The 58,119-nt window shown below is 35.6% G+C and overlaps 2 protein-coding genes across 2 annotated transcripts; one reads left to right on the top strand and one right to left on the bottom strand.

Annotated features, from left to right (window-relative positions):
• Positions 1 to 4,930: 4,930 nt before the first annotated feature.
• Positions 4,931 to 47,146, bottom strand: LOC132555837 (carboxypeptidase D-like). Its single transcript, XM_060220230.1, has 26 exons — positions 46,285 to 47,146; positions 44,206 to 44,348; positions 38,790 to 38,959; positions 38,238 to 38,324; positions 37,299 to 37,325; positions 34,803 to 35,164; positions 33,858 to 34,049; positions 27,870 to 28,156; positions 26,175 to 26,274; positions 22,029 to 22,171; positions 19,920 to 20,089; positions 17,214 to 17,751; positions 16,351 to 16,439; positions 15,722 to 15,938; positions 15,483 to 15,591; positions 14,492 to 14,647; positions 14,071 to 14,239; positions 12,358 to 12,550; positions 11,085 to 11,220; positions 10,335 to 10,481; positions 9,788 to 9,892; positions 8,997 to 9,061; positions 8,339 to 8,470; positions 7,322 to 7,510; positions 6,548 to 6,656; positions 4,931 to 5,166 (listed from the first exon to the last, which is right to left on the bottom strand). The coding sequence occupies exons 1-26, from the start codon at positions 47,144 to 47,146 to the stop codon at positions 4,931 to 4,933; spliced, it is 5,133 nt and encodes a 1,710-aa protein (XP_060076213.1).
• A 386-nt stretch (positions 47,147 to 47,532) lies between these two features.
• Positions 47,533 to 56,658, top strand: LOC132557514 (CDP-diacylglycerol--glycerol-3-phosphate 3-phosphatidyltransferase-like). Its single transcript, XM_060222042.1, has 7 exons — positions 47,533 to 47,572; positions 49,509 to 49,604; positions 51,157 to 51,212; positions 52,653 to 52,709; positions 53,926 to 54,046; positions 55,253 to 55,425; positions 56,596 to 56,658. Exons 1-7 carry the CDS (start codon positions 47,533 to 47,535, stop codon positions 56,656 to 56,658), a joined length of 606 nt encoding a protein of 201 aa, XP_060078025.1.
• The last annotated feature ends 1,461 nt before the right edge of the window (positions 56,659 to 58,119 follow it).

Raw genomic sequence — 58,119 nt, 5'->3', positions numbered from 1 at the left:
AAACATGTTTGATAAATTATTTATCTTTCTTCTGGTGTTGAGATCCTCTCTATTTCACTATGAAGGGGAAGAAAAATTATTATATATTAATATTACTTACTAAAATCATATTCATCCATTCTTGTATTTATTATAAAACATACTGGTGAAGGTGATAGGTTGTAACTTATGGCAAGAAGGTATGAAGAAGACAAATCATTGAAACTTTTTAGATATCCTATACAGCAAACTTAGACAAGTAAAAACTCTTTTCAACTTGAAAGTCTGAGTATACTAAACTGGGGATGTGCAATTATGATGAAAAAAGTTATCATTTCATCTATTACAGGACATCAATACAATCTCTGAATATCATGACAATATATTCAGTTACAGAGAAGATTTGTATAAAAATAAAAATACACTTTTGATAATTCAAAGTTAAAATTCTGTTCATCGTATGCCTGTTTCAAAAATATGTCTTTCATTATGACTATGTATAAACTATGAAAATTGACAAAATTGACAAAATTCTTCAACTTACCTTTGATTTTCTCATAAATTTCATGATTAATAATTGTCATCAAAAACCACAGGCTGTCATCTTTAATATATCAGGAACTACATACATATATTTGTATATACCTAAATATCAGAGAAAAAGAAAAAAAAAATTCCTACCAAAAAAACAAACTCTTTCGTTGTAAAACCTAAATCATATGCTAATTGCTAATACTCTATCATCGTACCACAATGGCAGTCTTACTTTTGAAAATTTATTATTTTCTTTGAACATTTCATCACAAACAATTTCTACAGATACATTACTAATGTATAACATACATATTTTTGCATTGCTATATTTCATTCTTCTTGTATATGATGGCCAACTAGAGAGTAACATCACTATTGTTAATTCACTAACTGGTCGAAACTGTTATAAACCCCTTTTGAACAGCTTATAGCTTGATTTTGTATGGCATATTTAAACACAGGGCTTCAATTTCTAGAGAAAAAATTCACATTAGTTGGCCCATATTTTACATGCTTACATTCAGTGTTAGCACTTTCTGTCAAAAATATGAACACTGTTTGTCAACCCTGTTTAATGAGAACACTGTTACCTCTGGTTAATGGTAACTATCACTGGTCTTAATATAGAAAATTTCTTGTGAAAAAAGAGCCTCTTCATTACACCTTTTTGTCAATCTTTTCAAATCTTTTATCCCCAGAAAAATGTTTTTTCCAGATGTACATAGTCTACATTATCCTCACTTATTTCAACTTATCTTTCATATTTTTTTTTATCTAAACCTTTTTCTTACATACAATAAAATGCTTTTAACGTACATTTGATTTAACTAACTTTTAATTTTTCTAACTTACATTTAATTTTATTAGCATACATTGATTTGTTCTTTAATCACCTGTATTTACATATCTTTGGTTGATGTGTTGGGACAATGGCAATGATTAAATAAAACCTTCAAAACCAAAGTCAACAAAACACTACATTAAATCAAGCAAAATCACTTCTTTATCTCAACATACAGGATATCTGAACACAGTGGATATATAGAATATCTCAATATATAGGATAACTCAACATGGAGGATATCTCAACATAGACGATTCTTAACAGAGAAGGTTTCTCCACAAAGAGAATATTTGAACAAATTGGATATCTCAACACATTGGATATCTCTGCACATTGGATATAGGATATCACAACACAATCTACACAGTGGATATCTCAACTTATTTGATATATTTACACAATGGATATCTCAACACATTGGACATCTCCACACATTTGATATCTCAAAACATTAGATACCTCAACACAATGGATATCTCAACACATTGTATATCTCAAGACATTAGATATCTCAACACATTGGATATCTCAACACATTGGATATCTCAACACATTGGATATAGGATATCACAACACACTCTACACAATGGATATCTCAACATATTTGATATCTCAACACTATGGATATCTCAACATATTGTATATCTCAACACATTTTATATCTCAAAACATTGAGATATCTCAACACATTAGATGTCTAAACACATTGGATATCTCTACACATTGTATATTTCAACACATTGGATATCTCTACACATTGTATATCTTAACACATTGGATATCTGAACAAATAGGATAACTTATAAGTGTATCAACACATCAGAACACAACTTAGAGAATAAATATATAATCAATCAGCAATATAATGAACACAAGCAAGTTACAAAATAAATCACCTTATTATGTCTAAGTTTACAGGTAGTTGTTTACCACAACAATACATTCATATGAAATTGCAAAATGTGATTACTGAAAATTAAAAAAAAAAAAAATGAAATATTAATGCTGTCAATTTGAATTCAAATATGTTGTTAAACGTTATATTATCGCTTTAAACTTTGATATTTTCTGCATCTATAAGATGGAAACTTCATACTTAATTAGGTTAATGTAACAAGTAACAATTGATCTGGAGGGATCTCCTCAACATAAGGTGCTCAAAACAGATTTCACTGTACCTCTTTTGTGTTAACATAACAAAGGTAGTATTGTGTAGTGCATCATCGGCAATCACACATGCAAAAAAAAAAAAAAAAAAAAAAAAACTTTCACTCCATGTACAAATGAAAATTCTCCATTAGGAAAAATATATGTTTTAAACATTTAGTAAAAAAGTTGATCCCGTGTACCCAGTGGAATGAGAAAAACGTGGTAATGAGTATCACAGACAGCACGTAAGTGTTCTGGTGTTTCGAAAAATACTTCTACCACTTTGTGTCATCCAATCACTGCAGGGGTCAAAGGTTATCTATTCCACACACAAAAGACACAGGTAGACATGTGTTAGAAGACTTCAAACATTTGTGTCACATGATCCTTTAATAGGTAAAATGTTATTGGTCGATGTGTATTATATAGAATTAAACTGTGATTTGTGGTTAAAGGTTTATTTTTATGTAAGGTAAGAAAGAAACATTCTGGTATAAATCTCTGGCATGATGTATCATCACTTGTTTGCCCTGAGTTTCTGACGTCATAAGTCACAATAATGGAATGATATTCAACTTGTGGCAGTTTAATTTCCTGATTCTTCTTGTTGTTTTATATATAGACCCTAAATATTCCTGAATTATGCCTTCAAGTAGTCATCATTTCCAACATTTATAACATTTATAAGACCTTCACCTCACTATACAAGTTGTGTCCATGACATGTTATAAACATTGAGTTTTCAAATTATCTGGACTTCATCCCTTGTAGTCACAAATCACTGACTTGGCTCAAACTTGAATTAAATTCAATTTAACCCCTGCAATAGTTTAAGTTCACACAAGTGGTGTAAAGTCTGAACATATATATTAAATATTTACCAAACCAGTGACAGAAACAGGCAGTAGATTATACAAAAATAATTTTTCCAAAAATATTTTCATCAAATGTATAAACAATGTATCAATATTAAATCTGTTCATCTGAAAATTAGTCTATTTATAGATGTTCTCACAGAACTTACAGGAAAATAACTTATCTGATGGACGGATTTTAGACAACGTCAAAGAAATTTCCAGACATTTTCAGGGACAAATTTCAAGAAGCTGTTACATGTACATGGGAACAAATGAACAAGGAAGCCAAAAATATAATTTACTTAGAATACCTTTACAGCATGGTTTGTTGAACTATGAAAAAAACCCAATATAAAAAAAGGATGGAGTAAGTGTAGCTGTTACGGGTGATTAATCATGTCTAGTTATCCACAAAAACTCATTTCTGTGAGTATATAAACTAAAGTAACGTACCTTAAATCACTAAATATTTATCAAAACATGTTTTACTTCCATTCAATGGTACCAAACTAAGCTAATTGCTATATACGTCTGCGTAATTATCACAGTCAAATCAGGAGGCGTATCAAACATGAAAACAATCAGGCCATTTTTTTAAATTTCTGTTTTAGTAGCTAGTCACGACAAAATCTTTTCAAGTGTATAAAGTAACGTCCCCATCTCACTACAGAAATGTCACTGGTTTGGTAAACAATTGTTTTTCATAGTTCTTGGGACTTGATGCATAAAAACAATCAAAAGCACATTTCCTTTGTCTTTCTTTCCTAAGATTCTACATTTATCACAAAAAACATTAATACATATTTACCACCACCATCCTTCGAAAAGGCTAGTCTTTTGTAAATTCTAACACAGGAAAGGCAGTCAATAGGTTTGTGTAAAGCAAAGACAAATCGGCGAAATTCTCATGCCGAATTCAATATAGATATACATATATCAAAAGTAATCTTTAAAGAATATAGATTTTTATTACTGAAATATTGTGCCAACGAAAAGTTAAGCTAATTGCAATTTGTATGTTTTTTTTTTTTTGCCATTTATCGTAGGTTTACCATTTCATCAAAGCCCCATTTGATTAAAATTTGATAATGCTTTATAACACATATACCAACAGTGTGTATAATCATTATGTAAAGCAACTCACACTTCCAGTAGACATCATAAAAGGTGGTTTGTTGGAATGCCAGAACTACATCTACAACTAGAAAATGTCTGGAAGACATAAATGCTCTCCCCTTGTATACATACCAGCACTATACGCTGAATCAGCAGAAGTTGTCAAATATAACCTTTGACCTTTCACCTTGTCCACCTTCATATGATAAGATGTAGAGCTATAATTTGATACTATGGTATGGTAATTGACAGACATGGGTAACATTACCAGGTATACATGCCCCCACCCCTCCCCTAAATAATGGCCAGGACATAAAAAACCCCAAAAAACCAAAAAACCTATTTCTTACAGTTGTGTTTACCGAGACTTTTATCATTATTATTTCTATTTTTCAAGGCAAGATATTTGAGTATCAAGGAAAATACAATTTTATTAGTAATTTCATAAATATTAACGTCGCATCAACCGTTTATCATACATATCATGCTCGTCGTCATCGGAGGTGTCATCATGGTATTCACGGGTCGTCGTTAAGAGGCTTGATTTCGATCCCATGTCATAGATTTCTGCCTCGTCATCATCATCGTTGAGACTAAGACGATGAAATCCCCCTTTGCCTGGCCCTCGTTTAGAGCGTACACACACTAACACAGTCACCAGAAGGACTATACTCAGGGTTATACTTCCTGTAATATAATACCAATTTCATCAGCTCATTTATAAAAATTGCATTCTAACTTTAAAATGTTGAAAATAATTAACTTACTTTGAACATTTTCATAATTTCTTCAGTTAGGAAATTGTTTTTAGATTCAGTGGTAATTTATACAAAAGACCAGAGAACCCTGGGGCCTGCATCGCTCACCAGGATAATTTAGGTATTCAGCCCTTTAACAAATAATTTCAAATATGACAAATAATTTCTAGAATTATTTATCCATTTGGTCCCTATCTTGTGATCAAACATCGAATTGCTTCAGACCAAACTTGGACAATATCCTTGTACAGAAAAGAAGGATTTTCAAGAACTTACATTTCCCCCAATTGGGCCTCATCCCTAACACCTAAGGGGGCCTGGATGCATGGTTTATACATTATTGATAACCCTTCACCCCAAGAATACTTCAGACCAAAGTTGGGCAAAATCCAATCATTCCTACAGGAGGAGCAGAATTTTAAAGAATTTATTCCATTTCCCTTGTTAGGCCATGCCCCTCCCTCCCACGGGGGAAAAGACCTACCATTTATACGAAATTGATTCCCCTTTCCCCTACAATACTTCAGACCATATTTGGGAAAAATCCTATCATTCCTACAGGAGGAGTAGGATTTTAAAGAATTTGTTCCATTTCCCTTGTTAGGCCATGCCCCTCCCTCCCACCGGGGAAAAGACCTACCATTTATACGAAATTGATTCCCCTTTCCCCTACAATACTTCAGACCATATTTGGGAAAAATCCTATCATTACTACAGGAGGAGTAGGATTTTAAAGAATTTGTTCTATTTCCCCTGCCCTTTAGGTGAGCTAAAATGTATTGAGGTCACTTTTTTTATTCTATCACAATTTAGAAAATCTAGAAACTTTACCTGCAACTAAACTTCTGGGGATATTGAATTGGAGAGGATCAAATAGGAATGGATGGACTAGGGAAAAGCAAGGAAACGTGAAGCAAGACAAAAGATAAGAAAAGTGTAGTGGGAGAAAGAGAGGAAAGGTGAAGTGGGAGAGAAAGAGGAAAAGTGAGAGAAAGGGAAGAAAGGTGAGAGAAAGAGAGGAAAGGTGGGAAAAAGACAGGAAGGTTGAGAGAGAGAAAGGAAAGGTGAGAGAAAGGGAGGTAGGTGAGAGAAAGAGAAGAAAGGTGTAGTGGGAGAAAGACAGGAGAGGTGAGAGAAAGAGAGGAAGGGTGAGAGAAAGGGAAGAAAGGTGAGAGAAAGAGAAGAAAATTGAAGTGGGAAAAAGAGAGGGTATGTGAAGAGGGAGAAATAAAGGAAAGTTGAAGTGGGAGAAAGAGAGAAATTATGAAGTGGGATAATTTGGGAAAGTGAAATGGGAGAAAAATACTTACCTAGAATTGCAACTATAGCGAATGTTGTTATAATTAGTTCAGATTTCTTTGTTTCCATGGCAATATTCATTTGCAGTGTTTTAGGTTCACCATCAGCAATAATCACATTCTGAAAACAGACAATTTTGTAACTACAATATCTGTTAGTTATTTTGAGAATCCTGTGAAGTTGCGCTTAAAACATGATTTTCTTTTACAAAAATAAGAAAGATAGGAATGCCTTAACATTATTGTTGGTTATATTGAATCTTTCATACATCCTTAAACTGCCTAAACTCCTCACACCCATCTGGTCTGTTGTGCTAATCAGACCTCCCCCACCCCTTAAACATTTGTGTTTGGATATCCAAATTATAAAATAGCCTCTTCCTGTCTATTGCCTTAACTCCTCACACCCATCAAGTCTATTGTGCTAATCAGACCTCCCCCATCCCCATCTGTGTCTGGATATCCAAATTATAAAATAGTCTTCTCCGTCTATTGCCTAAACTCCTCACACCCATCAAGTCTATTGTGCTAATCAGACCTCCCCCCCCACCCCCATCTGTGTCTGGATATCCAAATTATAAAATAGTCTCCTCCGTCTATTGCCTAAACTCCTCACACCCATCAAGTCTGTTGTGCTAATCAGACCTCCCCCCCCACCCCCATCTTTGTCTGGATATCCAAATTATAAAATAGTCTCCTCTGTCTATTGCCTCAACTCCTCACCCCCATCTAGTCTTTTGTCCTCCCCCTTCTCCCCCTCCCTTCAACACAAACTGATTGACGTACCTTTTTCAGAGTCTCATGTCCTTCACAATTGATCGCCAGTGTGTAGTGGCCAGGGGGCAGATACAGGCTGTAGTGACCATTTACATCTACTGGATACTGATGTAGGGAACCGACTACCGTGACAGTTGCATTGACCATAGGTTTCTCTTGACTTCCCTCATAGATATATCCCTTTATACCACGTGTTGCCTGCAGAGTAAATACAGCATAACAATGGTCTTAAGGTTTCAATAGTAATATCACTCATACTTCCTTGTAGATTCCTCTCTATTTTACATTATTTCTGAATCAAAGGCCAGCTATACAATTATTATCTGAATAAATTAAATTATTACATAAGACATCTGTTTATGGGTATCTCAGTTACGAAATGCTTACTGAAATTATGATATTTAAGCCAGAGTGTTATAATTTTTTCTGGATATTATATGGGTCATTTTTTTATGCTCTCTGAAGGGGAAGCATATAGTCAGCATTTGTCTGTCCATCATACTTTTGTCCAGAGCATAACACTAAAACTTTATGAGGTATCAACATAAACTTTATAAGCAGATAGATCTCAACAAAGAGAAGTTCAGTGCACAAGAACCATCACTAATTTTTGCATAATTTAGGAGTTATTGCCCTTTTGTTATTTTCCATACTTAAACTTTGTCCAGAGTGTTACACTAAAACTAAAAGAGGTGAACTTCTTAGGTAGGTAGACCTCAACAAGGAGGAGGGCAGTGCACAAGAACCAAAACTCCCTTATTGCCCTTTGTTATTTTTCATACTTAAATTTTGTCCCAACTGGAGAGCAGAAACCGTCTCTGACGGCCCTTATTTATTTAAGCTGGTGCTTTTAATTTCACACATGAAAAGTTACTTTGATTATGACATCACAATTAATCTATTTCTTTTACAATGTTGTTATCTGTGCTCAACTGAAAACAAACAACTGACAATTCAGTATCAAAAATCCCTTGCTCAATTGTAGGTTGTCTGTGACTCTGTGAAATTTAAATGCAGGTAGCATACCTCCTTAATGATTTCCAGGAGTGGTGTTCTGTGATCATGCCATGCTGACAGAAGTTGATGGCCATCTGGGTAGACACAACAGGCTGTATAAATCTCTAAAGACATAGAACCGATGAAGTCGTAGGAAAAGTCCTGGAATTAATCAAACATATTGTTTATATTGGAAAGTTTGAAAATGATATAACAGTTATAATGACAATAACCTAAGGAGTCTATATACTGATTATCTGTGGTGATGGTCACTAGAAATAATTTTGTCAGCCCTAAGGAGCATTATACAGGCATAGCTGCCATGCCATTCAGTATTAACAGCTTGTACCCTGCTTAACATGTGAAGCACAGAAAAACCAAAGGACTGACCAACCAATTACTCATTTATAGCTAGCATGACTGTAATAAGCAGAGTAAAGAATTTTGTCCAAGGATACAACATAGTGTCTGTGCCTTGGATCAAACTACTGACCTTTCTACCGCCAGCCTAACATCTTACCACTACACTAATATAAATAAATGAAGCTTTTCACTTATGCATTATCTAGTAAAATAATGATAGTTTGATGAGACAAAAGTTTTGCAACAAAAAGTTTAGGATAGATGGATGCTGTCCCCGACAAAACATACGTCACAAAATCATGAAAAACAATGAATACAGACTCACCAACAGACTGCCATAGTGTGGATGGAGTTTAGAAGCTGCCACTACATTGTTGTCTAACTGTACATCTGGAAGGGAAAAAATCACGTCAGTTTTCATACTTATAAATGTGATAAAAGTAACGCAATGTACATCTGTAGGAAAAAAATTATGTCAGTTTCATACTGATAAATGTAGTAACCTATACTTCTGTTGGGGGAAAAAATGTCCTGTCAGCTTCATACTGATAATACCCTATATATCTGTTGGGGAAAAAATGTCCTGTCAGCTTCATACTGATAATACCCTATATATCTGTTGGGGAAAAAAATGTCCTGTCAGCTTCATACTGATAATACCCTATATATCTGTTGGGAGAAAAAATGTCCCGTCAGCTTCATACTGATAATACCCTATATATCTGTTGGGAGAAAAAATGTCCCGTCAGCTTCATACTGATAATACCCTATATATCTGTTGGGAGAAAAAATGTCCTGTCAGCTTCATACTGATAATACCCTATATATCTGTTGGGGGAAAAAATGTCCCGTCAGCTTCATACTGATAATACCCTATATATCTGTAGATTACAGGTAACAGTATAGTAATTAAAACATCATACATAAACTTTTTTTACAGATTGTGATGTATTAACTCATATTCTTTATACTTACTGACAGGAAGAAAATATTTCTAAATAAAAAAAAAAATCGTCATTTTTTAAGAAATCTTTACAGCTATCATCAAGAAATGCTTTTCTGGGATGGAAGTAAAGTTAGACGTATAAAGAGTAAAATTAAACAGTTCATTCTTACCAGAGGTATTACAGGAAGTCTTTCCAGCCTTCATCAATGGATGGTTGTTAACATAGGTCTTGCCTAAGTGATCTAATATCACCTTTTCAGTAGTACCCAATGTTGCTGAAAAAAAACAACAATGGTAGTAACCTAGTGCTTGTGTTATATCCCAGAGACAAAAATGAACAAACAAATGAACAAATTATCAAAGGAAGGAAGGAAGGACTGAATGAATGTATTTAAATTCACTATATATAAAAAATATTATTCACTTCAGTAGTTGGATAATCAATTTCATCTCGGATTCTTAAAAATATTGTTTCCCACTTTTCATCAATTTTTCTCACTATTCCTTGATTTGTTGGGGGTATTGAGGTTTAGCAAATGAATTTAAACATCTCTGGTTAAAATATTTTTAAAAAAATCCAACCCTTCTGAAGTTTAAACATTCAAAATCCTATCAAATTTTTTTTTAAGTCGTGTGGCCTAAGTGAAGACCGTGAAAACAACATTTCTCTTTTGTGAGCCAAGACAGAATAACAGAAAATAAAGGGAGGTAACTTACCATTGGGGTTGTTTGACCGATATGGAGTGGTGACACCCAGCAGCCCTCCACTGAGGATAATGGTGACAGTGGGAGGGGACTGGGTCATCCATTCAGACAAAGCTCTAGTCTCTACTTCCTGGGCCCCACTCCTATTAGCATATTTACCTAAGGGGAGATAACAGAACCCACATAAGTAACTCCGAAACAAGCAGAATTCTGATCAAACAGTCAATAGCATTGTCTGTTAGATACAATCTATAATACAATTTACTTAAACACTATAATCATTATTCAGTATGAGTTATCTGATGTTGCAAATCCTTGTCAAAATTTTGTGGTCAGGAGATTCACATGTTTTTTCCAACACAAATCAAAATATTGCATTTTTACAAAAGACTTCAGACTGCTAAGGTTTAAGAGAACTAAAATCTCCTTGTGTTGTTATAACATTGATCTACAGCAAAGTAATACTTCATGTATAGTTTTAAATAATTTTATTTTAGAATTGAAATCTTGATGTAATACTTTCAAACTTCATTATGTTCACTATGATAACTCAATCACCCTCTTTAACTCAAACTTTATCTCATTTCATCAAATCTTCCATCTTTATCTTAACTTTACATGTTTAAGTCAGATCTTACTTTAAGATAAGTTTGACTGTATGTATTATGAACAATCTGGAGTAGCATCTAACTGAGAAATTTCATAATTAAGATATTTTTATAAAACTACATCAATGTCAGTAAAGTTTAAGAGATGACTAACTTTCAAAATTCGTATCAAGGTCAACATCATTGGAGTTTTTCCTTCCTGATTTTCCATCACATTCTCCTGCGACGGCAATGGTGGCCCCATCTGGGTTCAGGCTTGGTACTATATGGATGACAGAATTATTCAACGCCTGTAATCAGAAGGAACAAGGTCAATTATTATTCACAGGAAGCCTACAAATACAAAATATTTTTGAGTTTAATTCTATTTAAAATAATGACATAATACACCTTCCATACATTTTTCATGATTGGGAGTTTTTGTCAATTAGTAGGTTTGGTCTTTTTAACATAACTTTCACTGACATTAGATCATCAGTAATTTCAGACATGCAAATCCTGTATGTTTAAATGCTTGTAATGACTCATGAACTAAAGAATGGCTATTAAAATACAACAGTTAACTAAATAATCTATCTTAACTCACCTTTGTGATAACACAATATACCTTAACTCACCTTTGTGATAACACAATCTACCTGAACTCACCTTTGTGATAACACACTCTATCTTAACTCACCTTTGTGATAACACAATCTTCTTAACTCACCTTTGTGATAACACAATCTACCTGAACTCACCTTTGTGATAACACAATCTTCTTAACTCACCTTTGTGATAACACAATCTACCTGAACTCACCTTTGTGATAACACAATCTATCTGAACTCACCTTTGTGATAAAACAATATACCTTAACTCACCTTTGGGATAACACAATCTACTTTACCTCTCATTTGTGATAACACAATATACCTTAACTCACCTTTGTGATAACACAATCTACCTTAACTCACCTTTGTGATAACACAATCTACCTTAACTCACCTTTGTGATAACACAATCTACTTTACCTCTCATTTGTGATAACACAATACACCTTAACTCACCTTTGTGATATCACAATCTACCTGAACTCACCTTTGTGATAACACAATCTACCTTAACTCACCTTTGTGATAACACAATATACCTTAACTCACCTTTGTGATAAAACAATATACCTTAACTCACCTTTGTGATAACACAATCTACCTGAACTCACCTTTGTGATAACACAATCTACCTTAACTCACCTTTGTGATAACACAATCTACCTTAACTCACCTTTGTGATAACACAATATACCTTAACTCACCTTTGTGATAACACAATCTACTTTACCTCTCATTTGTGATAACACAATATACCTTAACTCACCTTTGTGATAACACAATCTACCTGAACTCACCTTTGTGATGACCTACCTATTTTTTACCTGAACTCACCTTTGTGATAAAGTAATCCTTTCTGTAATTCTCACAGAGGTCATAAGCCAATTGTAGCAGTAGTTCTGCAGGCACTGCTTCATTACCATGAATACCACCAACAAAAAGAATGTGGTTCAAAGAAGGGTCATTAGATTTCTGGGATCCAATGTCCAACATCCATAGATCATGACTCTTTGGAGATTTACCAATGCTGAAATAATTAAGTTAAAAATAATTCCTGTAAAAATAAATTCAATAATTTTTGTCAACTTTCTGTAATGCTGGTCAGCCATTAGGAATAAGTTTAATCTGTATATGGTCAATATTCCACAGACTGAATAGGTCTCTCTAAATCCTATTTAGAGTTGCAACAATTTCAAATGTATTACACAAAAGCATCTGTAAAAAGTTCCTTTGACTTGCAGAATAAACAGCAGCATCATGTGGAGGGGGTATGTTTATAGAATTTGTATTATACTCATGTTCTCATTCAAACTTAAAGCACTATCTTACCTCACAGATGAAGCTGGAAACAAAGCCTTAACCAAAGTGAGGCAAACAACAATTAATTTGAATCAATACAAAATTAATTTGATGAATACATAAAACAAGATATCCCAGAGGGATCTTGGCGCCCACCATTTGAGGATCTGTTTTCAGTTCTTGAAGATTTTTTTGTTTTTGTTTTGTGTTACAGGTTTTGTAAATGTTCATGAACTGGTCTTCATTGAATGTACTCAATGATGGCACAAGATATTTCTATTAAGCACCTATTAGCAAATATCATTTGAAAAAGATCCCAAAGTATTATTAGATAGCAGTCAGTTACAGGTGGATAATGGACATGGTCTTGAATCAATATGATAGAATATCGAAGAAAATATGCTTGTGCTGTATTACTGTCGACATCCAAGATGGCTGCCTGTGGGCCAACTTGATTTCAAATCAGTCCAAAAAAAGTACAATGCACAACTAGGGACCAAGGGAAACCAATACCTATGAAATATCAGAAGTATCCATCCAGTACTTCCTCAGAAATAGCGGTAACAAGATTTTACTCTCAAAATTCAAGATGGCTGCCTGATTTCAGATCAGTCCAAAAAGGTACAATGCACAACTAGGGACCAAGGGGAACTTGCATATGAAATTTGAGAAAGATCCATCCAGTGCTTTCCAAGAAATAGCGATAACAAACTTTTACTTCAAAAATCCAAGATGGCCGTCTGTCAGCCATCTTGAATTCGAATCAGTCCAAAAAAGGTACAATGCACAACTAGGGACCAAGGGGAAACTGCATATGAACTTTGAGAAAGATCCATCCAGCACTTTTCCAGAAATAGCGGTAACAAGAATTGTTTACAGACGGACGGATGGACTACGGACGCAGGGCGATTTGAATACCCCACCATCTGATGATGGTGGGCTAAAAATACAAGCTGCTGAACTTATTAACTGATAGACAGATAGAAAAACACATAAAGTACTCCTAGTAGATCTCAAGGACATGAAAATTACCATACATAAAGCCTATTGATAGAGGTATGTAATGTGAGGACACTTTGAGGCTATGTCTAGCTTACCTGTGGAGTTTTGTGATTTGAGGACACTTTGAGGCTATGTCTAGCTTACCTGTGGAGTTTTGTGATTTGAGGACACTTTGAGGCTATGTCTAGCTTACCTGTGGAGTTTTGTGATTTGAGGACACTTTGAGGCTATGTCTAGCTTAATTACCTGTGGAGTTTTGTGATGTGAGGACACTTTGAGGATACATCCCTGAGGAAGGGTTCCACCATACCAGGTCTGTGGAAGTCCATCTTATCTAGCTCTTTGTTAAGGGACACCTGTACACCGACAGATTTACCCTCTTCAATCTGAACCTGATGGGTCTGTGACTCATATCCTACAATGTCATCACATAGATACTCCATTATGGTTAATACTTGTATAGAGAAACATGCTTACTGCTGAAATGTTATTTAAACAAGCTGAAGATACAACTTTGGAGTTTATTATTTCATCACTGATACTAAAATTGCATAGTTTGAAGGCAGAAGATTAGAATATGGTATTCAATGAAATAGAACTTACAAGTGCTTCCTGATAACAAAGCTGATAATTTTGATTACACTGTTAATTCATGATGTTTCCATACCTTCAGCAGATACCTCTAAGGTGTGAGGTCCTGCACTAAGGATGATGTAGAACTCTCCTTCATCGGAGGCAAAAATGACCACAGAGTGATGATCCACCTTAAGTGTGGCTTTTTTGATAGGCTCGCCATCATTGTTCAGAACTTCTCCATACACAGCTGTAGTCAACAAACAATAACTCATTAGTCAGGTGAACAGGAAATTAGATGTGATCTTATCCTGATTGGTTGATATTTTATATATTCAACCAATCATATAAATGATATTAATTAAATTTATTTTTATTATTTAAACGTTTATTATGTTTTTATTTCAACAAATTGGCCTGCAAGCTTATTTTGTAGGTCAAGATATCTTTTTAAACAATCAACAGTTTGAAAATTCACGGTCTGTTCAATGACGGAAGTTGACAAAATCTCCAGCAGTTCAAGCTGATCACATGCAGTGTATTGGGTTTACTCTGAATTTAAACACACAAAAGTGCTTGCTTTGCTCACGATCATCCATAAAAGATTATATCCCAACAGAACTGAAATTCCAAGATTTCTTAAATAACACAATAAATATTCATGGAGTCCTTAAAATAAAGAATATAAAATTGTCCACTCTAATGCATTCTATGAATCTGAAAGGTGGGTGTTGATTTAGGCCATTCAGTGATAAGCTAAATCTTTACATGAAGACACTCTAAGGTCATCTGCAAGTGTATTCCTGCCAAAAACCAAGCTGATCGTCGCGCGGCTACAGAATGGTGCAAATTGGCATCACTCTTTTGGTGATTTTATATCTATTATTGTTACCTGGTACAAACATATATTATCAAATATCAAAAAGGAAGTTGTCATCGATCAATGAAATCTTCTAAATGAAGACAACCCTAAAAAGAAGTTATAGAAGTTTGTAATTTTCTAGAACTTAAAATGATTTAATAATGACTTTTCACAAAAGATAATGCCACAAGTCTAAGGAAAGAAATTTCAGCTTTAGAATTACCTTGCTTGCCCCTGTTCACAATACCGAGGAGCGGTGTTAGAGAGTTCATCCAGATAGTGGGTAATTCCCTCCCTGGTGGGTACCGACAGCAGCTGATGTGAGCGGAAATCTGTACAAATATATTCCCAGACATGTATACACAACAAAAAACCAAACCTACTGAATCTGTGAAACAAGGTAGTTATCATGTCTACATTCAGTGTAATGGAAGCTTCTGTGACGTAAATCTGTAAACCTACCATAAAATTGTGGTAATCCTCATAGGCTTTGTCTAGTATACCAGACATGTTGCTAATGAGGTCACCGCCGTGGAATATTCCGTGTGACACGGAGGACGGACAGCTGTCTGGTGAATAGATGGAAGGATAGCCATCGGCGAAGGCATGGGCGAGTGACATAAATATTGCTTCGTCATCAGTCGCTGACATTCGATCTCTCTTCCTCTCCCATGGTATTCTGTGGTAACCAAACACATTCAAAGAAAAGGAACATAATTAATACAAAGCCTCCTACATATACATTTTTCTACGTTAGAATATTACAAAATAATCTTCCTTTGAGAAGGGACCATGAATAAGGTATAAGATATCTTTTTCACAAAATACAAAAATGTTTAGGAAAAACACAACGAAACAGATTGTCCCCTTCTTTTTATACAAAAAGTGTATGACAGTATACAAGTTGTCCATCAAACTTCAAAAAAAAAAAAAAAAAAAAAAAAAAAAAAAAAAAATTGATCATAGCTAAATGGAAAGCCCTTATTTCATTCAAATATGATTTCCATTCAAATTATGACATCATCAGAAAATTGTTAATTTTCAATGATACGATAATTTAGAATATATTCCTGTTCTATAATAGTACTCACACCAAGAAGAGGCCACCGCTGTCCAGACTGAGAGTAAGGCTAAACTTGTGGATCTCCATCTGTTGTAGGAGTGCCATTATTGTGGGACTCTACAACAGTACACACATTACAAATATAATAATATAGCAAATATAATGTAAACACTAGTGTTTCTGAGCGCATCTGCTTCCTGCTTCTTTTTTTTAGGAATGAAATGAAACCATGACGAATAGAACCCTTGAAAATAAAACAAAGAAAACAATACCTTACTTAATGAATTCTGTGAAAAATACATCCATCTTTCATCAAGTTTTTGGTAAAACTGACCAAAACTGAAGCATCTTTTCCCCTACCCCTCCTCCAAAACATTTCCAGTATCAAAGAGCTAATCAACAGAACAGAGTTGACTCCCTACCTGTCTCACAAGACTTCAGTAAAGACTGATCACCAAGCTTAATTCCCTTTTTTAATTCATACTGATATCCAAGTACAGTGTGACATTATTTTGACATTGAATACTTATTACCTGTATATCTGAACTTAAAAAAAGGCAGACAAACCATTATCACAATTTCATATAGTTAACATGGGTGTGTGTCTTGGTTAAACATGAATCATGTGACCTGAGCTGTTGTAAGCTGACAGTGCATCAAAAGCACCTCAATTTTTAAAAAATCAAAGTTGTTTTATTTAACATAATTTTGTTAACATTAGATAGTCTATCAAGTATTCTTTCTTAAAAAAACATTTTCATTATGAAAAAAAAAAATTAAATTCTTATTAAATGAAACTAAATTTCATAAAACTGAAAAAAGGAAATAAACTTGAACTAAGAATAAGGCATAGTGAAGAATCTCTATTGTCAGAAGAGATATAATACTTACATCCAATGACAGCTGACTGGTGGACATCTGCATACTCATATCTGAGACACAGTCGGTTGCTTGCTTGGCATCAAATCCTTCCACATTCAGATAAGGGATTAGATGTAGATGGAAATTGTTGATAATGTCCATCACATGACTGTCCTTCTTATCATAACCATGCAGAAGATGACGGATAAATCTCATCAATATTTCTGCACCCACAGGCTCGTTACCATGGAGTCCACCAATCAAAAGCACATGTGGCTTTTTGTTTTCATGGAGATCCACAACTGATGACAAGTGGACCATGGGTACTGCTTTCCCACTGGCCACAGTTACAAGTGTTTCCACTTCCATGAATTTTGAGTAGTTCTGAGCAAGGCCAGTAAGTTCAGCTGACATTTCATCAAAAGACTGGTACTTGGTAGCCATGTTTTTTTTGATGTCGTAATCTTGTTTTATTGAGAAATCCTCCAATGGACTCTTACTCAGGGTAAAGTTGACCACTACAGCTGCATCTAAGGTTACGTGTACCTGTACTGTTTGATTAGCATACCTGTAAAGAACCAGAAGGTCAAGGTCACAGGGAGCATGAAAGATCCTATGTTTCTGTACAAGTTGGAGAATTAATTTACTATTTTTTGTATAGAGAATACATTAAATGTTTGTTATGCAGATAATTACATAACATTTTATTGCAGAAGACAAAACCACAAAAACAAGATGATCCAAGAGGGATCTTGAAGCCTACTGTCCTTTGATCTTTATTAGATCTTTTCCATTCTTTTCTCTTCTTTTCTCTGTGTTTGGTCTTAATTTCTACGAAATTTGAATATCTCTCCAAAGAAATAGAAAAATAAAATGATCTGTAACTGCCAAATTCAATAAAGTCACTATTTTTTTTTTTGATCAGTCCCAGAATCTGAAATGTACGACTAGGAGCCAATGGAAACCTATGTATGGAATTTGAGAAAGATCAATTTGATAATTCTCAAGAAGTAGTGATATCAAACTTCCATTATTAAATTTCAAAAATGGTTTGTTGTTTGCCATTTGTTTCTGATCAGTCCAAAAATCAAAAGAGCACAACTAAGGACCAAATAGAACCAACATATGACATTTGAAAAAAGATGCATCCAGTATATTCCAAGAAATAGCAATAACAAATTTTCATTGTAAAAATCCAAAATGGCTACTTGTCAGCCATACTTCATTTTCCTGGTCACTACCAAAATCAAAAGGTTTTAACAAAGGACCAAGAGGAGCACACATATGGAATTTTATAGTGCTTCTCAATAAATAGTGATAACTGACTTACATAGTCAGAATCCAAGAGGGTCACCAATCAGAGAGGAGGTCATTCAATATAACAGATATAACACTGATAATTGGCTCTAATAATTTACATTTCAATTTTGGTATCATATACTTATACGCGGTCAAATCATTAGAAATAAACATTTACTTACATATTTGCAATTTCAATGCATCATAAATGAAACACAAAGCTTAGGAAAGCTACCAAAATCACAAACGATCACTGTGACACAGGTAAACTACCACAATCACTGTGACACAGGTAAACTACCACAATCACTGACAATCACTGTGACACAGGTAAACTACCACAATCACTGACAATCACTGTGACACAGGTAAACTACCAAAATCACAAACGATCACTGTGACACAGGTAAACTACCACAATCACTGTGACACAGGTAAACTACCACAATCACTGTGACACAGGTCACTGTGACAATCAGGTAAACTACACAGGTAAACTAATCACTGTGACACAGGTAAACTACCACAATCACTGTGACAAAGGTAAACTACTACAATCACTGTGACACAGGTAAACTACCACAATCACTGACAATCACTGTGACACAGGTAAACTACCACAATCACTGTGACACAGGTAAACTACCACAATCACTGACAATCACTGTGACACAGGTAAACTACCACTGTGAAACTCACTGACTGTGACACAGGTAAACTCACAATCACTGTGACACAGGTAAACTACCACAATCACTGTGACACAGGTAAACTACCACAATCACTGACAATCACTGTGACACAGGTAAACTACCACAATCACTGTGACACAGGTAAACTACCACAATCACTGTGACACAGGTAAACTACCAAAATCACAAACGATCACTGTGACACAGGTAAACTACCACAATCACTGTGACACAGGTAAACTACCACAATCACTGTGACACAGGTAAACTACCACAATCACTGTGACACAGGTAAACTACCACAATCACTGTGACACAGGTAAACTACCACAATCACTGTGACACAGGTAAACTACCACAATCACTGACCATCACTGTGACACAGGTAAACTACCACAATCACTGTGACACAGGTAAACTACCACAATCACTGTGACACAGGTAAACTACCACAATCACTGTGACACAGGTAAACTACCACAATCAGTGTGACACAGGTAAACTACCATAATCACTGATGGTCACTGTGACACAGGTAAACTACCACAATCACTGATGGTCACTGTGACACAGGTAAACTACCACAATCACTGTGACACAGGTAAACTACCACAATCACTGTGACACAGGTAAACTACCACAATCACTGACTATCACTGTGACACAGGTAAACTACCACAATCACTGACCATCACTGTGACACAGGTAAACTACCACAATCACCGACAATCACTGTGATACATACATGTAATGGCTGGCTGTAATGACGTAATCTCCCGGTGATAACAGACGCCAGTAGTCTCCCTCTGTTGCTGTGGTGATAGTATGGTTGATACCCTTGATGGTGATTTTGGCGTCGGATAAACCAAGACCAGTCTCCTTGTCGATCACAAATCCCCGCACACCCTTGTGAACCTACAATCATAAAACTTTATCACATCACTGTCATTTTGTTCACAAAACATACTACTCACATAATATAATGTCTTGTGACGTCAGGTTTACATAATGAAATGACATCACACATTCATACATTGTGATGTTACCACTGAGATCATGGATACTGAGTAGAGAGGACAAATATACAAATGTATGTTTTCTACAATATTTTCCCAGATAATTGACCATGTGATAAAATCTATTTCACGTGTGATTTATGAAATTATAATATTTTTATTTCATTTCAACTTACCAAAGGCTTGCTAAAATTCAAAATTCTTAAACTCTTAAATTCTTAAACTCATTTCATAAACTGCATATGAAGTGGAAACTATATACAATCCTATATTTAGTAATCCAAGGAATGTAGATGTAAGATTGCTTATTCCGGGTATAATCTAGAATTCTTGAAAATTAATTTTATCAAGGAAAAGAAGGGGGGACTTATCTTCTTGATTGATGTAACTGAAAATATTCCCAATATATTTTAGAATCTCAAATGTGTTCCCATTTGATATAAAGTTTATACTTAAAGTCTTAAAGATATTTTAACAAGCGTAAGGCTCTCTTTAAGCAAAACAAAGGTATTTGAGAAGGATCATAGCATCCACCACTGTATCAACTTTGTTAACTCTGATAAGTTGAATTTTCCCCCTTTTTCCTTTTTTTCCTCCGATTTGTCCCTAATTATAGTTAGTCAATATGTTTCTTCTATCAGTTCTACAATGATCAAAGCATAACCAGGGACCAGGAAGCCCTTATATACTATTTCTGTACTTAATTTGGTGTAATAAAATTTCAGCAAATTATCAAACTTTTTTGCGAGTAAGCTCAATGATGAATTTGCACATCCACAATAATTGTTAATTAAAAAAATTACAGAAATTGCAATTAGCACATCATTTTTTACACAATACTATCAGCATGAAAATTTGCTGAAACAAGATTACTGCTAAAATATATACATTGACAGTATGAAATCTGAGAATGATATTGATATAGCTAGTACTTCTCAACAAACTGTCATAATCAAGGATAACCACCTGTAAACCCCCCCACCCCTCCCCCGCTCAGTCCCAAACTGAACCATGTACAAGACAAGGGACCAGGGAAAGCTACATATGAAATTAGAAAACAATCAATGCAGTTCTTCTCCACCATATTTACTGGTTCTATACAAAATTGATCTTTTTTCTCCTTTTCATTCTTTCCCATTTTCTCTTAATTCATTTGATAACAAAGGAGAATACTACTTGCAAAATCAAGGAAAAATCCAACAAGATTTTCCTGATAACAAACTTCAACTGTCAAAATCCATGATAGCCAGTTAACAGCCATTTTGTGTCACTGATCACTGATCAGTCTTAAAATTACATGGCAGATAGGACAAGGACATGTGGAACATACACATGTACTTATATATCTCCAGTACTTCTCAAGAAATAGCGGTAACAAAGATTGTTTCCTAACAATGGACAATGGACAAAGGGTGAAGTGAACAGCCTAACATAAATGATACAAAAAATAACAAACTTCTACTGTTAAAATTCAGACAGCTACCTTCAGCCTTCCCCCTAACCCCACCCCTGTCAGGCCAAAAATAAACAAAAAAAAAACCCTGTCAGTACAAAAATAAACAAAAAAAACCCCAAACTTCTATTGTTAAAACCCAGGACAGCTACCTTTTAGTCTTCCCCCTAACCCCTACCCTGTCAGTACAAAAATGGATTATACAATACTAGGGACCAAGGGAAATGTACAGACGAAATTTGAGAAGGACAAATCAAGTATGTCTCAAGACATACTGATAACAAGAAGAGTTTACAGGCTGATAAATGAAATAAGAAGAATGATTTGAATGGCCTAACATTTTTATAATGGTGGACAAATAAAATCTACTTTTGTTAGACCTTACCTGTCCCATGAAGACAAGAAGAGCATATTTGTTGGCGTCCCAGTACTGGGGCAGATTGACAGCCATCGGATACTTAATACAGCCCAGTTCCAGTGTTATCTCAAAACAATTAGTGAAGACATAGTTCCAATCTTGCATCCCTCCTGTAACAAACATCAAGATCATTTCATTCTCCATTCATTTACATGTAAATAACGATGATTCAGTGCAATAATGATCAGATCCTGATCCACTGAATCGTGTTCAATCTCACACATCATGCATAATCATATTTACATGGCACTCAAGACTTGACAGACAAATCACTAGTCTGGCCAATTTCAAATCTTTGGCAGGTTATATGGAGGTTTGACTTTCATTTAGATTGTAATCAAGGAAATGTAGGAAAGAACACAAAATATAGGTCGCAGTGATCTACATTAGATTAGGTAGGTTTTTAGTACTTCTGAAAATGTTATGATTTCCGGAACTAGGAACTAAAAGGAAAATATGAGGTGGATGAAGTCTGCAAAGAAATACACTTTGTTGCTGAGCCATGAAAATCTGTATCTTTCAAGACATTGTCTATGTTTAATGTATCTGGAAGAGTGAGCATTTTCTGCCTGGTATATAAGAGTGAATGAAACAGGAATGTTTACTGAGTTATGAATGAATTTCATTTTTGATATGGATGAAACAATTGACTGAGCAACAGTCTACAATTTACACAAATATGTACACCGCTGTGTTCCTAGAAGTCCTGCTGGCACAAAACCAACCAGTCACACTGAACCAATCAGCTCTGTAATTATAAACCAACCAGTCACACTGAACCAATCAGCTCTGTAATTATAAACCAACCAGTCACACTGAACTAATCAGCTCTGTAATTATAAACCAACTAGTCACACTGAATCAATCAGCTCTGTAATTATAAACCAACCAGTCACACTGAACCAATCAGCTCTGTAATTATAAACCAACCAGTCACACTGAATCAATCAGCTCTGTAATTATAAACCAACCAGTCACACTGAACTAATCAGCTCTGTAATTATAAACCAACCAGTCACACTGAACTAATCAGCTCTGTAATTATAAACCAACCAGTCACACTGAACTAATCAGCTCTGTAATTATAAACCAACCAGTCACACTGAACTAATCAGCTCTGTAATTATAAAACCAACCAGTCACACTGAACCAATCAGCTCTGTAATTATAAAACCAACCAGTCACACTGAACTAATCAGCTCTGTAATTATAAACCAACCAGTCACACTGAACCAATCAGCTCTAGTAATTATAAACCAACCAGTCACACTGAACCAAACAGCTCTGTAAATATAAACCAACCAGTCACACTGAACCAATCAGCTCTTTAATTATAAACCAACCAGTCACACTGAACTAATCAGCTCTTTAATTATAAACCAACCAGTCACACTGAACTAATCAGCTCTGTAATTATAAACCAACCAGTCACACTGAACTAATCAGCTCTGTAATTATAAACCAACCAGTCACACTGAACTAATCAGCTCTGTAATTATAAAACCAACCAGTCACACTGAACCAATCAGCTCTGTAATTATAAACCAACCAGTCACACTGAACCAATCAGCTCTGTAATTATAAACCAACCAGTCACACTGAACCAATCAGCTCTGTAATTATAAACCAACCAGTAATTATAAACAACCAGTCACACTGAACCAATCAGCTCTGTAAATATAAACCAACCAGTCACACTGAACCAATCAGCTCTTTAATTATAAACCAACCAGTCACACTGAACTAATCAGCTCTTTAATTATAAACACTGAACCAATCAGCTCTGTAATTATAAACCAACCAGTCACACTGAACTAATCAGCTCTGTAATTATAAACACTGAACCAATCAGCTCTGTAATTATAAACCAACCAGTCACACTGAACCAATCAGCTCTTTAATTATAAACCAACCAGTCACACTGAACTAATCAGCTCTGTAATTATAAACACTGAACCAATCAGCTCTGTAATTATAAACCAACCAGTCACACTGAACCAATCAGCTCTTTAATTATAAACCAACCAGTCACACTGAACTAATCAGCTCTTTAATTATAAACCAACCAGTCACACTGAACTAATCAGCTCTTTAATTATAAACACTGAAACACTGAACCAATCAGCTCTGTAATTATAAACCAACCAGTCACACTGAACCAATCAGCTCTGTAATTATAAACCAACCAGTCACACTGAACCAATCAGCTCTGTAATTATAAACCAACCAGTCACACTGAACCAATCAGCTCTGTAATTATAAACCAACCAGTCACACTGAACCAATCAGCTCTGTAATTATAAACCAACCAGTCACACTGAACCAATCAGCTCTGTAATTATAAACACTGAACCAATCAGCTCTGTAATTATAAACCAACCAGTCACACTGAACCAATCAGCTCTGTAATTATAAACCAACCAGTCACACTGAACTAATCAGCTCTGTAATTATAAACCAACCAGTCACACTGAACTAATCAGCTCTGTAATTATAAACACTGAACCAATCAGCTCTGTAATTATAAACCAACCAGTCACACTGAACCAATCAGCTCTGTAATTATAAACACTGAACCAATCAGCTCTGTAATTATAAACCAACCAGTCACACTGAACCAATCAGCTCTTTAATTATAAACCAACCAGTCACACTGAACTAATCAGCTCTTTAATTATAAACCAACCAGTCACACTGAACTAATCAGCTCTGTAATTATAAACCAACCAGTCACACTGAACTAATCAGCTCTTTAATTATAAACACTGAACCAATCAGCTCTGTAATTATAAACACTGAACCAATCAGCTCTGTAATTATAAACCAACCAGTCACACTGAACCAATCAGCTCTTTAATTATAAACCAACCAGTCACACTGAACTAATCAGCTCTTTAATTATAAACCAACCAGTCACACTGAACTAATCAGCTCTTTAATTATAAACCAACCAGTCACACTGAACTAATCAGCTCTTTAATTATAAACCAACCAGTCACACTGAACTAATCAGCTCTGTAATTATAAACCAACCAGTCACACTGAACTAATCAGCTCTTTAATTATAAACCAACCAGTCACACTGAACCAATCAGCTCTGTAATTATAAACCAACCAGTCACACTGAACCAATCAGCTCTGTAATTATAAACCAACCAGTCACACTGAACCAATCAGCTCTGTAATTATAAACCAACCAGTCACACTGAACTAATCAGCTCTGTAATTATAAACCAACCAGTCACACTGAACCAATCAGCTCTGTAATTATAAACCAACCAGTCACACTGAACTAATCAGCTCTTTAATTATAAACACTGAACCAATCAGCTCTGTAACTATAAACCAACCAGTCACACTGAACCAATCAGCTCTGTAATTATAAACCAACCAGTCACACTGAACTAATCAGCTCTGTAATTATAAACACTGAACCAATCAGCTCTGTAATTATAAACCAACCAGTCACACTGAACTAATCAGCTCTGTAATTATAAACCAACCAGTCACACTGAACCAATCAGCTCTGTAATTATAAACCAACCAGTCACACTGAACTAATCAGCTCTTTAATTATAAACACTGAACCAATCAGCTCTGTAATTATAAAACCAACCAGTCACACTGAACCAATCAGCCCTGTAATTATAAACCAACCAGTCACACTGAACCAATCAGCTCTGTAATTATAAACCAACCAGTCACACTGAACTAATCAGCTCTTTAATTATAAACCAACCAGTCACACTGAACCAATCAGCTCTGTAATTATAAACCAACCAGTCACACTGAACCAATCAGCTCTGTAATTATAATACCAACCAGTCACACTGAACCAATCAGCTCTGTAATTATAAACCAACCAGTCACACTGAACTAATCAGCTCTTTAATTATAAACCAACCAGTCACACTGAACCAATCAGCTCTGTAATTATAAACCAACCTGTCACACTAAACCAATTAACTCCATAATATTAATACCAACCAGTCACACTGAACCAATCAGCTCCATTATTACAATACCAACCAGTCACACTGAACCAATCAGCTGCTTCATTACAATTCCAACCTGTCACACTGAACCAATCAGCTGCTTCATTACAATACCAACCTGCTACACTATACCAGTCAGCTCCATTAGTTATCCCGTCCTGAAAGTACTCATCGCTTTGGTCGGTACAGGGATGTCCACTGTGCATGGTAGAATGGGCCTATCAAAACAAATTTTACATATACAGTTACATGAAATGGCCCAATCAGAACAAAGGTTACATAATAATATCGAGGTGTCATACAATCAGTCCCTAAATCAGATATTTTAAACTAAGGACCATGGGTGACCTGCATAACAAACTTCATAGTAATATGTCAAAAAAACTCTAATAATCACAATATCATTGCTTTTGAAACTTAAAATGGCCACCTGTCTGTCATTGTGTTTTTACTGATCAATCCTATCAGCAAATATCACAAGGGACCAAGGTGATCTGATGTAGGAAGTAAGACAATTCATTGAATATTTCTTCAGAATAGAAATAACAACTTACAACTATCACAATACCAGATAGTAATCTGTTAGTCATTTTGTAATCAGTCCTAAAATACACAATGCACAACTGGGAATCTGGGACAACAGACATAAGAAATTTGAGAAAGATCCATGAAGCACTTCTGAAGAAAGAGTGATAAGAAGAAATGTTTAAGGACAGACAGCTGGACAATGGACGGACAACAGATGGAGATCTCGATGCGGTATCCAAGATAATAGGTAGACTTTGATATCTTGACATTTCCATGACTACTTAGAGTTGGTGATGATTAAAACAATATCATTAAAATACCCTAATATCTCTATAATAAGTCACAGCTTATTAGAATTTTTCATAAGTAATTTGACGCTTATTTTTGAAGACGGCATAATTTCAAGACCGATTATTTTTGAAACCATTTTAAATGTATGGAATGTACAACTTATTTTCAAGGTTGCTTTATTTTTGGGACATTTTAAAAATCACCCAAGCAAAGTTGTCTGGGCCTTAAGCAATATTTAGCTATAATTACTGAAATCTCTTACATTACATATGAAGTCTACCTTTAACTTTATGAAATCTAAAACATATTTTATAATAAAAGCTTAGCCATGCACTTTCTTTATTAACACAAACAACTTGGTAATAGTTAAAGATATCCAACTAAGTTTTGAATGAAAATTGATGACAGGGATATTTTCAAGGCCGGCTTATTCCTGAAGCCAGCTTAATTTCAAGACATATTTGACTGTAAGGGATCCTTGCCTTATTTTCAAAGTCAGCTTATTTCTGATATTCTAAAGAATAAAAGAAAGCTCACTCTAAACCTGTGGTTCCACTTCTAAAATTATATCCCATTATTGGTTATGCCAGAAATAAAATTTGATGTCATAATTTTGTGTATGGTCCATGAAAAGAGATCTTCAGAACACATTTGATCAAAGTTGCAGATATAAATCCTGTATATGTATCAGCTTTGTGATGATGCCCTATTATGAAATCTACACAGTAATGAATGAATGAATTATGTGGCAAAATATCAGATGGTGACACCATAGCGTCAGGAACAAATTAAACCCCATGTAAACTGGTCACACCTTTTTATGATGGCAGGTTTGTATTTCAAAGAATAAACAAACAAATGTTAGAAATCAATATGCTTATGGGAAAAACAAGTTACAAATTTTTCTCATCAAATAATTTCTGTAAGAAAGAAGTCACTGTAACATAGAAGAACAATCTAGACCACCCTTTGTAAGATATTATAAACCACTAACCAAGGAGTAGGCCTCCGACACTTGTTTGAAGACGCTATCATCAGGACACTTGGTGTAAGTAGCAATTCCAGCAGCGTTGTCATCGTATGGATAATTAGCCACCAGGGTACCACCGTGGAGATTTGCTGATAAGACAAATGGGTATTTTTTTACCCATTTCATCACAGCATCTGTCTCAGGCTGCTGGACACGATTAATTGAGTTGACAACATCAAATCTGTCAGGAAAATTCCTATTCAAGTCAATATTGTTTGCATTTTCACGTCCTCTTGTTCCAATACGATCTCCTGGAGAAAATGAAATACAAGAATTGAAATATGACGTGTTCATTTTACTTTTTGTGAAGATATAATAAAATAACAATTTGACAAAACTTAAAGTACCACTGCAGCAAAGTTACAGTATCAGAAATCTTTTATCAGCATCTATAGTAACAAGAGGCCCATGTACCTCAACAGATATATGACTATAAAGACCTATACATAACAGAGGCCAATAGGCCTTCACTGCTCAACTACTATACAGCTTACAAAGAAAATATAGTCGGTTTATAAAAACAAGATCTTCAAACTTGAAATCATGTTCTTCATAAATACTACTTCCCAAATACTATAACCTATTGCTTGTTGAAAGAATTTCGAAAATTTCAACGTATTTGACCTTCAGGACCTTGAAAGCAGGTTGAAGTCAAAAGCCCTTCATCCAGCTATGTTAAAGATCAAATATCAACAGCTGGACCTTTTGGTTATTAAGAAGAAGTCATTTTAAGATTTTAATACATTTTACCCTTGTTGCCTTGAAAATAAGTCATGGTCAATCATATGAACAAACTTGATAGTCCTTCACCCCATCATGCAGTCAGCCCAATATTGCCATCTTGTGCCTTTTGGTTAGTGAGGAAAAGTTGTTTAAAGATTTTGACATGTTTGACACCTGTGACCTTAAAAAAGGGTCAAGGTCATTCATATGAACAAATTTAATAGCCCTTTACCCCAGCATGCTACAGGCTCAATATCACCATCCTAGGCCAATTGGTTATTGAGAGGAAGTCCTTTAAATTTTTCAACACATCTGACTACTGTGACCTTGAAAGTGGGTCAAGGCTATTCATTTTAACAAACTTGGTAGCCCTTCATCTGAAGATGCTTAAAGTCAAATAGCAGGACTCTGGGCCCTCTGGTTATTGAAAAGAAATTATTAGAATGGAAAGTTTACCCACAGTGGATGGCGGATGCCAATGACGGATGCCAATGACGGATGAAATTAATAATTATAGGTCATCCTGATCTTTCAGTGTGCAATGTTTGTGTGGACCGTTTCAGTGATTATAAGCATTTTATTTTCATCATTGTTCTTTGTCAATGGTTCTATGTTTCACATTTGAACAAAAATTATGTATCAATAAGGCAGAACTTTTATGGAAGTCACAAAACTTTTCTTTTCCGTAATACTTTTTTTCTATTTTCAATGCATCAACTTTTGGCAACTCCATTCCATCGTTGAACATAACAATCTTCAGGAAAATCTGTCATCTATGTAAGATTTACAAACAGGACTCATTTCCTCATACACCATTTACCTTGGACTCTCTCACCTTCATCAGACCTACCAGGACTCATTTTCATATACAGCATTTACCTTGGACTCTCTCACCTTCATCAGACCTACCAGGAATTCATTTTCTCATACAGCATTTACCTTGGACTCTCTCACCTTCATCAGACCTACCAGGAACTCATTTTCTCATACGGCATTTACCTTGGTCTCTCTCACCTTCATCAGACCTACCAGGAACTCATTTTCTCATACACCATTTACCTTGGACTCTCTCACCTTCATCAGACCTACCAGGACTCATTTACATATACAGCATTTACCTTGGTCTCTCTCACCTTCATCAGACCTACCAGGAACTCATTTTCTCATACAGCATTTACCTTGGACTCTCTCACCTTCATCAGACCTACCAGGACTCATTTTCTCATACAGCATTTACCTTGGACTCTCTCACCTTCATCAGACCTACCAGGACTCATTTACATATATAGCATTTACCTTGGACTCTCTCACCTTCATCAGACCTACCAGGAATTCATTTTCATATACAGCATTTACCTTGGACTCTCTCACCTTCATCAGACCTACCAGGACTCATTTTCTTATACATCATTTACCTTGGTCTCTCACCTTCATCAGACCTACCAGGAATTCATTTTCTTATACATCATTTACCTTGGTCTCTCACCTTCATCAGACCTACCAGGAATTCATTTTCTCATACAGCATTTACCTTGGTCTCTCACCTTCATCAGACCTACCAGGAATTCATTTTCTCATACACCATTTACCTTGGTCTCTCACCTTCATCAGACCTACCAGGAACTCATTTTCTTATACATCATTTACCTTGGTCTCTCACCTTCATCAGACCTACCAGGAATTCATTTTCTCATACACCATTTACCTTGGTCTCTCACCTTCATCAGACCTACCAGGAACTCATTTTCTTATACATCATTTACCTTGGTCTCTCACCTTCATCAGACCTACCAGGAATTCATTTTCTTATACATCATTTACCTTGGTCTCTCACCTTCATCAGACCTACCAGGAATTCATTTTCTCATACAGCATTTACCTTGGTCTCTCACCTTCATCAGACCTACCAGGAATTCATTTTCTCATACACCATTTACCTTGGTCTCTCACCTTCATCAGACCTACCAGGAACTCATTTTCTCATACAGCATTTACCTTGGTCTCTCACCTTCATCAGACCTACCAGGAATTCATTTTCTCATACACCATTTACCTTGGACTCTCTCACCTTCATCAGACCTACCAGGAATTCATTTTCTTATACATCATTTACCTTGGTCTCTCACCTTCATCAGACCTACCAGGAATTCATTTTCTTATACATCATTTACCTTGGTCTCTCACCTTCATCAGACCTACCAGGAATTCATTTTCTCATACAGCATTTACCTTGGTCTCTCACCTTCATCAGACCTACCAGGAATTCATTTTCTCATACACCATTTACCTTGGTCTCTCACCTTCATCAGACCTACCAGGAATTCATTTTCTTGGTCTCTCTCACCTTCATCAGACCTACCAGGAATTCATATACACCATTTACCTTGGTCTCTCACCTTCATCAGACCTACCAGGAATTCATTTTCTCATACACCATTTACCTTGGTCTCTCACCTTCATCAGACCTACCAGGAATTCATTTTCTCATACACCATTTACCTTGGTCTCTCACCTTCATCAGACCTACCAGGAATTCATTTTCTTATACATCATTTACCTTGGTCTCTCACCTTCATCAGACCTACCAGGAATTCATTTTCTCATACAGCATTTACCTTGGACTCTCTCACCTTCATCAGACCTACCAGGAATTCATTTTCTCATACAGCATTTACCTTGGTCTCTCTCACCTTCATCAGACCTACCAGGAATTCATTTTCATATATAGCATTTACCTTGGTCTCTCTCACCTTCATCAGACCTACCAGGAATTCATTTTCATATATAGCCTTGGTCTCTCTCACCTTCATCAGACCTACCAGGAATTCATTTTCTCATACAGCATTTACCTTGGACTCTCTCACCTTCATCAGACCTACCAGGAATTCATTTTCTCATACGGCATTTACCTTGGACTCTCTCACCTTCATCAGACCTACCAGGAATTCATTTTCATATACAGCATTTACCTTGGACTCTCTCACCTTCATCAGACCTACCAGGAACTCATTTTCATATATAGCATTTACCTTGGTCTCTCTCACCTTCATCAGACCTACCAGGAATTCATTTTCATATATAGCATTTACCTTGGTCTCTCTGACCGTATTTATTCCTACCTGTAAATCTTTTTCTCATACAGCATTTACCTTGGACTCTCTCACCTTCATCAGACCTACCAGGAATTCATTTTCTCATACGGCATTTACCTTGGACTCTCTCACCTTCATCAGACCTACCAGGAATTCATTTTCTCATACAGCATTTACCTTGGTCTCTCTCACCTTCATCAGACCTACCAGGAATTCATTTTCTCATACAGCATTTACCTTGGTCTCTCTCACCTTCATCAGACCTACCAGGAATTCATTTTCTCATACGGCATTTACCTTGGTCTCTCTCACCTTCATCAGACCTACCAGGAATTCATTTTCTCATACAGCATTTACCTTGGACTCTCTCACCTTCATCAGACCTACCAGGAATTCATTTTCATAGCATTTACCTTGGACTCTCTCACCTTCATCAGACCTACCAGGAACTCATTTTCATATATAGCATTTACCTTGGTCTCTCTCACCTTCATCAGACCTACCAGGAATTCATTTTCATATATAGCATTTACCTTGGTCTCTCTCACCTTCATCAGACCTACCAGGAATTCATTTTCTCATACAGCATTTACCTTGGACTCTCTCACCTTCATCAGACCTACCAGGAATTCATTTTCATATATAGCATTTACCTTGGACTCTCTCACCTTCATCAGACCTACCAGGAATTCATTTTCATATATAGCATTTACCTTGGACTCTCTCACCTTCATCAGACCTACCAGGAATTCATTTTCTCATACACCATTTACCTTGGACTCTCTCACCTTCATCAGACCTACCAGGAACTCATTTTCATATATAGCATTTACCTTGGTCTCTCTCACCTTCATCAGACCTACCAGGAATTCATTTTCATATATAGCATTTACCTTGGTCTCTCTCACCTTCATCAGACCTACCAGGAATTCATTTTCTCATACAGCATTTACCTTGGTCTCTCTCACCTTCATCAGACCTACCAGGACTCATTTTCTCATACACCATTTACCTTGGTCTCTCACCTTCATCAGATTTACTGATTTCCTCATACACCATTTACCTTGGTCTCTCTCACCTTCATCAGACCTACCAGGACTCATTTTCTCATACACCATTTACCTTGGTCTCTCACCTTCATCAGATTTACTGATTTCCTCATACACCATTTACCTTGGACTCTCTCACCTTCATCAGACCTACCAGGACTCATTTTCTCATACACCATTTACCTTGGTCTCTCACCTTCATCAGATTTACTGATTTCCTCATACACCATTTACCTTGGACTCTCTTACCTTCATCAGACCTACCAGGAATTCATTTTCTCATACGGCATTTACCTTGGTCTCTCACCTTCATCAGATTTACTGATTTCCTCATACACCATTTACCTTGGACTCTCTCACCTTCATCAGACCTACCAGGAATTCATTTTCTCATACGGCATTTACCTTGGACTCTCTCACCTTCATCAGATTTACTGGTTTCCTTATACAGCATTTACCTTGGACTCTCTCACCTTCATCAGACCTACCAGGAATTCATTTTCTCATACACCATTTACCTTGGTCTCTCACCTTCATCAGATTTACTGGTTTCCTCATACACCATTTACCTTGGACTCTCTCACCTTCATCAGATTTACTGGTTTCCTCATACACCATTTACCTTGGACTCTCTCACCTTCATCAGATTTACTGGTTTCCTCATACACCATTTACCTTGGACTCTCTCACCTTCATCAGATTTACTGGTTTCCTTATACACCATTTACCTTGGACTCTCTCACCTTCATCAGATTTACTGGTTTCCTTATACACCATTTACCTTGGACTCTCTCACCTTCATCAGATTTACTGGTTTCCTTATACACCATTTACCTTGGACTCTCTCACCTTCATCAGATTTACTGGTTTCCTTATACACCATTTACCTTGGACTCTCTCACCTTCATCAGATTTACTAGTTTCCTTATACACCATTTACCTTGGACTCTCTCACCTTCATCAGATTTACTAGTTTCCTTATACACCATTTACCTTGGACTCTCTCACCTTCATCAGATTTACTAGTTTCCTTATACACCATTTACCTTGGTCTCTCTCACCTTCATCAGATTTACTGGTTTGCTCACCTTCTGTAGCAATTTCATATCCATCTGGATTCATAGAAGGCATGATGTGTATCCGTGTGAGGTTCACGAAGAGAGAGATGAAATGGTTGTGATTATAGTTATCACACAACAGTTGAATGAGTGACAGCAACATCTCACGACCTACGACCTCATTACCGTGCATGTTTCCGATGTACTTAAACTCCGGTTCACCTGTAGTATACACACAATAATCATTCATTTATATCAAAATATGTTACCAATCAAATTGACATACATGTCAAGAGTAGATACAAAAAATTATTAATTCAATCAGAATAAAAGCGAGGCGAGCTGGGGCTCACATAGATATATCCTCACTACATTATCTGTCTAGCATTTCATAAAATATCTTGTATAAAAGCTTTTTAGTTCACATTTGTAATAATGACCTTAACGGTGACCGACGACCACCAAAATCTAATCAAGTATAGAATCTGATGGTTTGTTTTAGGCTGTGAATATTAAATAAATCTGTCCTATGATTTATGAGACACCCCAGATACAAGCTTTTTATTTCCGAAGTGGTTGTAATGACCTTTGTTCTTTTTCCTTGACCAATAGAAATAACAATCAAAATATCATCACATGTGCACGATTGCGCCACTCCTACAAGTGACCAAGCTGAAAAAAGACAATCAAAAGCTAGCGGTAGGCTTAAGCTTATAAAACTGAAATCTATCCCTTATAATAAATAGTCTCATGCTGTGGTGTGATTATCAATAAGCTGTGTTACCATGAATGAGATAAATCAACCACATTTTTTTTAATTCAAAGAAAATGATATTGGGGAGATGTATCAGCAGGTATTGGCCTACTTCCATGTAGTTGTGCATATGGCATAAAACAGTGAAAAGATTACATCCATAAATGAACCTTCAAATAAACTCTTGTAAAAGCATCCATTGATCTGTTAAATAAATTCACCTGGCTCATGTATTCCTGGGTTGTCTGAAATTTCCATTGTCCAAAGTTGTCTCCCTTCAACGGACACACCCACACTGTACAAGCGTGTGATATGAGGGTACTGATGATTGAAATTTTCCAATAGGGTCTGTAACTCTGAGTAGTGATGATGCTTGAATTCTGCTGGCTCTATGAATTTGAGTTTTTCTCTGTGTGAGGCGTCACGGATTTTGTTAATATGGCTCACTAGTACATCTAAAGTGTCTGCCTCTGGTTCCGGGGTGGCTGGTTCCGGGGTGGTTGGTTTTGGGGTGGTTGGTTCCGGAGTCAGGTTTTGAGTCATGGTCAAAGGAAGGGACTTTGGAGACTCTGTTTGTGATGCACTATGAATGATATAAACGATAGACGTAACCATTGATGATTTGTCAGATGGCATTTACAGTAAATATGAATGCAATATGTGTAAATACAGAGGTAAATAGAGCCAGGATGATGTATTATCATTTAACTGTCACCCAAATTTCATTGTTCAATAGCTATATTTCAAATATCATTCAAACATGTTTATTTAACAAATTATTAAAGATTTTTTCCTGTGTGTGTATCTATTGGATGAGCTTCCTGCATAGCGCTGAAGCAACAAAGGTCAAAATGATCCCAAAATGACGTCATATAATTGTCTGTGACTTTGAATTTATGAATACAATCGAGATTATCAATGACTTAATGGGAGGTACTTCTATTTTATGTACACGTATCATAATATCTTTTTTCTCATATGCATCAACTATATGTATTCAAACAAATGGACAAAAAAAGAAAAATTAATACATGTGACATGAAGTGATTCAAAACTACCATACCAAATACATGATGGTGGAGTATTACATAAAAATGTTGTTCTAGATCTTTAACGTATATAAATAAAAAAAAAGGGTAACAATTGATGAATTCTGATTGAAAGGTACAGATAATTTGCAGGTATATTCAGAATAAAATCTATTTTTGTTGTATGGTTTAAATTGTATTCTGTTACTGGCTGAAATCTGGATTACAAGTGCCAGGTCTCAACTACAGTACAATACTGCTTTCTATAGTATATCAACAAGTTTGCTGAATTTTCTCACTCAAAATTTATCTAAGATATATTTTGAAAAAAAATGGCATGTACACAAACATTTTTTAAATATAAAATCCTACTATAGATGACTTTAACATGACTTCAACTGTCAAAAAAATAACACAAAGAAGAGAAGTCCTGTTAAACCAAGCTTCAGAGCAAAGTAGTAACAGTAACTATTTCATCGTTACTTTCCAACTTACTTGTCCATGTGTTTACTGTTCGATGTCCCTAATGACCTTTTATGTGTTGACGGGCCATTAAGAATGTAATAATAATAATAATACTTATCCATGTGGAAAAAAACAACTGTACAGACAAAATGGGACAATTTGACATGGAACAATGATGTGAAGATGTTCATGAAATGACCTGCATGGAGCTACAGATTTATCATTATGCAAGATGTTGTATTTAATAGGAATAAAAATACATTAAAAAATTTTAAATGGGAAAATGGGTTCCTCTCATTTTTTAATAGACAAAACATATATGGACATATCAAAAGCAATAACCCCCACCAACAACATGCAATTTTATAACGGAAATAAGATGACGATATTAACAGAAGAATTAACATGGCCATTACTAATCCATTTTCAGAATAAATTCCAAATTGCAAAATGAAAAGGTGACATTTTAAATATTATCATTTTATTTTTAGAACAAATTCTAAACTGCCAAAAGAAAAAGTTTACAATTCTTATTGTTACCATACTGATGGAGATTCTAACGGTAAAAACATGTAAATCTTTGACTTAAGAATATGAAATTAATTTGTATTTAATCAACTGACAGTCCCTTCAGGTTAATTTACAAATATACTTTATAAATTCTGGTCAACATGATATATGGTCCAATTTTTCAAGTGATATCATATACATGTAGTATATGCATGTATTCCAATGAGAATTTCACTGAAGTATAATATTAATTAGATTATGTGGAATAACATTGATTTACCTATTATATATAAGTAGGTAATATGTTTAATATATATACCTCTGTCCTGATATGTTCCTATTTTATTGAAAATCTCCAGTTTGAGAAATCTTTGTAAACACTAGAAAATACATATAATTCCTAAATGCTCCTATATATAAACCAGAATCTGATCAAGACCTAGACCTTATGATACTATGGGATAACATATGAATTAAGTCTGCTAAGAAGTCCTCTAGATAAGATGCCGATCTGAAACAGGATGCAAAAAAAGATGGGACCTGACACCACAGGGTGCAAAAAGATGGGACATGACACCACAAATGGACGTGGTAACATAAATTGGTGAGGTCATCAATGCGAGATGTACAGTAATCTCCAGACAGAGGAAGGGATGCTATAATACAGCTGGGCAATGGAAGCATAACAAATGATCAGAAATATAAGGGAACTACCTCACTGTGTCAATGGAACGTAAAAATCTGAAACACAAATGTAATGATTTATCAATAGTGAAAATAAAGACAGCTGAAACAACACTGAAAGTAAATAACACCAGCCCTGCACAAATTTATTTCTGCCTCACTGTGAATGCTAGTGTATTCAACACTTTTTTTTTTTATTTTTTGCTATTTTCAAGGAGGGATAAAACTAGGAACAACAGAATAAAGAATTAATAAAGAAAACTGTTATTGATTTCATGATTTCTGTTAAAAATCCAAAACTTTTGCAGCAAGCTTTTTGTGAAACTTTGAACCATAAAAAACAACCATTAATGTACATAATTTTTTTCCATGATGTTTTTGATCCTGTCAAATCTCTACCTCTTGTACCACCAGACACCTTAAGGCCAACAGGTACAGACTTACGACAATCCCTTTGCAAAACCCACTTAGGTACCTGTGCTACCTGACAGGTGTAATGTAAATGCCCATTGTTCTGTCCCGCACTGAACTGTATATACCTAGCATTATAAAGAAGAGTGTACATGGATGTAGGGAAGTAAAAAAAGACTGCTTTTAAAAGATAGGACGAACGTATAAACATGAACCTTTTTTTGTTTTTTTGTTTACAACATACAGGTAAGCTGGTTTAACAGCACACAGGTAAATAAAACACTAAGTGACAGAGCTTACTCTCTCTCCACTTAATCATGTACTTTACATATCCCACTGCTATGTCTACATGTCAGCTGATGTAGTTAATTACCACTGATCCTGAACCGGATATTCCATTATATACATGTAGTCTGGTTTTATGGGGACAAGTAACCTCTAGTGTTTTTCTTTCATCAGTGTCCCATTATCGCCTGCTGTCTCCAGTCTTTTCACTGTGAAATAATTAAATAAATGACGAAATACTATAATTTGGACTGACAAATGATGAACACATACCCTGCAGCACTCTGTTTCTTTAATCTTAAGTTAATTGGTGTAGCTGGTCCATTTTTCACCTCTACTGCCAAAGATGATAATTCATATCTGTCAATACAATAAAATTCCAAAATCAAATTAAAAAAAAAATAACATTCTTTACAACAATCTAGTATAACTGAATTATTTTTATCAAGACCTGGCCAAGCGCTTAACATGTGTACATGTTCATATCAAAATCATTCAGTACCGGTACTTGGAAACAACGTTCAATTATTTACAAGTGAAAGTTATTTTTTACACAGAATCATCTGCTTAAATTTTACTTGACTGATTACAAAACAGCAAAAACATGCAAAAGTTCCTACATCATACGACAAGTAAATTACAACAAACCCACTTAGCATCTTGTGATTCCTTTATTACATTTGTTTTATTAGTGAAGAACTTAAATTTCCACAAAGTTTTGACATCACGTCTTGGATCACCCCATTATTTGTTATCTCATATTTTTATGATCCTAAATCAAACGTTCCCTTTACATCACTACCTAGTACTGAAGCAGTGACTTACCCTTCAGCTACTGCAGAAATGTTGTAATTTCCCTTGACTAGAAGTCTCCAGAAGTCTCCGTAGCTAGCGGTAGTAATGTTGTGATTGATTCCAGCCACCATGATAACAGCATCAGGAATACCTTCATTGGTATCAGCATCCATAACAAATCCCTTCACTCCCTTGTGTACCTGAACACACAAACATATTGAAAATATGTCACAACAGCAACAAAACTGTGAATTAACTGAGAGAAAAAGACACTACCAAGTCACACAAACTAACAGAAAAAGACACTACCAAGTCACACAAACTAACAGAAAAAGACACTACCAAGTCACACAAACTAACAAGAAAAAGACACCTACCAAGTCAAATAAACTGAGAGAAAAAGACACTACCAAGACACACAAACTAACAGAAAAAGACACTAGCAAGTCACACAAACAGAGAGAAAAAGACATTACCAAGTCACACAAACTGAGAGAAAAAGACACTACCAAGTCACACAAACTGACAGAAAATGACACTACCAAGTTGCACAAACTGACAGAAAATGACACTACCAAGTTGCACAAACTGACAGACAAAAGACACTACCACGTTACACAAACTAACAGAAAAAGACACTACCAAGTCACACAAACTGACAGAAAATGACACTACCAAGTTGCACAAACTGACAGAAAATGACACTACCAAGTTGCACAAACTGACAGACAAAAGACACTACCACGTTACACAAAAAACATATTGAAAATATGTCACAACCAAGTCACACAAACTAACAGAAAAAGACACTACCAAGTCACACAAACTAACAGAAAAATACACTACCAAATCACACAAACTGAGAGAAAAATACACTACCAAGTCACACAAACTGAGAGAAAAAGACACTACCAAGTCACACAAACTGAGAGAAAAAGACACTACCAAGTCACACAAACTGAGAGAAAAATACACTACCAAATCACACAAACTGAGAGAAAAAGACACTACCAAGTCAAAAAATATATACTTATACTATACATTTCTTTTTCTTTGTTTTTCTTAAATTTGTTCAGATTTTCTTAAACCTAACAAAACTAATCTAAAAAATACCAGCCAATGTATAAAGAAAAAAAAAGAAAAAAAAAAAGAAGAAAAAAAATCTGAACTAAAATTTATGTCAATTAAATGTTCTGAAATTGGAAAACCTAGAGATCTCCCAAATCATAATCAGCATCCTTAATTAGCAATCTTACATGTATATTTAAAGGGTTTGAATTGTCTGATGAGGGCAAGGGTACAAAATTTCATATTCAGATGTGTAGTAATGGTTGTAATACCAGATAATGGAAGAATTTGAAAACTTTCCTTATACATACTATATCGTTGTTTAATTTTGTGATAGTTCACAAATTTATGTAATGCCACCTTAGCAATCAACAAGAGAAAATTTTCTGATCATTTTTGATTTGCTGTAAAATATTTGTTGTGTATTAAACTTTGTTTGATCCTTCTTGATCATGACTAGCAAAATTAAATCTTCTGTGATATTTACAAACACTACAGTATCCTAGCCTATAATTTTATAACTTCAAATTCTTCTATAGCAAAGTGTCTGCAACAAAATTAAATCTTCTGTGATATTTACAAACACTACAGTACCCTAGCCTATAATATTATAACTGCAAATTCTACCGCTGAATGGGTTTATGAGCCATGGTTGTGTGCTTGGGCATGACATTTTAACCTACAAAAAAGTGCTCTGGATAGGACAGATTGTCTTGAAAATTTGACAATTCACTTTTCTGTACTGTTGTCATTACTTCATTGATCATTGATAAGTTGCTAGCTACTACATAGAGACCCCACCTAAAAATGACCCTGGTTGTTTACTGGTGATAAACCGAGAACACAAACAGCCAACAAACAATTGTTTCATGACAAAGTTACGTTTCAGTGTCAGTCAAGAAATATTTATCTCATGTTCATGAGTCGGTAACTTAAGACGTGTATATGTACCTATGTATATAAATATGTAGGTAAGGTTGTGTCACCTAAAATAGAAAGTGGAAGCAGTTAAAAGGAAAAAGTAAATGAATACCATACATAGAATAAGTCCTTATCTAAACTATTCCTTTTCCACAGAAAATGTAACAGGGACTTAATAACTAACATCCACACAGAGGCCCATTTAAATAGATTCACCCTTGAAAAAGAAAAGTAAACCAGAAATTTTCAATAACACATGACACCTTTCAAAAGATTCACTCAGCCGTATCCTAAAATGCCTACCAGACATATATATTACTAAGAACACTGGGTAGAACTGTTTAAAACCTTGCAGTATTTTATTATAGATGTACGTTAGAAACATCAGCTCTCAGTAGAACTGCTTTGTTATTGCTAATTGACCTCAATGGTCCAGAATTACGCACCACAGAAAATAGTAACTCTAGTCATATGACACTTGGAGTATGTTCATTTATAACAATAGCAGCTTGCTAAGTATATGATTAACAAAGATTGTTGTATACCTAAAACAAAATCCCAGCAGGTCATGACTTCGCATCTCAAATTTATCAAAACTTCGTGAAGACATGCATTTTCTACCATAAATAGCCTTAAATGTGTTTTTCCGTATGTTTTATGAAATTCACATGCATAAGTTCATAAAATTAAAAAATATTTTTTATCAGGTGCAGAGTTTGTAAAGGTATCAATTTTAAAATAAGTATTTGTTCATTTTATAAAAATTCATGATTAAATTTGTACTTGATAAATTAACTGAGGAGCCAATAAACCAGTAGAAATTTCTGCCACCATACATGTAGAATGATTCATATTGTCATATTATCAAAAGGTATTAAAAATTTACAGGACAAACTTTCACATTAAACAAATAACAATTTCTGACAGTAACGGAAAGCCTAAGGCATAAGTCATCCAAAAAATGTTAAGGACTTTTTTTTTACACTGATGGAAAATAGAAATTCCTAGAAGCATTTCATTAAGTTGTAAAACCTAATTCAATGTAGAAAGATTAAACCTCTGTGGTTAACGACTTACACTACATAGCCTTCAGCTATATCTGTGATTTAATCTGTGTGTCCGGTAACATAGTCTGTATACGTAAAATAGGAACAGTGAAACATGTACCTGGATTGACTGAGAATCATGTTTTGTGTCCTTAAGGCATGAACACCTATTCTGACCTATGTAAACTAGAAAGCATAAACATTGCATGAAATTCGATCGATCACATAATCATAAATTTTGAAACCCATTACACAAAGTCATGTGCAGTATTGCTGCAGTTGACTAATAGTGATATTAAACTCTAAAATACTCCTTCACGTTAACTCACCTAAACATCTCCCCATTGACTCGAGCATATCATACATCTTTAGTGACTTGACTGCACGTTTCCACATTGACTCAACTCCATATATACATATACTTTTCTACTGATTCAACTATAAATCTCAAGAAGGACTTTTCTTCTTGCAGGAACCCCACTCTGGTCAATATACAGTCGAACTTGTCTCGAAATTCAAGGGACCACGGATAACAATTTGACCCATTCATATTTTGACTCAAACAATGTGTTTAATTAAAGTTGACGATATCAGTTCCCTGATGCTGATCATAGCTCAACCAAGTAGAGCTATGATAGCACGATACACTGTGGTACAAACAGTGTAATTTTTGATCTGTTATTTGAAATGGCAGTAAATAAACTGAAAAAAACTATTTCTACATCTTCTTTTCATTGTTTATTCATCCGAATAACAAAACATGTATTAACAGTACAAGTTAACTATATTTGTACCAACTTCGTTCCCCACAAAACATATATCTATTTTTACAAAATGACAATAAAATGGAGCTAAAATTTGCTTTTGATATGCTACAAGAAACGATGTATGAAGTTACAGATCCTGTTAACATGACTTTACCATGAACTGGAAAGTTTTTTAACCTGTCATAGAAACATAATGAAAGTACAAGGCTTAACAAATCACACAGAGACAAAAACTCCATCAATGAAAAATACTTTCAGCACTGTGTTGTCCAAGAACTAAATCTAGCGAAGTACCCAATCACTGTCTGTTAGTAAACAAGCACAAAAATTAGTTTCTCTTGGAATTGTGGGGGGAAATTTTGTACTGATTTGACAGTTTCATTTTTAACATTCCTTAAGATGCACGCAACCTAGCAAACTGTATTCATGTATTGTGTAAATGCGCTTCTTGTTTAAGGTACAGGTAAATCATGGCTTCAGGATGGTGACAGTAATTAAGAAGGTCATTAATCAGCAGAGCCCAAATGTTGTGTGTACAATGGACTGATATGGTGTAACAAGCCATGTGTTACACACAGGTGATCTTCTACTCTGTGTACCTGCAATAGAGGTCATTATTTATCTTAATTCCTCTGCTGGGATTCAAATCCAGGACTGCTGACTTACTAGTCTGATGCTCAACTGCTTCAGAAGATGTGCAAATGTTTTGACAAAAATTAATTTCAAGACAACAAATGACTTTTCCCTTGCTTTACCATTGAAGGGACTGAAATATCACTTCAACTAAAATGAAATTTCGACTTAATGAAATTTGAGTCATCCTAACTAATATTACAAAGATATCAAAGGGAAAAAATCGGGACCTGAATATTTTTTTGACTCAAATCGAATTCTGACTCCAGCGATTTTGAGACGAATTTCAACTGTACATAATGATGTGGATAAAGAGGGTGTAGAGGCATATATGGGATTAAAAGAGTGCATTTACTTTTTTGTTCATTTTGTGATGTGGGAGTGTGCATAAAATGAAAATAAAAGAATCAGACATCCGTTAATAATTTTGTGTGAGTGCTTCAAGGGCTACAAGGGGATATGTGCCTTGAATCCCTTGAGCGTTGTGCTTTGTACTGTACTGCAGCAAATGGCAAGAGATCTAGATTCCCTTGTAATATTGACTCAACGCACTATACAACTCCATGTAAGTAACTCATGATCATCTACATCTTGTTACACTGACTCAACTTTGAACCTTTCAAGTAAAACAGAACCACTTAAGTGATTCTACCATACATATTCAAATTGACTCAGCTATACATTTTAACATTGACTCAACTTTATACTTTGCCATTAAGCCAAGTTACTACTAAGCCAATCAGCACAGGGCTCTCACATCCCATTTTGGGACTGGGGCCCGGGGCCCTTAGAATTGGGAAAAATAATGGTGTTTTCCTTAGAATTGGGAAAACTTCAGGTCTAATTTGGGAAAAAAAGATACTATTTTGCATTGGGAATGGGGCCGATGCAGATCGAGTGCCTTGCAGCAACTAGCTCTCAAAAAGGACACATTATGAACAGATAAGGCAAATACATTGTAATTACATTACTAGTTATACCAACAATATCTAAGAGTGATTGGTACTGTACCTCTTCCATGTAAGCAACCAGAGACTCTTTATTGTTGTTCCATTCCTTTTCCAGTTCACTTGCATAAGGATATTTACAGCAAGACAGCTCAATAGTTATCTCAAAACAATTACTATACAGGTAATTGTAATCCTGCATTCCACCTGGAACAAGATTAATTACTTATAATAAATATTATTCATAAATGAATCTGACCGTTATATATCTATATGAATAAACAAATATCAATGTATACATATACAAACAAATGAAAATACACTTAGAATGAACTACTGTATTTAGTTACAGATTCAGAAGTGAAACCTTATTAAGACCACATGGGAGTCTGCGTGAAAGTGGTCTTAATAGCAGAATGGTCTTCATACTAATACGGAGTACCCAATTGACTTTTGACCTTTACCAGAAGATCTGTGTACTGCACATGTACCACTTGGAATGAGTCCTTGAATGACCATTAATTGTACTTGTTTTAGCAATATAGAAAAAGATAAGTTAGATTTACATTCATATGTGCAGCATTAGATCTTTAAGGGTTTTGGACATGGTATTTCATAATGCTATATTTCAACCTAAAATGATATGTATGTAGTCTGCATTATCATGTGTCTGTCATCACAAAGATGGCCCCTTTCCTTTATGCTTAGTCTGGTGAATATGCATATTTTGAATGCAAAATCAGGTCATGTGATGCATGCGGTCAAAGTATTACTTTAACTGCAATGATACTCTGTTTACCTATTAAGACACTCAGTTACATGAATGACCTTGTCCGAGATGATTTATAACCTTTATCTAAAGTAGGTACAGTTTAGTGTTACTTTAACTAGATTTTTTCATAGTGTAAAACTTCATGAGAGAAAATTTCTTTAAAATGTCACAATTAATATTAACAAAACATACTTTATTGTGTCACAGCATTTCACATGTGGATATAGACTTATTAACATCACCTTAGAATCAAACTGATGATCCAGACATAAAAATCAGAAATTTTGAGGAAAATAACTGATTTTTGTTGTTTTTCAATATATGTTTTCAGTAATGATTGAAGTGATACATTCCAAGACCAAATCAAAGTGATTTTGTTTTTGCTTGATAAATGAAGAGGTTGAAATAGGGATAACCAGAGACCTCCCTGTCCAAATGAATTCCTCCAGATAGATGACAGTGAATATGAATGAAGATTATAATTTATGGTACTGTTTAGCCTTCATGTTTGTAATTAACCCCAAGTGTTAAATGGTTGTTTGTTTCTTTTATGAACCTGTTATAATCGCAATGTAAACCAAATGGAAGGTGCTCGGGTACCATTGTTTTGACATGTACAAAAGCTTGCCCTTCTTGTGCACATACACAAGTTAAGAAGTATAATTATATAAAGTGTTAGTTAAAGTAGAATATTTCACTCTCAATCAAGGGTATCATCTAAAAAACAGGATCACATGAGAAGTGTCTGCCTTCTACACTATTTTATTATTTACATAATAGACAGTCAGAGTATCACATGACTGTTCACCTCATTAAATATCTCACTCATGCAAAACAAGTGCTGCCTCAAATATTAAGACTATGATGTCAAGAAATGAATGAAATTGAAAATCGTTTCTATAACCCTTTAACAATGAAGTGTATTGGTTGAGGGACTTGGCAAGACCCTAACTGCTGATATGAGTCATTGGAGATGTGAAAGATCAGTGTAGCATGATATTTTTTAATTGATCAATGCAATTTTGAAATTGTGGAAGTTTTCAATTTTTGTTTACAGCAACAGGTCACAATCATGGGGTCAAGTTCCCTTACATAGTGGTTTTTGGGATTGTCAAAACTGGTTGTCAGATGGAATAGAGGGTTGGTTGTATGGTAAGGTTTCACTCTTTATATAAGTGTACTATTTAACACGTAGGTTCTTACATAAAGAGTTTTTTTTACCAAGAATGAAGAGGATTTTCTTCTTCTGAAAATTGTCAAGAAATCTTTATTAAGTGCATGTTCAAAAAAAGATACGAAGCGTTAAGTTAGCAGAAATGCATGTATTTTTTTCAGGCCTTACACATACAAGTTCTCAAAGAAAATCTTTACCTGGCACATCATACCAATAGGCACCATTGGTTATTCCTCCCTGAAAATGATCACCATCACAAACCTTTCCACTGTGCATGGTTCCATGATTGCTTGCATATGTTGTGGCAACTTGTTTGAAAATAGCATCGTCAGGTGAGGCACTGTAATATCCAGATTGTCTGTGGATGGCTGAATCATCAAACGGGTAGCTAGCAACAACACTTCCACCATGCAAGTTTGCAGACAAAACAAATTTGTTTTCCTTAATCCAGTTCATTAGTACTCTTGTTTCACTTTGAATATGAGGCTGGCTATCAGAAAATTGGTCTGGAAAGTTTCTGTTAAGATCAACATGGTGAGCATTCTCCCGTCCAAGAACTCCCGTACAATGTCCTTCCCTAGCTCTGTGGAAACCATCAGGATTCATCGTAGGCATGATATAAATATTTGTTCCGTTGACCAACTTCGTGACGCGTTCATCTGTTCCGTAGTTTCCCAAAAGATGCTCAATCAAATTTATAAGTATCTGTCTGCCAATGACTTCATTCCCGTGCATATTCCCGACATATTTGAACATTGGTTTGCCTGGCTCAACACCATTATTGTTGTTAACGTTTTTCGTAATCTGTATCGCTACAATATCTCTATTCTCTTCACTTGCTCCAACTTTATGAAGTTTGGCTATATGTGGATAGTTTGCGACTTGACTGTTCAGTAAATTCAATAATTCATCATGGTCGATGTATTTGAAAGTATGTATAATTTCTTTAGAAGGAGAGCTATTAGACGAAGCATTCGATACACACACAGTTAGGAGCAATAGTGTCAAAATAAGATAACTTAGCTGTTTACAGCTGTCAGTCTTCCAGTCCTTCGCCATGTTTTCGTGTGGAAGTTCCGGAAAGTAATGGTACGTGTAAAATCCTACTTGTTACGCACGTACAGAGGCTCGAGTAATTAAATTACGTGATGTCTTTCATAGACGAATCATTATTTCTACCCTATCAAATTATTCTCTTTCTTTAGCGATATGTTATTGTTATGTTTAAAACAAACTAGATACTCGAAATATTATAGGTGCGTATTGTTCCGTATGATATATCTTAACATTTGGTAAAATAGACATTACCCTTGTTGACGGATTCTGATTCGTCGGAAAATCTCGGGTCATAGGTCATGACACCTGCATCTAACATCACACGTTTTCACAGCAGCAACAGGTGCATTAGGTACATTGCGTATATGACAACAGGTGTTCACTTGTGAATGATGGGATATGTGTTGCTTTACGTTCCTAATATTATCGGTAAATAGTCACGTCAGTCAATTTTGCTATATTTTGGGTCTGGTTACATGGGCTTGTTTAGATGAGAGTTGATATATTACAGGAATGAAGTTATTAAGTTAAAACCCCATTTATAGTCAGTAGGAACTCATCTAACCAAGCCCCATGTTATTTGATTAGTCTATGTATGATTGCAGATGGATTGATTGTTTTGTCTGTCACAAAACCATATATTTTGATCACTGGCCTCAATGATCTATTCAGATAAAATCAGAAAATTTGTTTAAGCTGTGGCGCAACATCCATTTGTCAACAACTTTTCCTTTTTAAATAGCTTCTCAAGATGTGCATGATCTTTTATTGGGCCAATAACATTATTGAAATGGATGACCTTGACCTACTTTAAGGTCACAAGGAGTCAAATATGTTAAACCCTTTCAGCAAATTCTTGTCTATAAACAGGATGCCCCTGGTCATGATATTGAATAGTAGCATACTTGGCTAAGGAGCTACAGAAACAAATTTTTTTAACAATCTTGACCCTCTTTCAAGGTTACTGAAGTCACATGTGTCGAGATACTTAACATCTTCTGAGGAACCAAGAGGCCCAGCTAGTGTCATGATATTCAGTCAGTAGCATGCTTATGTGTAAAGCTACCAGGTTTGTTCAAATGGAGGGCCTTGACTCGCTTTCGTGGTTATATGCTTAAGGAGTTTGAAATTTTTTGATCTTTTCTACTCAATAATCAAAAAGGTTTGGGGTCATGATATTGGGCCAGTAGCACACTGAGGTTAAGGGCTATTAGAATAAAGAAAAAACCAACTTGTTAAAAGAATCATAATTGATATTTTTGTGATAAAACCAGGACAAATAAATATGCTCAATAGAAAGATTAACAATGAGACTCCTGAAAAAGTATATGGAGAATAAGACAACATATATCTTTTGCTTTATTGACAACACCAGCCATGTAAGTCTTTGTCAGTCCAAGTAAGTAGTATCTTGTTCACAAAGTAAAACAAGGTAAACTACAGCAGTACCACCATGTATACTAACAAGCATCGAAGATGTCCAGCTTCATATCGCACAAAGAGATAGAATATTTCTCAATGAGATCATTATGATGACTAAAAGTTTCTGCTATCTTCATCAACCTGCACACTTAAAAAATCCTGTGTTGTGAGTCTGTCAGTCAGTTAGTAACATCATTCACAAAACCTGAGATATTGGGAACAGGCCCTTGTATATCGAGTTAAATGTGACACGTAAATACCAAAGGAAGCAGACCCAGGGTTGTAGCTATCCAGAAATGGGGAAATTTTAATCATTATATTTATCATACAGCTTGTTGGAAAGCTGTCCCTGTTGGTTTTGTTGAAGGACTTTGGGACACAAAGGATGTTGTGAAACAACCCCATTCAGGGATTAACCAAGAAAGAATTTGCTACCAGAAAATCCTTACCCAAAGGGCTATAAAAATTTTATCCATTTTTCTAAAAAAGACCAAAAATTCCCTTTTTCTTCAATGAATAGTATTCTCCAAATTCTACTTTATCACCTGTCATTGTCTTCTCTTTGCAAAGAATCAGAAATTACTAAGATAAGATATTTAATTGTACATTATTACGTATGAATGGAAAAGATTTTTTTATTTTGGACGAAGAATTACTGAAAAGGAGAGGATATATGTTTGTAACGTGTTGTACTCGATACACTAGGTTATACATGCTTACATGTTCTCTATCCTGTGCCAATGTCGTAACAATGCCAAGAAATACACAAGTAATATTATATGGATGAGACTACAAACACCCTGTTTGTGTATTGTGCATCACTATGACAACGGTTGCTAATGACTCTCAATGCAAATTTAGCCTAACAATAAATGCTGTTTTCTGTTTTTAAATACTTCCTAATTTTACTTACTGTTATCATTTTCCTATGTTGTGATTTCAGGCTATGCTCGACTGTGTTTACTTGCCCTGAGTATCAGCACATTTGATACACCTGTTATGTTTCTCATCTTCTACAGTGTCTCTGCAATCTTGGATGGTAGGTTACTCCAAATGGTTATATCAGGAAGATATATAGTCATCATGTTTCTGTATTGTCGTTCGCCATCTACCATACGTAAACTTTTCACATTTTAAATTTGAAAGTTCCACCAGTGGGATTGAACTCCAACTTATGTTTTGGGTCCAAAGTCCAATTATGGTTGTCTAAGCCGCTATCTTGAAAAACACATTTTAAAACTCCATTGTTGCCATATAGCTGAAAATTAGTGGGGATGTTTAGGAAAGGATATGGTGACAATGTTATTTCTAAGTCTCATCAAAACGTGGCTGCCATGGTAGCTAGTTTATATGATTTTCCTAAACAGCAAATATTTAAAATTTCTTCTCAAGTTCAACCTGTGAGATTCAACACACACTTACTAGCAATGATCCTGGGAATGTCCTAAGCAAGTGTATTTTTTCCAAGTCGGTCAGCCATCCAATATGGCCGACGTAGCTGTCATCTTGAAAAACAAATTTTCACACTTCTTTCCTGCTTCCACTGGTGTTGTTAAGCTGATATTAGGTTTGGATTTCGGGGAAATGATTGAAAGTGTTGTGTTTGTCAGTTGTATTGCTTAAGTTCAGAATAGTTTGAATCATTTACTAATTGTCCCTGCTGCTATTGTACTAGGAAGGAGAAATGAAAAGCACCTCACCCCAAGTGGGGTTTGAAATACTGACCCTTTAGTCTCTAGTCGGACATTCTTACTGCTCGACTAAAGAGAAACTCCCGTTAGCCAATGCTAGTAAGGTGACCTGTACTTTTTACTTCTACACTATTCCCTCCTTCACAAAGTCTTTAAGCCCAATGACAACAACAACATAGATTCTATTTCTCCAAGAAACAGCTCAATATCCTATAACTTCAATGTTTGTTCAACATTAAATCTGTAACAGGAAGAAATAATGAAAAACACTTCATTTTTGTCTCTAGCCAGACACTCTACCTCTCGTCTTATGGCACCTTTCCACTTGCCAGGCTAGTAAGGCGACCCACACTCTCAATTCCTACACTATTATATCATTGATTAGTTTTTAAATTCAGATTAAGGCCCCATGGGCCTCTTACTTTTTATTACTGCTTTGCAGTGTAGATTCTAAAGACAATCCAAGATGCACAAAACAATGGTAGTATAGAAATAAAGATTCACTCAGATTTGATTACAGAAAAATGTAAATTTCATATACAAATTCTATATTGGTCTGTAAAACAAGATTTCATAATTCCTTACTGAACTGGTAGCTTAAAAGGTGAACACAAAAATAGCCATGTTGATCCACTGAGACTTGTAGTTCATGATCATCATTAGATGGATAGATTTAATTTAGGAGATTTGTGTAGTATTTAATAAAACAACCTGATGTTTAAATAACTAAAATGCAGACATAAAAACTGATCACCTACACAAACTTACATAGTGATGATAATTCAGATGTTAGGTCAGAAGACACACCATTTACTAGGATTCTGTGTGACACCTGTTGCAAGTTTAATACAATCAGATTTAAGCTGTTGTTGAGGGTAAATCTAAATATTTTTATCTCAGGATTTGATGGATATGCTGCCCGAAAATTGAACCAGATGTCAGCGTTTGGAGCATGGGTAATATACTTGACCTTGTTTTCACTTGTTCCTTATTTCTTGTTAGCCCACCATCATCAGATGGTGGGGTATTCAAATCGCCCTGCGTCCGTGGTCCGTCCATCCGTCCGTAAACAATTTTTGTTACCGCTATTTCTGGGAAAGTACTGGATGGATCTTTCTCATATTTCATATGCAGTTTCCCCTTGGTCCCTAGTTGTGTATTATAGCTTTTCTGGACTGATTTGAATTCAAGATGGCCGACAGGCAGCCATCTTGGATTTTGGAAGTAAAAGTTTGTTACCGCCATTTTTGGGAAAGTACTGGATGGATCTTTTTGAAATTTCATATGCAGGTTCTCCTCGGTCCCTAGTTGTGAATTGTACCTTTTTTGGACTGATTCAAATTCAATATGGCTGACAGGCGGCCATCTTGGATTTTGGAAGTAAAAGTTTGTTACCGCTATTTCTGGGAAAGTACTGGATGGATCTTTCTCAAATTTCATATGCAGTTTCCCCTTGGTCCCTAGTTGTGCATTGTACCTTTTTTGGACTGATTCGAATTCAAGATGGCCGACAGGCAGCCATCTTGGATTTTGGAAGTAAAAGTTTGTTACCGCTATTTCTGGGAAAGTGCTGGATGGATCTTTCTCAAATTTCATATGCAGGTTCCCCTTGGTCCCTAGTTGTGCGCTGTACCTTTTTTGGACTGATTCAAATTCAATATGGCTGACAGGCAGCCATCTTGGATTTTGGAAGTAAAAGTTTGTTACCGCTATTTCTGGGAAAGTGCTGGATGGATCTTTCTCAAATTTCATATGCAGGTTCCCCTTGGTCCCTAGTTGTGCATTGTACCTTTTTGGACTGATCTGAAATCAAGATGGCTGACAAGTAGCCATCTTGGATTTTGAGATTAAAATCTTGTTACTGCTATTTCTGAGGAAGTACTGGATGGATACTTCTGATATTTCATAGGTATTGGTTTCCCTTGGTCACTAGTTGTGCATTGTACTTTTTTTTGACTGATTTGAAATCAAGTTGGCCCACACGCAGCCATCTTGGATGTCGACAGTAATACAGCACAAGCATATTTTCTTTGATATTCTATCATATTGATTCAAGACCATGTCCGTTATCCACCTGTAACTGACTGCTATCTAATAATACTTTGGGATCTTTTTCAAATGATATTTTCTAATAGGTGCTTAATAAAAATATCTTGTGCCATCATTGAGTACATTCAATGAAGACCAATTCATGAACATTTACAAAACCTGTAACAAAAAAAAATAAATCTTCAAGAACTGAAAACAGATCCACAAATGGTGGGCGCCAAGATCCCTCTGGGATCTCTTGTTACTTAATACACAATTAAGGTCACCATGACCTAATTTAATGGGTCAAAGCTACCCGATTCATTTTTGGAATTACTTGAAAAGTTGATACGATCTTATCTCTACAGTTTGATGTTATTGTGGACTTAATCAGCAGAGGAGCCCTATGGTGCTTTATAAGTAAGGTAAGTAAATGATTAGATAGCCCTTCTCTCCCTACTTCCTGTATTCCCTTGTACCAAACGTTAGCCCATTTTTCCCACTTGTATTTCACCTTATCCAACAGTAGACAATTCTCCCCACTTGTGTGTATTTCACCTTACCAAAGAGTAGCGCATTATCCCCACTTTTGTGTATTTCACCTTACCAAAGAGTAGCCCATTCACCCCACTTGTGTGTATTTCACCTTACCAAAGAGTTACCTATTCTCCCCAGTTGTATTTCACCTTTCCAAAGAGTAGCCCATTCTCCTCACTTGTGTATTTTCCCTCATCCATGGGTAGCCCATTTCCAATGCTCAGGGAAAGGTCTCATATCCCCGCTCTGCCTTGTAAAAGATTCTGTTATAATTGTTCTTTCTTCCTCCTACTCGACCTAAGAGCTTCCATTTTCCAATATACAAATGTTTTCTCTCTCTGTTCTTTTGTTCTTTTCTCCTTCAAAGATTTCTCCATTTTCTCTAGGATAATTGTTCTACAACTGCCCTTTCCATCTCCCACTGACCACAATATCCTTTCCTTAACCCCTCCCACTGACAACACTATCCTTTCCTTAACCCCTCCCACTGACCACACTATCCTTTCCTTAACCCCTCCCACTGATCACAATATCCTTTCCTTAACCCTTCCCACTGACCACACTATCCTTTCCTTAACCCCTCCCACTGACAACACTGTCCTTTCCTTAACCCCTCCCACTGACCACACTATCCTTTCCTTAACCCCTCCCACTTACAACATTTTCCTCTCCTTAACCCCTCCCAGTGACAACAATATCCTTTCCTTAACCCCTCCCAATAACCACACTATGCTTTCCTTAACCCCTCCCACTTACAACATTATCCTTACCTTAACCCCTCCCACTGACCACACCTCCTTTCCTTAACCCCTCCCACTGACCACACCTCCTTTCCTTAACGGTTGATTCTCTTCCTCTCCAGGTTGTTTTCTTTTATCTTACCACAGGATCTTCTCCCATCCTGCCCACTAGCTGGTCCTTTTGAAAATAAAAAAAAAAAAAACAAAACAAAACAAAAAACAGAGATTTGCAATATGAAAAAAATTGTCTGAATAATTCATGCACTTCACACCCCATGTCCTTTTCCATGCAGATTTTATGAAGAATTATGATTTTGGTTTTGAAAAAGAAATTATACAATTCGTACTGATTGATAATTCACAGTGGGGCTACTTTGTCATGGTGATTGAATGGATGACATTTGTTGCTACCCACAGTAGAGGGCCCAGTTGGAGGATACCAGAGAAAGATTTCCCAGTGATATGTCGGAAGGTGATGGAGAATGGTATGTTAAAAGTACAGGTCCTTCTTTTCCACATGTAAATATATACATACAATCCACTCCATGTTCCTGTCATGAAAGTCACTGAACGCAAGAATGATGTCGTGATCGTAAACTGTCAACATACCGTTGATGTAAGTTAAGAAAAAATGAAAGATTGCATTTCAAAAATATTATCTCTATGATTCACACATCCTCCCAGAATTCCTTCATGTTATTAGATTTTAGATATTCTTTATAATTCATTTAATCTGAAGTTAGTGTAACCACTGGTTTGGTTTGTCAGTATGATATGGCTGAATAGCTTACTTCATTTTGGCGTCATTTCTGCTCTATCACAAGGAGGCTTACACCAACATATTGCTGCCTCCCATAAACATATGCACTCACTTTGCAAACACTGTGATGATGTCTTTTTAATAACAATAGCTATTAACAGGACATTGAACAATAGAATACCATGCATACTTGAAAAAATCAGTCAAAAAAAAAAAAAAAATACTTTGAATTCTAAATTCTAGATCCTTCTCTGTCTTGTTGGAAAATTGACATAAATATCTTGCCTGAATTTCATTCACTTGATCTCTCTAGCTTTGTGCATCCTTTGGAGAAATGTGTGGGATCACATAATCCCTTACTTTGATGGAGGAGTAACTCACTATACATTTCAATAAGATAGAGCTATGATTTATTACTGCATAGTAATGGAGCTGACTGAGTATGTTTCTATGGCCTCAGTTGGTAGGGCCAGTTGATTATCACTTGGTAGTCCGGGGTACGATTCCTTGTCGATGCACTTAGCAGGAATTTTTTTTATCCTGTTCTTTCACACTGGCATCCGATGAAATCCCTCGGGATGTGGTATTTAGAGTCTTGGGTTAAGATTTAGAAACTCTTTAAGAAAAACAGGGGGCATAGTATATTAGGAGCAGGTGGGTATGGCTTGTACAAACTGTTAAATATGATCTCTGTCAGTCAGCCAACAGAGCATGCCTCTTTGGTAGAGCCAGTCAGAGGCCTAGGTTCTCTTCCAGGGACAGGAATGTATATTTTTCCTGTTTTTTTTTTTCAAAATACTTTTGTTGCTTGTTTTTATATGTATCAGTTACACAGAATTCTGTCCTGTTTTACCAAACAGAGAAGTTCAGTATCATTGAGTGAGTGAACATATCTTGAGAAAACTGCATGATTTCTGTACCATGTTGACAGGGTTTAAAACTCCACTTGGGACTTATGCTATAACAGGCTTGCATGTACTTCCTATCTGGCTGTATGGCTGCATGAAGGATGTCATAGTTATCTCCCTTGGACTGTCGCCATGGATTCAGCATTTTGGTACACTATTTCTGATTGGTGGCAGACTTCTTTCATTGAGAGTGGAGGTATGCATGCACTTATTCAATCATTTAGCAATTTGTCCAATTTTTATCACTTGAAGAGGTGGGAAAATCTCTATACTGATTTTAACCCGTTTTTTTTAAAATACACATTAAAACCTGTCTTGTCTAAACTCTAGGTAGTCCTAGATATTATCACACAGCTGCGAATTGATAACAAACACATGATATTGTTCATGTAACGTATCACATGAAATGTTTGATGTGTGAAACTGTTGTTTTTTGTGGCTTTAAATCAAACTACAAAAATAAAATGCAGTGAAATTAGACTTTAAAGGGAAAAAAAAATATTTGTATGTTTATGCTGTTTGTATCTATAATACAACCTTCAGACATAGATGTTATAGTCCTATTTTCAGAGTTAAATGGTATGGAGAGAAATGTTCATACGATAATTGCCTTTCCAGTTAGCTATATTCAGAGTCAGTAATTAGTGACTACCTCTGGAAGTTGTTAGCCCTAGCTACCGCCAGTCTTTGGTAAACTTGTGTTTAATCAATAAAACTCTATTTTTATGCCCATGTCTGTCCGTTGCGTCCCGTCGCGTCGCATCCCAAATCAGTATATACCACCTAATAACTTCATTCGGACCTTTCACTATTATTTCACATGGGGGGGGGGCGGGGGCATTCATGTCTTACAGACATTTTCTAGTTTTGTGATTATGATTGTGACGTGATATCTTGAATATTGTTTACAGTATTTTATTGTGTGTACATGTATTGGACGGATTCTTGTCTGGGTGATTACCTCTGATGTGTTGGACTGTACTGTAACACTACCAAGAGGTCCGAGCCAGCTTTTGTTAACCCTTGGAATGTTTATGGAGTATATTTATGGAGTTCATAATAAAAGAAAATAATGTCTGATACATGACAACATGTTTTCTTTTTATTTCCATCTTTACAGCATTATTTACAGAACAATGCATTGAAACTTGAAAATTCCACACTTCAACTATCATTTCAACAGTCTGGAAATGCCAAGGGCTAACAAAATTGAAAAAAAAAATGTGATTGATGTGACTGAAATTAGAGAAGATGTCAATTCTAATCAAACTGGAAAGGCAGCCATTTCCCATTAAGCATCAGATAAAAGGTGTTTCCACAAGCGCTCTCTAATTTGTAAATGATTCCATTTTTTTTTTAATTGTAGATTTTTTTCATTTCGAAGTACATAGCAGTCCTCCTGTCTGAAGATGATGACAAGATCTCCTGATTACCAATAGAGAACATTTAGTAACGAGGATTTAATCCATACTGTTGCCCAGAGTGTTTGTAACTTTAATTTGGTTGACAACTTGTGAGTGATCCTCAAATACAAATTAATTTTTGTGTGTCTTTTAAGTGCTCATTCATTGAATTGCACTTGACTTTTCGATTGACATATTTTTAATTCAAACGGAGGGAAACAAAATATTGCAGTATTATAACTTTTTTAGCATCACTGGCCCTAAAGCCCAAGTGGACTTGTGGCATACCACAGCATAAGTCGCCTGTCTCAGCTTTGTTTTCCTAAAAATCGCTACTAACCTAAATCACTTACAGGAGTTGGACCAAATTTGGTAAGAAGCATCCTCGGGGAAAGTATATATGGTGGGTCTCTGTATCCAGGGTCATGAGGGGTAGATCCCGAAAGGGGAAACTTCAAAATCCTACCTCTCCTGTAAGAATGATTTGAATTTTACCCAATTTGGACTGATGCATTCTTTTATTAACTGGAATCAATCTTGTATAAATGGTGGACCTCAGCCCCATGGGGCAGGGGCCCAATTGGGGAAAAAGGACAATTTATTTAAAATCTTATTTCTCCTGTAGGAATGATTGGATTTTGTCCAAAGTTTGTATGAAGCATTCTTAGGTGAATGGAATTTATTTTGTATAAACAGTGGGTCTTCAACACCATGGTGGCAGGGATGGTGCCCAAGAGCATTCTAAGGTTAAGAGGAATCAGTTTGTCATAAATTGAGGGTCTTGGTGCTCTGGGGCATTAGGGGCGAGACCAAATAGGGAAAACAGCAACAAATTCTTTAAAATCCTACTCCTCCTGTAGGAATTATTAGGTTTTGCCCAGGTTTAACCTGAAGCATTTTTAGATGAAGGGAAATCATTTGGTCTGGACCCCTTGTGGCAGAGCAATTTCTTTAAAATTCTACTCCTTCCGTAGGAATGGTTGGAATTTCCCCAAATTTGGTTTGAGGCAATGTTGTGTGAAGGAGAATTAAATTTGTATAAACAGTGAGTCGGTCCTATGGGATGGGGCCCAACAGGGGAAACAGAACAAATTCTTCAAATCCTACTCTTCATGTAAGGATGGTTGGATTATGAAAAATTTTGGTCGGAAGCATTTTTGGGTGAAGAGTAATCAATTTTGCCAGATGAGTGATACAGGCCCTGTGGGCCACTTGCCTTTTTCATGTAATACAATATCGGTCATATCAATTTGAATTCTTTAAGGTAACATGATAAAGCTTACAGGTAGTATGCAACACACTGAAATTTTGTCATTATAACCTTTACCTCTATTATGATTAATTTGTTATGATATACTGAATCTTAGAAGATTGATGTATTTACATTGTATTACCACGATGTATTTACATTGTATTACCATGACTACCATGACGTATTTACATTGTATTACCATGATGTATTTACAATGTATTACCACGATGTATTT

The sequence above is a fragment of the Ylistrum balloti genome, unplaced genomic scaffold, assembly GCF_031769215.1.
Source record: "Ylistrum balloti isolate Yb309-2 unplaced genomic scaffold, AGI_CSIRO_Ybal_v1 Utg369566, whole genome shotgun sequence".
In the NCBI taxonomy this organism is placed as follows: Eukaryota; Metazoa; Mollusca; class Bivalvia; order Pectinida; family Pectinidae; genus Ylistrum; species Ylistrum balloti.
The sequence above is the reverse complement of the archived record's forward strand: the minus strand, read 5'-3'. Positions and strand labels throughout refer to the sequence as shown.

Bases quoted from the DNA above. Each gene is read 5' to 3' on its own strand.
- LOC132557514 (XM_060222042.1), top strand. From the start codon at position 47,533: ATGATGGGATATGTGTTGCTTTACGTTCCTAATATTATCG. The intron at 47,573-49,508 runs GTAAATAGTCAC...TTGTGATTTCAG, and splicing joins TTACGTTCCTAATATTATCG to GCTATGCTCGACTGTGTTTA. The intron at 55,426-56,595 runs GTATGCATGCAC...TTTTAATTGTAG, and splicing joins TTCTTTCATTGAGAGTGGAG to ATTTTTTTCATTTCGAAGTA.
- LOC132555837 (XM_060220230.1), bottom strand. From the start codon at position 47,146: ATGGCGAAGGACTGGAAGACTGACAGCTGTAAACAGCTAAGTTATCTT. The intron at 37,326-38,237 runs GTATGTGTTCAT...TTTGTGTTTCAG, and splicing joins AAGAAACAGAGTGCTGCAGG to ATTTTTACGTTCCATTGACA. The intron at 9,893-10,334 runs GTAAGTTACCTC...GTTTTTTTTCAG, and splicing joins TCGGTCAAACAACCCCAATG to CAACATTGGGTACTACTGAA.